Below are 72,089 nucleotides of genomic sequence, written 5' to 3' on the forward strand. Positions count from 1 at the left end.
TGACCAAAAAACGGGCAACAGCAACCTCATTATACAGGGTGTTTGAAAAAGAACTCCCTATTCACCATTTAAATTAAATGGTGAATAGGGAGTTCTTTTTCAAATACCCTGTATAATAATAATAATAATAATAATAATAATAATAATAATAATAATAAAACTTGATTTTTATTCTGCTCTATCTCCCCGAAGGGACTCAGGGGTGAATTCCAACAAACAATGGCCTACATTCAGTGCCTTCATAAAAAAGATAAATATTGGCATAAAATCCCAATAAGACCCCACATATGAAAACAGTGTTAAAAATCGAACATAAAATAAACCTAATATTAGTGAATTGAACGTAACATCAATAAATCAAACCAATATAGTCAGAAATAGTCAGACAAGAATTATATAGTGACATAAAATCTAAATAAACGTTCACAGTAATTTACAAAAGCCAACTGAAGTTCAACACAGTTGTGTGGGTTGGATTATGTAGCCTATGGTGGTAAATTGGGCTGACATAGACTAACAGAGCCAAAATACAGCATAGTTCTCTATAGTCTCAAACAATTCTTCTTCTGTACATGAGGCAGGACATTGCAGACAAGCATACAGATGTGTAGTTGTTTGTTCTGCTCCACAGTCGCATAAGGTGGAGGATTCTTTTAGGTAGTGCCAATTTGCCAGGTTGTCTTTTGATCTGCCCACTCCACTTCTGAGTCTATTTAGGGACTTCCAAGTTGCCCATTCTTGGTTTGCCCCTGGAGGCCATTCAACTGGGTTCCTGGCTTAGCTGCCCAGAGGGATGCCCTCGCTGTTGCTGGGGGAACGTCAAGAGGAGTGGTGGTTCCCATGAAGCTTTTCCTTGATTTGAGTCTACTGGGAGGAGGCTGATAGCTATGCAGTGGGTGGCTTTCACAGTCTTCAACCTTATTTATCTCACAGTTAGCAGCAACCTCCCATCGCACATCGGAGGGGCAATGCCAGCTAGCCCATCCCTAAGAGAAATATAATGAATAGTTGTGTCTTGTTTCACTTTAATCACATATTTAACATTTTTTTAAAAAAAGAAGTAATTTTACGGTTCAGATATGACAAAACATGGAGTCCATTTGGGGAGACTGCAACTAATTTAAAGTTCCTGATAACAACTGTGACTTCAAATGCATTCTTTCTGTGGGTTATTCTTATGCTAATCATAATACCATGGCCTTTTCAAGTAATTGTTATCCATGGGCCTCAAATTTCATTGATGAATGTAGCCTGTCAATCTGAAAATTCAGAAAACTAGGGAAGAAGAGCAGGTAAGGTTAACTGACTGAATAATGCCATCTCCAGAGGATGTGTTCTTGGAATTATAGCAGCGGTGTGCTTTAAAGAACTGTTCAGTCGGGTTGAGAAACAAGGACAGAATATCAACATTTATGCTCCATAGAGTTGCAGAATGATATGTGCAAATGTTGATTCACAAGAGCAAGGCCAATAGCTACTTCTAAATGATAAGCAGAAGCTAATTTAGCCAAAAGAGAGAAGCTGGTCCTGAGTTGGGTTAATTACAGCAAAAGCAACCAATTTCCCCTGCTGTTATTCCAACACAAAAGGATTTGCATATTGGTAATTATTTCAAAGTGTGTGTCCTTGATAGCTTTCTGCAGTCAGGGTAGACATACCCTGATACCAGACAGGCTGCTGCTGTAAATATGAGCATTCTGTTTGCAATCAGTTCTCCAAAGGATCCCTCCCAGCTTCCCCCAATAAAACATTATTCTTGCATCTTGTTAGGGCCAGGGTGTTGTGAAATTTGAAAAGATTTGTGTTGGCTGCATCATTTGGATCACTGGGTTTAGCAATAAATACTTTAAAAAGGCAGCGAGGGGGAGGGGGGGATATTTTGCAGCTCAACTTCTGATGATGTTCTGATTTTACTTGGTTTTAGCAATTGAAAGTTAAATGAATGTTTTACTTTCCCAAAGAAATCTATGAGAAGGAGACTGATTTTCTGTAGGAATGTTTAGTTCATTTTATTACAATTTTCCAAAGAACTTGAGACTAGGGGCAAAATTCAAATGGAAAATGATAGACTATTTCAGATTCTCTGTCTGATCATCTGATGCTGAGAGCCAGTGAATGAAATTGGATGCACTTCCTCAGTAGTTTTGTGCATTTGTATAGCATCACTTTCCGCCCCTGTTTTTTTCATTCATAAGGCCCTCTTTTTGTTTTCGAGCACCTCTCCTGAAAACCTTTCTGTATGAGCTTTTCTGTCCAAGGTCCAAAAAACCGAATATTTTCAGTCAATTGATGGCAAAGCGCCAGGACTTGCCAGGGCCTACATCCGAGTGCAACACTGAGAGGCACTTGGTGCTTGGCTGTAGGCCCTGCCTTGGAAAGAGAGTGCATGTGTGGCAAACAGAACCAATGCGCCTGCACCTGCCAGGGCCTACAGCAGAGCGCCAAAAATCAACCAACCATACGGTTACCATTCCCACTTTCCTTTCGTTTCACTGATATTTTTGTACCAGAGGGGGATGTACCATTTCATGCATTTTGAATGAACAAAACGGTAAAAAAAAACATGAATTAACTGGGCCCATTTTTTTTTCGTATCAGGAGCGACTTGAGAAACTGCAAGTCACTTCTGGAGTGAGAGAATTGGCCGTCTGCAAGAACGTTGCCCAGGGGACGCCCGGATGTTTTGATGTTTTACCATCCTTGTGGGAGGCTTCTCTCATGTCCCCACATGGAGCTGGAGCTGATAGAGGGAGCTCACCCGCGCTCTCCCTGGGTGGGATTCGAACCTGGCAGCTTGCAGATCAGCAGCCCAACCTTCAAGTCACAAGGCTTTAACCCACTACTCCACCGGGGGCTCCAATTGGGCCCATGACTACTCCTCAGTAAGCATGCATTCGATTGCTTAATGTTGTAGCTCTGCAAGAGTATTAGCTTTCTATGCCAAAGAGTGTTGGTGTTTCACCAAACTACAAATCCCACGATTCCATATAGCAGTTTAAGTGGTGTCAAACTGTGTTAAATCTACAGTGTAGCTGCACTCCTAATTTGTGTGTTCTTCCTTGTTAATAATTATGGCCAATATGGTCACAATTTGATAACGCTTGGCCACACATGTCCTGGATTTCATTTGTGAGATGTTGGAGGGCATTAAATAAAAAACAATCTTAAAACAGTTATACTAAAGCCATTCATTACAACAAAGAGAAGGTATTCCCTCCATCATTTTATACTGGGATGTCTTTCAGGTGGTCTGGCAGTATAGTTCTTTCCATGCCACAAATTACTTCAGCTCCTTGTTCCAACATTTGCTGCCTGAGGAAGTTGACCCATTCTGCACAATGACAAGGACAATCCTGAATCTGCCCCACAACCTTCTTATTTGAAGTGATATTCAACATAAAGGAACCTGAGGATCTGATGACAGTATAGTACAGGGTTCTAATGGAACATTCAGTCCTGATGTTTACAACCAGGAGCAATTTAACACAATGTTTTAGATATTTATTTAAAGAGGGAATTTATGAGACCATGTTCCCGGTTTTTATAGAATCCTTTATGCCTCCTATAGAAGTGTGTTAAATTGGAACAAGCCAGAAATGTCAGTAATTTGGTTTTTGGAGGCCAAGGACCTGCCCATATCCAAATGGCAAACTTCCATAAAAATAAAAAATTGAGGTGATATGATCCACCTGATTCAGTTCCCAGCACAAGCTGTTCCAGGCACAAATTATTTTTTTGGACAGTGAAACCAAGTGGAGTAATGAGGAAGGGTCAGACTCCTGTGAAAGAAATGGACATAGATTTCTGAAAAAAATAGCCCCCTGGCACACCTGGCTTGTGCAGTTTCTTTTCTTTATAATAGTCAAAATGAATTACTGAAAGAGGAAAACTGTTGCCAGGGCCGGCTCCACTCATGCGGCAGCTGACGCCGCCGCCTCGGGCGCAGGCCCGGGGGGGCGCCGTCAGGCTGGGCGGGAGGCGGGGCACCGCCCTGACGGTGCCCCGCCTCCCGCCCAGTGCGCCCTGGCCCGTCTGGCCTGCTAGAAAAGGCCAGACGGGCGAGCGGGAGTAGCGTGGGAGGCGGGGCCAGCTCTGACGCCGCCCCCCCGCCCAGCGTGCCCTGGCCCCGCCTCCCACGTTGCGTGGGAGGCAGGGCCAAGGCACGCTGGGCGGGGGGGGGGAGCGGCGTCAGAGCTGGCCCCGCATCCCACGTTACCCCCGCTCGCCCGTCTGGCCTTTTGTAGCAGGCCAGACTCAGCGGAGGTTCCTCCAGGCCGCAATCGCGGCCTGGAGAAACCTCCGCTGAGTCTGGCCTGCTACAAAAGGCCAGACGGGCGAGCGGGGGTAGCGTGGGAGGCGGGGCCAACTCTGGCCCCGCCCCCCCGCCCAGCGTGCCCTGGCCCCGCCTCCCACGCTGCGTGGGAGGCGGGGCCAGGGCACGGGGGGCGGGGCCAACTCTGGCCCCGCCCCCTCACTATTCGCCCTGGCCCCGCCTCCCACGCAGCGTGGGAGGCGGGGCCAGGGCACGCTGGGCGGGGCCAGGGCGCCGGTGGCGGGGGCGCTTTTCAGCACCCCCGCTTTACATCAAAAAATATCTCCGGCCGGCCCTGACTGTTGCAACAGTCAACAAAGGCCAGCAGAAATTGGCACTGTCTTGGTGTGGGTTGCAGGTGTCAGAGTCAAGCATGCATTTGGGATGCTTGGCATTCACACAACTCTCTCTTTGGAAGAACCCCAAAGTTAAATGCGCTGAATGTCCCAAAGTTTCATTTTGAAATGACATTTTCTATATAATCTGAAAAATGAATGTGTATGTCTTAGAAAAGTTTTGCTTTATGTCTACAGTCATCTACATTGTCACATAGCATCTTGTATCTTGTAACGATTGGAAATGTAGACCTAAGTCAAACTACTAAAGGCAGTGCAGGTTTACACTCAGTTTAATAAGCTTAATAAGTAATATATGACCTCCATTGGCTTTCCACCCTTTATACTATTCTACAAGCACCTTCCTATAAAGATGGCTTTATCAAGAGACATTTGCTGTGACAGTCCTTTGGAAAATATAGCCAAACACAGTTTTTTTTGGAAGCTGTGTTGTAGAAGATTCCCTAGGTCTCCAGAAGTGATAAGAGACATTTTTGTGAGTTGAACCCTTCTAATACTTCATGTTTTCCTTCTCTCCAGGCTGACCTTCTCAAAAGGTCTTAAGCCTTTTCTGCCCAAGAGTTCTGGTGCCTCACCAAACAACAACTTCAATGATTCTGTAGCATTGAGCCATGGCCGTTAAAGTAGTATCAAACTGCATTCATTTTACAGTGCAGATGCACCCTGAATTGCTTCAAGCAGCACTTGGAAACTTGTCTTGGCTTGCCACTGTCAGTTTAATTATGAAGCTTGACAAGTAATAATGTCTCCAAGAGGAAAATCATACTACGTTCACAGGCAATCGGAAGGAAAGCTCAGACTAGCAAATGTGTGGATTTATTTCCCGGTGATTCTTGTTGAATACCTTTATCTTTCTACTATAGTTGCAAACTCAGAGACTGAAAAAGGTGTCCTTTTGAACTACAAATTACACATTGGCCCTCTAAATTTAAAATTGAGGGGTATATTGGCTGTAATTACTAATCTTCAGGGATCTTTCAGTGGGGTTTGATAATCACATGGTCATCAGGCCACATTTTTCTCATCCCCGCTGCATAAGATTTATCCATCATGAGGAAAGGATTTCAGCTTTCCATCCATCTCTCAGTTCTGATACATACGCAAAGTGTTTTACTCATCTGCCTGCTCTGCCTTGATAGGCGTGAGCATCTCTGAATCATCTGCAAGTATGGTTTCTAAGCCTTTAGGCAACAAATTATGACTCACGTCTAAACTTAGCAAGACTGGTGATTAACCAGTAAAACAATAACTTCAACATTGTTCTCTGTACACTTTTGTGTTTAATCTTTGAAGCAGTTGTAACATGTTATTATTGAATAACAGCAAAGATTCTCCCAAAGAGACAGTAATCCCATGATACATCTTCCTAAAATGGAAAATGAGCTGCCTCCAGGTTTTATATGATTTTCGGCTATAAAAATAGATGGAATAATTGTTGCTTATCTTCATTTTTGTACATTGAATAATAAAGCAATTGATGCTTTTACATGGGAGGTTTTTTAAAAAATCACTCTTGATGATCTTGGGCTTCTGATTATATAGCTCCAATAAATATAGCATGATGTTGATGTCATATTAATCCTTGATATCACTTTTAGCACAGATAACCAATAATCTACATAGATATTGATTTTACACATAAATTAATGTGTGTCACCTATAGATAGTTTTTAAAAATATATAACTAATAGTTGTAAGGAATAGGATAGAGGTAAAGAAGGAGTGTTTCACTTTTAAAATTAAGTCAGATTCTGTCTTCTGAGCCTCTGTATGAGAATTGCAAGAGACCACTACAAATTATTGGTCTAATATAGAAAGTGGAGACAAGGAACACCTCTACTAAGGAAGGAAAAAAGCTCAATGCATTCTAACCTGTATCTGAACACCTATGATAGATACTTTAATTGGAAATGATATTGTTTCTAAGGCTGGATCTACACTGCCCTATGTCCCAGGATCTGATCCCAGATGATCTGCGTATCCCAGATGATCTGGCAATGTAGAGTCATATAATCCGGTTCAAAGCAGATCATCTGGGATCAGATCCTGGGATATAGGGAAGTATAGATCCAGCCTAAGTAATGGTTCATAGATCCAGATTTTAAAGCTATTAATAACTATGGGTAATTTTGGCTTCATGATTCTGAACACCAGTTCCTATGGAATAAAAGCAAAGGGAATCTTTAATCTGATCCATCTTTTTATGCCTGCTCCTTTTTCTGTTAGTTGGATTCTTCATTCACTTCATTGGGAAGGGCATCTTTTGGCACATAGAGGAATGTCCTTGCTCAGAGATAGTCCATTCAATGCAAGTGCTGGCTTTTGATAATAGTTAAGGGCTGCTTCGGCTTCCCAGGGACCCTGGAGGATTGAATCCCTTCCTTTTCCATTGCACCTCCCGTTTTGGAAAACGGATCCTTTAATGTATGTCAGGCCCTAGGAGATATGAATGGAAGTGTATCTTAATTTTGGCCTACTCTAAACCACTTTCTTCCAACAACAACCAACAAAATGGCTGATCTGACTCCTACATCCCTTAGATTGTATTTGGGAAACCAAACAGAACTTGGAAGTAAACCACTGATCCCTGGAAAGAATACAGAAGACTTCTCAGTTGAGACTGTGGACATGCCCTTATCCAGGAAACTATAGTGCTCCAAGTTCCAAAATTGTCCACATACCCTGTTTCCCCGAAAACAAGACATCCCTGAAAAATAAGACCTAGTAGAGGTTTTGCTGAATTGCTAAATATAAAGCCTCCCCCGAAAGTAAGACCTAGCAAAGTTTTTGTTTGGAAGCATGCCCAGCGCCTGCCAAACAGAAGACCAGACCATGCAGGATTGGTAAATGTACATACCAGTTGTATATGGAAATAATGGTAGTAACAAGAAATTATTGATAGGATTCACAGTTTGTCTGGTTATGCTGGTTTGTGATGACAACTACTGTACAGTACATAATAAATGTTCAATTTTTTTGTTATAACATGTTTATTGTTATAACAATAAATGTGAATTCTTCTTCATGGAAAAATAAGACATCCCCTGAAAATAAGACCTAGCACATCTTTGTGAGCAAAAATTAATATAAGACACTGTCTTATTTTCGGGGAAACATGGTAGGTGGCCAAATCAATGATACCTTTGCTTTCTGATAGTTCAATATACACAAACTTTGCTGCATTCACAAAATTATTTAAATTATTCTGTATAGATTTGCCTTCTGGCTATGTGTCCAAGGTATATATGAAACATAAATGAATTTCATATTTAGACTTGGGTCCCATCTCCATTGTATGCAAATCTTCCAATATCCAAAAAAATAAAAAAATCCAAAACACTTCTAATCCCAAACATTCTGGATAAAAGGCACCTAACCTGTAGCCCAAGTAGTTGAATGGAAGGTACAGGTGATTTGCAGGAAAGGTTTTTAACACATTCAGTTTTAACACATTAAAGTAGGCTTTAAAGTTTTTAAAGAAAATTATCTTCATCATGACTAACAGTAAACAACTAAACCTTGTCCCCATCTGCAACACACATTTTGTTCTTCCACTCCAAGTAAGACCTCACAAAATAGGGAGCAGGTAGATTAGAAGAACAAGCCAAGTAACACAGAGCCCGAAATGAACAATGATTCCTGAGAGACTATTTTGTGCCTGGCTCCAGGTAGTGGCCATGGTTGATAAATATATTTATAGCCCATCTTTCAAATCAAGGACTCGAGATAGTGTACGAATTAAAATGATTACCATATAGTTGAGAACATATAGAAAGTCAACATTAAAATAGGACTAAACTATTAACCATATGAAAAAAATTAAAAACACACTTAAATGAGAAAATGTAGTTAAAACTGTACCCTTTAAAAACATTTTTAAAAAACCTTTCCTTAAAATCTTTTAGTTTAAAAGTCTGTTCAAAATAAAAAGAACTATACACTTGTCAATAGAGGATCACAAGGAGGGAACCATTACAGACTCTTTATGAGATGAGTACAAGAAACTAAGGGTAGATATTGAAAGGGTCCTATCTTATGAATCTGCCAGTCATTTCCAAAAATCAGTGAAATTTCTACTCTCAGTGAGGCAGAAACAGATACACCAGTTAAAAGAAACAGGAGTGAGTAGATACAGCTAGCTAGTTTTACCTGTTTGTTACATTGGAAGCTGTTGCACTGACAGCGCACTGAGCAAATATTTATTTATTTTATTTATTTACATTTCTACTCTGCCTTTCTCACCCGAGGGGACTCAAGGCGGCTTACAGAAGTTGGCAAATTCAATGCCCATTTCAGTATGACCCTCCTCCTTATCCACAGTTTCCCTTGCCTACACTCCAAGAAATATTTCCCCTGCATCTCTATAGATCTTCCACTGTGATTCCGTGGTATGTTTAGAAGAATTGAAAGGTGATATGATAATCATATTTACTTATCGGAAATGATATCATTAAGATGGAGTGAGCTTGTCTTCTCCTGCTCCAAAGACTAGAATAAAAACCAATTGATTCAAATGACCAGAAAACAGATTTTACCTAAACATTAGAAATGCTTTAAGGGTTGTTAGACAGTGGAATGGATTGCCTGACACAGTTGTATATATTCCTTCTATAGATGTGCAACTTGCTCTAGATCTAGCTATCTTTTGGACTTATCCATGTTTCCACATGCATGCTACAAAAATATGCAAAAGTCACTATGGGCCCAAAGGAAGAATGAAAGAAATGTATGGTTCCAATAAAAAGCCGCATAAATAAAATCAAATAAGGAGTTGTTGTGTGGTGGAACAGCGAGTTAAACTGCCGAGCTGCTGAACTTGCTGACCGAAAGGTCGGCGGTTCGGATCTGGGAGCGGTGTGACCTCCTTCTGTTAGCCCCAGCTTCTGCCAACCTAACAGTTTGAAAAGATGCAAATGTGGGTAGATCAATAGGTACCTCTCTGGTGGGAAGGTAAGGTGCTCCATGCAGTCATGCAGGCCATATGACCTTGGTGGTGTCTATGGATAATGCCAGCTTTTTTGGTTAGAAACGGAGATGAGCACCACTCTCGAGAGATGGACTCGACTAGACTTAATGTCTTTTTAAAGGAGTTGTTATGCACATTTATTCTTCTTGTTTTTTCATCTAGAATTCTTGGTAGAACTGGTTTTATTACTTGGCAGTCTTGATTGATTCCCCTTTGTGCGATTTAAAAGAAATGAACTTTAGTTGAGTTGCCCTCAGGGGAAACGACCTACCTCTCAATATGTTTTTTGTGCTTTCAAGTCATTTGTCAAACTATGGTGATCCCATGAATTTCATAGAGTGTTTTTAGGCAAGAAATATTGCACTGTAATTCTAACAAGAACATAAAGCTGGCAGAAAATATATGAAATTATTTAAAAGATCTTTACATAACTGTACAAACAAGTATTCAGAAAAGAAAATCAGTATCACCTCAAAAAACCCAGACTGTTCAAAAACAAAAAGATGAGCCAATGGCGACAGACAATGGAGAGATAACCATTTCAAATGTGGAGTCTTGTGATGGTAATTAGTTTACATAACTGGACCAAGTACAGATATTAGTCTGTTTTGTGGAAGGAGCAGCGCGATAAAGGCCAAATTGAAAAGACGCATTTGTAAATATTAGTTTTTTGTAAACCAGGAAAATGGAAAAAATACTGCTTCAATGAAATGATACCGTCTACAATTAAAATAATTGTTTAATCCCTCCATTAAAGTTAATCGACAAAAGTCTAGCTGGCAGGCCAGTCATCTAAGTGATAAGTTTAAAAGCACTTTAAAAAAAATCTAAATTCGTGATTCTTGTCCTACAGATGTTTACTTAGGATGTACTGAGCAGTATGTTGCACTATGAATGCAGAAACAAATATAAATCACCTTGTTTGAGTATAAAGTGATCATCCAGATGTTGCTGAACAAAATATCCCAGCAGCCATAGCTTTGGGACTATAACTGTCTATGCTCTCTGGAAGTAGGAGCGGTACTCCAAAAAAGAAATTTACAATTCCTTCCCCACTAAACTCTGCCGCTTGCGTCCTCAACCACTTGTTTCCAACAATGGAGTCATGGCTGGCAACGCTGCACAACTGCGGGAAGGGGTGACCGGCTGGTTGAGAACGCAAGCGGCAGAGTTTAGTGGGGAAGGAGTTGCAAAGCTCCTTCATCGCTATGATAAGTGCCTAGATTTGAATGGCGACTATGTTGAGAAGTGGCATTTGGGTGTGGCTTTCAACTGCATATGGTAAATGTTTTTTTCCTATACTTTGTTCATTTTTAATTCCAAAATGTAATCTACTTTCTGGATAGCCCTCGTATATGCATGCTTTGGTTAGCACCCTGTTGGTGTTTGTTTTGCTGTCTGTGTCCATGTTCAGAGGATTTCACTTCACTTTCTTTCCCAGTAATAATTGGATTTTGAAAAAAAAGTCTTGTTTTGGGAACAAGAATTAATAAGAAACCTTTAGCGGACACACCTTTTCCCCATGATAACTCTTCCAAGAGTGAATTTCCCTTCTGAGGGGTTTATTGCTCTCACATCCTGATGACACACTCCTGTTCTTAACTTTTTTTGTGTGTGTGTCAGGAGCAGCTTGAGAAACTGGAAGTCACTTCTGGTGTGAGAGAATTGGTCATCTGCAAGGACGTTGCTGAAGGGATGCCTGGAAGCCATCCTGTGAGATGTTTCTCTCATGTCCCCGCATGGGAAGCTGGAGCTGACAGACAGAATCTCACCCCATTCCCTGGATTCAAACCACCGACCTTTCAGTCAGCAGTCCTGCTGGCACAAGGGTTTAACTCATTGTGCCACCAGGGTTTGTAAGTCAGATGTTTGTAACTCAGGGACTGTCTGTATACATTACAGCTTTTTCATTAAAAGCTTTTCAATTCTGATTTTTTAAGCATTCTCTTAGTAATGAAAGAACAGTAAAGAGGGGGCCATTCTAGCCTTCCTGGGTTTGACTCTAGTTTTCTTCTAAAAGAAAAGTAAGATGGCACCGATCTGCCGTCCGTTCACACCCAGCTTATAAATTTAATGGAGAAAAAACTAATTTGCTTCCAGAGAATTGCTTTCCCTGAAATGTTATTTTTCTTCTCCTCAAATGCTCACTTGATACTTTTCTATTACCACGTTCCTTTTTAAATGTCTCATATTTTATTTACTGTTTTCTTATCTTTCCACAAAGCTCCTAGCATCAATATTTCAACAAGCATCTTCAATCGTCGATATTTTTTTTCTCACAGCGCGGAAATGTTGTTGCTGCTGCATTTTTGAAAAATGACCCAACAAATCCTAATAGGAAAAGGAAGCATCCAGAGCTTTATGGGTACATAGAAGTTTATTGGAATAATTCCAAAATTCCCAATATTATGAAGGAGTGATTCAGGTTGCAGGGCCTGTCGAACTGAAACCAGCCAATTAAAGCTCCTGAAAGGCTTTGAGAGAGTGATCTTAAAAATAAAAGGGCAAAGTGCATGATAGGAGTCCTGGGATTAGAAATGGGTGATCAATCTAGATAAAGCTTAGTAAAAATGTCATTTTCTGTAATACTCTTAGTTATTTCCCTGCAACATCAGTCAGCTTAGGACAGTGGTTCTCAACCTGTGGGTCCCCAGATGTTTTGGCTTTCAACTCCCAGAAATCCTAACAGCTGGTAAACTGGCTGGGATTTCTGGGAGTTGTAGGTCAAAACACCTGGGGACACACAGGTTGAGAACCACTGGTTTAGGATAATTGAACTGCTGAAATTCCTTCAGTAAAGCTTTATGCATCCAAGGAAAATACTGGATGTTGAAGAGAATTTATAAACATGAGAAGTTTAAAACAGTTGTTCAAATAGTATTCTTCCATATTTAGATGGAAATATTATTATTGGAGCCCCTGGTGGTGGAGCGGGTTAAACTGCTGAGCTGCAGAACTTGCTGACCGAAAGGTCGGTGGACTGAATCCGGGGAGTAGGATGAGCTCCTGCTGTTAGCCCCAGCTTCTGCCCAGCTTCCTCATTCTTCCTAAAGTTCTTGGGCTGGACTTAATTCCTGAGGAGAAAAGTACTCTTGCAAATCTAAATTTAGTACAGCCATCAAGAACATTTAAACTGCCTTACTAAGCCAGATCAAATGTAGGAGAAGTTGGAGAACATTTATCCTTTGGCTGCTGTCATGGTATCAATTCATATTACTAGTTGTCCCAATCAGATAAATTAGCTTCCAGTTTGCATAAGGAAGAGGACTCCTGTTTACTTCAATGGGAGTTTGTTTTTGTAAGTGAATTTCATGCATTGGGCCCTAACCTAGATTAGGATTAGAATAGGATGGAACACAAATGGTTGAATTCTCTATCCAAAACATACTAGCGGTCTTATAGAATCATAGAATCATAGAATCATAGAATAGTAGAGTTGGAAGAGACCTCAAGGGCCATCTAGTCCAACCCCCCGCTAAGAAGCAGGAAATCGCATTCAAAGCACCCCCGACAGATGGCCATCCAGCCTCTGCTTAAAAGCCTCCAAAGAAGGAGCCTCCACCACGGCCCGGGGGAGAGAGTTCCACTGCCGAACAGCCCTCACAGTGAGGAAGTTCTTCCTGATGTTCAGGTGGAATCTCCTTTCCTGTAGTTTGAAGCCATTGTTCCGTGTCCTAGTCTGCAGGGCAGCAGAAAATAAGCTTGCTCCCTCCTCCCTATGACTTCCCCTCACATATTTGTACATGGCTATCATGTCTCCTCTCAGCCTTCTCTTCTGCAGGCTAAACATGCCCAGCTCTTTAAGCCTCTCCTCATAGGGCTTGTTCTCCAGACCCTTAATCATTTTAGTTGCCCTCCTCTGGACGCTTTCCAGCTTGTCAGCATCTCCCTTCATCTGCGGTGCCCAAAACTGGACACAGTATTCCAGGTGTGGTCTGACCAAGGCAGAATAGAGGGGGAGCATGACTTCCCTGGATCTAGACGTTATTCCCCTATTGATGCAGGCCAAAATCCCATTGGCTTTTTTAGCTGCCGCATCACATTGTAGGCTCATGTTTAACTTGTTGTCCACGAGGACTCCAAGATCTTTTTCGCACACACTGCTGTCAAGCCAGGCGTCCCCCATTCTGTATCTTTGATTTCCATTTTTTCTGCCGAAGTGAAGTATCTTGCATTTGTCCCTGTTGAACTTCATTTTGTTAGTTTCGGCCCATCTCTCTAGTCTGTCAAGATCATTTTGAATTCTGCTCCTGTCTTCTGGAGTGTTAGCTATCCCTCCGAGTTTGGTGTCATCTGCAAACTTGATGATCGTGCCTTCTAACCCTTCGTCTAAGTCGTTAATAAAGATGTTGAACAGAACCGGGCCCAGGACGGAGCCCTGCGGCACTCCACTTGTCACTTCTTTCCATGATGAAGACGACGCATTGGTGAGCACCCTTTGGGTTCGTTCGCTTAGCCAATTACAGATCCACCTAACCGTAGTTTTGTCTAGCCCACATTTTACTAGTTTGTTTGCCAGAAGGTCGTGGGGGACTTTGTCGAAGGCCTTACTGAAATCTAGATATGCTACATCCACGGCATTCCCTGTATCGACCCAACTCGTAACTCTATCGAAAAAAGAGATCAGATTAGTCTGGCATGACTTGTTTTTGGTAAATCCGTGTTGACTATTAGCAATGACCGCATTTGTTTCTAAGTGTTTGCAGACCACTTCCTTAATGATCTTTTCCAGAGTCTTGCCTGGTATTGATGTGAGGCTGACCGGACGGTAATTGTTTGGGTCGTTCTTTTTTCCCTTCTTGAAGATAGGGACCACATTCGCCCTCCTCCAATCTGCTGGGACTTCTCCTGTTCTCCAAGAACTCTCGAAGATAATTGCCAATTGTCTTGATAATTGTCTTGACATAGATCAGATTACCTGCACTTGATCTTAAATAAGAAAAGAACTGACATAGTTGTCAACCACCTCCCGCACTTTAAGGAACATTTTCAAAGCAGCTGAAAAAGTTATACATCAAAAATTTAAAAAGAACTGTCTTTGCCTACTATATTTTGCATTTTGTCCTCAGTAGCATTTAATGTAAACTGAGGACAAAGAAGGAGAGAAAACTGGGGGATCTTAAAAGCAACTGAAAAAATGGGATAATAAATGTTTACTTGGATGTGGCGCAGCTGGTTAGCAGCCAGCTGCAATAAATCACTACTGACCAAGAGGTCAGGAGTTTGAAGCCAGACCATGTCGAAGTAAGCTCCCAACCATTAATAGTCTAGCTTGCTTTGACTTCTGCAGCCCGACAGACAGTTGCATCTCTCGTGTAGGAAATTTAGGTACTGCTTTATGTGGGGAGGCTAATTTAATGAATTTACAAGACCATAAAAAACCTTCCAGCAGCGTGCGGAAGAATGAGGAAGTACTCTATCAAGGACAGAATCGAACATACCCTCATGAAACCGGAAGCTGGAATGTTAAATTGCCTCTGTGTCTGTCTATATATGTTATATGTCTAATGGCATTGAATGTTTACCATGTACAAGTGAATTGTGATCCGCTCTGAGTCCCCTTCAGGGTGAGAAGGGCGGAACATAAATACTGTAAATAAATAAATAAATAGGGACGGTCCTTCCCAATTCTGGACAATTTGAAGGTATGAGCTGCATTTTAGATATGAAATGTAAGGTGGAGTCTGAGTCACAGACTTGCAAAGAGGTTGGACTAAAGAGCAAATGGAAATAAAGCAATGCGAATGAAAGATTTGCAGTCATTATGACCAAAAGCACACCAACCCACATCTATTTCTCCTTGTCAGCGCAGTGAGTGGGAGAGAATTCCTCTTGCTTTATCTGTCAGTCTTGAAAATGTTCTGTGAAAACTTTGTTCAGTTAACACTTAATGCTAAAGATCTCTCTCTCACTAAGTGCAATGAAAACAATAGAAGTCTTACGCTTCCTTCTTCCCACCTTAATTTCACTTGCTGCTAGAACTGGAAAGGAAAGATTTGAAGATTTGAAGGACATATAAATATCCTACATATTAAAAGTAGTCCATAAAACCCATTGTCTTGAACCAATCTATTTATCTTGTACTGGACGCAAGGCATCCTTTTGGGGGAGGTAGCACATTGTCCGTATCCATGTATTTGTACTTTTGCAATATAGTGGGCCCTCCGTTTTTGCACAGATTAGAATGTAATAAACTAAGAAATATTTCCTCATATATTTGACATGAAAACAACTGCATCCTCCTCGCATCTTCATTTGAAATGCCAATTACATTTATCAAAATGTATATGACAAGTGTATGACAAGTTTCATGGGGAAATGAGCCTCCTACCTGATAACACTTTGTTGTTGCTCAGCAACCAACTAAGAAATGCTAAGAGTTCAAACTCAAGAGGTCTGAGAAACGTTGGAAAAAGACCTATTGCCAAAGGTCTCGCACATCTTCTGAGGAGGCGATGTTACACATGCTTTGCCTTTTCTTTCACCTGGCGTGTGGGTGAGATTCCCTTGAGCAAATGAAAATGCCTGGCAAGCTTCTATATGTGTAGGTGAGTAAACATGTTTAAAGTGTGTGCGTATTTCCAGCTACACTTCCTTTGTCCTGTATCTTAATCTATTTTGAGACGTTATTTTGCATTTTCATATTGTAGGTATTTATTTATTTTAATATTAATATATTGTAGATTCTAAACTATTGTTTTTAACCATATGAGCCATTTTGGGTCTCTTAAGAAAGTAAAGAGGAGGAGGAAAAAAAGAAGGGAAACTTTGGGTTAATTTCATTCTTCTGATCGATCATTAGAAGCACTGCTTGAATAGATTAAGCAGAGCTTCAATCCATCATGCCGTACGTTGCACCAACTCTAAGAAGACACCCTGGGGAGTTTAGAGCAATGGCATGACTACGGGGTGCAGAGGATGTAGAACACATTGGGTAACAGCAATGGAGGGGTTGACATCAAGAGGACCCTCCGCGTCTTTTGGTTGCAAGAGTTTGTGGAAACACACCACCTGCTTGACACATACGCTTCTGCTGAGAATGGGCACAGGACCTGTTAGTTCAATTTTTGATAAATAATAAAACTGTATGATCAGTTAGGCAAAGATGAAGTACTTTGGCCACGTAATGAGAAGACAGGAATGATGCTGGAGAAAATGGAAGGAAAAAGGAAGAGGGGCCGACCAAGGGCAAGATGGATGGATGGTATCCTTAAGTGACTGGCTTGATCTTGAAGGAGCTGGAGGTGGCCACGGCTGACAGGAAGCTCTGGCGTGGGCTGGTAATTGAGGTCACGAAGAGTCGGAAGCGACTGGACAAATAAACAACAACAAATAATCAGTAGAAATAGAATCAAGGAAACATTTAATGGATTTTTTTTCTCTTTACCATCATCCCTGTATGTTTATGTTTTGGCTGGCACTATGGGTTAATGCACAGGGTGACACTAACTCTCCTCTTCCTCTTCTTCCTCCTCTTCTGTTCATTTATACCGGCTTTTTCTCTCCACAAGGGGACACAAAGCGGCTTACGTCAAAAAAGTTCAATACAATTTAAAATCTACAAACATTGAAACAGGATTAAATATTATTGGCATTTTAAAAATTCAGTTAAAAACTCTAGGGCAGGGGTCCTCAAACTTTTAAAGCAGAGGGCCGGTCTACAATCTTTCAGACTGTGGAGGGGCCAAATTATCATTTGGAAAAAAAAACCGAACAAATTCCTGTGCACACTGGACATGTCTTATTTGTAGTGCAAAACAACAACAACAATGAAAAAACAATACAATATTTAAAAATGAAAACAGTTGTAAACAACATAAACCTATCAGGATTTCAATGGGAAGTGTGGGCCTGCTTCTGGCCAATGAGATAATCAAGTTAATTAGGATTGTTGTTGTGCCTTCAAGTCATTTCAGACTTTAGGCGAGCCTAAGTCTAAAATTATTTATTTATTCCATTACTACATTTATTTACTACATTTATATCCCGCCCTTCTCACCCCGAAGGGGACTCAAGGCAGCTTTATGTACATACAATATATTATATTATTAGCATAGCACAATATTAGCAATGTAGTTATATATTACTACATTGAATTATACCACTATACTGTAATATTATATGTAATATATAACATATAATTAATATTATTATATGGTATTATTATTAGTATTATATTGTATAACATTATAATATTATTATCAATATTATATCTATATACAATATATTATATTATTAAAATGATATAAAAATATTATATTATAAAACTGAGGGCAGGGGCCAGGTAAATGACCTTGGAGGGCCGCATCCGGCCCGCAGGCCTTAGTTTGGGGACCCCTGCTCTAGGGTATATCTACATCATCTGACAGCACCATAACTACCATGCCTCAATACTACGAAATCATGGGATTTTTAATTTTACAAAGTCTTCAACCTTTTCTATCAAAGAGTGCTGGTGCCTCACCAAACTACAAATCCCAAGATTCCATAGCTTTCAGTCATGGCAGTTAAAGTAGTGTCCTACTGTTTTAATTCAACAGTGTGGGTGCACTTTTATGAACAACACTGGTCTAGGTTATTAATTTTGTTTGTTCACGAAATCATAGAATGATAGAGTTGGAAGAGACCTTGTGGGCCATCCAGTCCAACTCCCTGCCAAGGAGCAGGAAAAACATGTTCAAAGCATCCCCGATAAATAGTCATCCAGCCTCTGTTTAAAAACCTCCAAAGGAGCCTTCACCACAGTCCAGGGCAGAGAGTTCCACCTTCAGAACCTTTAGGCTAATTACAAACTGAGCACAAGCCTCTCCAAAATTTGAGTTTCGCCCATTATAAGCCCTAGTCCCCAAACTAGTTTTTTCTCACTACTGCATCACCATTTCCTTCCAGATTAAAATTTATTCAGTAGAAAGGACAGGGCTGAAAAGGCTGTCACTATTAGGCTTGATCGATCCACGAAAAATTTGATTCTAAACTCGTTTCAAAACTAGAGGGGGGCAGCTTTTCGTTTCTGATGGTATTTCCGAATTTGGCCCCCCAAAAAATTCGAAATTAACGAAAATTCGTTATTTTCTAAATTAATTCGTTAATGGCGGACGCGCATGCGCAATTCCCAAAAACAGCACAGAGGGAGAGGACTTTACAGGACTCTCCCACCCTCATTTTTTGAGTGATCTTCTTCCAACTTGGTACAGTGGTAGAACACATTTAACACTGATAGCTCACCAAAATTTGGAACGTTTCCCTTATCCTCTGATTTTTGGCGAATTTTCATATCTTTTATAATAAACCATTTTTTAATAATTGCAGAAATCTGTTCCTGGTTTGAAAGTCTTATTTCCTGTTAAATTGGGTTGTCTTTACTGTGAAAGTCATTGTTCTACTTCAGAAACTTTGTTTTTGTGGCTGAAACTTTGTTAAATTGGTGTGTGTGTGATATATACTGTGTATATATATATAGTCCCTGCATAATGTGTGTGTGTGTGTGTGTGTGTGTGTGTATAGGTAAAGGTAAAGGTATCCCTTGACGTTAAGTTCAGTCATGTCTGACTCTGGGGGTTGGTGCTCATCTCCATTTCTAAGCCCAAGAGCCAGTGTTGTCCATAGACACCTCCAAGGTCATGTGGCCGGCATGACTACATGGAGTGCCATTACCTTCCCGCCACAGTGGTACCTATTGATCTACTCACATTGGCATGTTTTCAAGCTGCTAGGTTGGCAGAAGCTGGAGCTAACAGCGGGCACTCACTCTGCTCCCGGGATTTGAACCTGGGACCTTTCGGTCTGCAAGTTCAGCAGCTCAGTGCTTTAACACACTTCGCCATCGGGGCTCATGTATATATAATATACATACACATACACACAATGTGGAGAATATGTGGAAAGGTAGATAGATAAGTTGGGAGCCACAGCGAAGGCACCTTCCTGGGAGCAAGGTCTAATAATAATAATAATAATAATAATAATAATAATAATAATAATAATAATAATAATCCCTTACAATATCCAAGATGGCTCACTGCTACAGAATCTTGGGAGGTTTAGTTTGATATGGTACCATTATTGGCAGAGAAAGCTAAGCTGTAGGAGTTGAAATCCAATCATTTATCCTCCCTATAGAATCAATTTTATATGCATTTTAGCTACAGAAAAGCTAAAATCAGGACAGTAAAAGAACAACACCCAGAAAATGGGAATTCCAGACAGGAAACAATCAGGGCCAGCTAATACCTCCCAACAAAGGATTCCCCCAGGTAGGAAGCAGCCAGGCTTTGAAGCTGCAAGGCTATTCAATGCTAATCAAGGTGACCAATTGCAACATTCACACTTGCCTCCCACAGACAAGAGTTCTTTCTCCCACCCTGGACCTTCCACAGATATATAAACCCCACTTGCCTAGCTTGCACAGACGTCAAAACCTCTGAGTATCAGGCCTGAGCTGAGGCGGCAGCGGCGGCCATTTTCCCCCTCCGTCTTCCTCCTCCTCCTCGGCCTCCTTCCCCCTCGCCCCCTCCCATTGGCTGAGCCCGTGACGCCCCTTTTGCTGAGGGGCAAAAGGAAAGGGCCTGAATGGTGGGAGTTTGGGTGATTTGCAAAAGCTTTTTTTTCCTAACGAAAAAAACGACGACATAACGAAAAACGGCCTCTCGCGATTCGAAACCGCGATATCCAGACGTGTGGACAACCAATGCCGTATATTGCTTCAAAACAAACGAAAATAACGAATTAATAACGGTTAACGGGGAAAACGAATTATTTGAGCAAGCCTAGTCACTATGATCCAAGGCATGTTTCAGTAGCATTGGAAATGTTGGAAATTATGATCTGATTCTACCTACCTACCTACAGTATATGCCGAGCATGTTCAGCAATTTCTAGGAAACCAAGATACATTTATTACAGCTGCCCAGGTAAAGTACACCTTTCAGGACTCATGATACTAATTTCCAATCAGGGTTTAGATTGAACCCTAAACTCCAACAATCAAAGAGGGAACAATGCCTTGTCCTTTTCTTCAGGTTGCAAATTATCTTGGTCTTGACCTGCCAATGCCTTGTGACACATTATTACTCTTTGTTTCACAGTCTGTCCAATGTTACTGACTGGCATTTTGATCCAGCATCTGTTCAAGAAGCTAGGAATCAGGGAGGTATAGAATAATGCAGCATGTTCCAAGTACTTTATGTAACTGTGCTATTGTGATCTTGTATAAAATATCATTTTAATGTTTTGTCAGTCTGTGTGGAATTGCTCATGCACTGCCTATCATTAATACAGCCAGTTTTCTTTTTCCCATAAGCCCTGAATTTCATTTTGTAAGTCTCAGTATTTTGTAACCTTTTCCATCTCTTTGTCTTGAGTTCTGCCATCCCCTGAGATTGCCTAGCTATAAGCAACTTTTCTTTTTCTCAATTCCACTTTCATTTGGCATATTATATTCTAACTATTTATCAGTTTGAGTCCTAAAGTGTCATGTGTAGTTTTTTAAACTTTACCATTTGCAACAACTTCAACAGGTTTACGTTCCCAGTTCTTTGCAGATGGTGAAGCACTATTTCTTCAGATTCCAATGTACCTCTGCAGCCAATTTATCATGGTTCTTCTTATATTCAGTTCTTGTCATCTTGCTAAACAAACTTGTATGTTTTGTTTTTTCTCTTACATAGACCATTATAATCCTTTGCTGTTTTCAGTATTGAGATTGATGCTAATTGTCTGAGGTTCTACTCCTTGAATCACAAAAGTATGCATTTCAAATCATCATCACCATCATATTAGAATAGGATGTTATTTCAGAGGAGTTTGAAAATAGACATGTACCAGATCATACTATGGGGCCCTTCCTTAGCTGAATAGCTTGTCATTCAGATGTTTCTGAGAAGCAAACAATGCATGAAGGAAATGGCAATTGATATACTACTTGACTAGTAGCTCTTATTTCTTAGTTTTCTCTCTGTGATCCTAGAAGTTTCCTTTTTTCAACCTTTTTTTTGGGGCAATGCCCACCTAAGCATCTCTATAATCCTGATGCTCCCTTTTCCCCCAGTGGCATACAATTCTTACTATTCAAAAAGGGAGCTCCTATTTATTCGTATGGAGGAAGCCTAAAAGGCCATTAACTGGGTCTAAACAGGTTTCCAAAGAACATGGAATCCATGAAAGAGAAAAATAATAGAATGAATGTGAGTAATCTGCAACAAATCCGGTAATTTAAGTGTCCAACTTTATCGCATGTATGTGGCGAGAATATGCGAAAATAATATCCTGTCACCTGATGTTAATTTCTTTGCAACTGATAATCTTTTAAATATATTTTTCATAGAAAAATATTGACTTACCTATGAAAGTAATAATTGTGCTTTGGATTCTTTCACAAATTTCTTGCTACATTCATATGCAGAACAGGAAGTCATTTTACACATTTTATATAGCTTGCAATGTTAAAAGAACACTGAGATGAGTTGAGTGTTTGGAAGGAAAGTGGCCTTGCTCTTCTATGCTCATGCACTCTCTAGTGAACTTTATGCTCTCTCCACTACTTTCTATGAGCGGGCTTTTCCCCTCTCTATTGTCACCAGCTGGCCAGTGTATATTCCGATTCTAATTTTTAAAATGTGTATGTCACAATATGGGAGCCCCCAGTGGTGCAGTGGATTAAACCACCGAGGTGCTGAATTTGCTGACTAAAGGTCAGTGGCCCAAATCTGGGGAGCGGAGCGAGCTCCTGCTGTTAGCCCCAGCTTCTGCCAACCTAGCAGTTCAAATACATACAAATGTAATCAATAGGTATCGCTCCAGTGGGAAGGTAATAGTGCTCCATGCAGTCATGCCGGTCACATGACATGTCTATACGGACAACACTGGTTCTTCGGCTTAGAAATAGAGATGTGCACCAACCCCCAGTGTCGGACACATCTAGACTTAATGTCAGGAGAAAACCTTTACCTTTTATGTCTCAATATATATTTATATACTGTATATGAAACCCCTACAACAGGGGTCCTCAAACTTTTTAAGCCGAGGGCCGGTCCACAATCCTTCAGACTGTTGAGGGGCCGGATTATCATTTCAAAAAAAATACAAACAAATTCCGATGCACACTGCATATGTCTTATTTGTAGTGCAAAAACAACAACAACAACAACAACAACAAGAACAATGAAAGAACAATACAATATTTAAAAATAAAAACAATTTTAACCAACATACATTTATCAGGATTTCAATGGGAAGTGTGGTCCTGCTTCTGGCCAATGAGATAGTCAAGTTAATTAGAGTTGTTGTTGTTGTTGTTGTTGTTGTTGTGTGCCTTCAAGTCATTTCAGACTTTGGGCGAGCCTAAGTCTAAACTTTATTTATTATTTATTTACTGCATTTATTTACTACATTTGTATCACACCCTTCTCACCCCAAAGGGGACTTACAAATTATATGTACATACAATATATTATATTATTAGCATAGCACAATATTAGCATTATATATTACTATGTTGAACTATACCACTATACTGTAATATTATTAGTAATTTATATGTAATATAGAATATATAATTAATATTATTATATGGTATTATTATTAGTGTTATATTGTATTACATTATAATATTATCAATATTATATGTATATACAATATATTATATTATAAAACTGAGGGCGGGGGCCAGGTAAATGACCTCGGAGGGCCGCATCCGGCCCCCGGGCCTTAGTTTGGGAACCCCTGCCCTACAACCATAAGAAACGGGGAAAAAACTAGTGTTCCCTCACTACTTCACAGTTCACTTTTCGCGGATTCGCGGTTTTTCCAATAAACTCTAAAAGACTATTATAAAACATAAAAAAATTGCAATTTACAGCCTAAGGAAGGGAGGAAGGAGAAGCCAAAGGGAGAGAAAAGGAGTCCAAGTGGCAACAGGAGGAGGAGATTTATCAACATACGATTGGTTGATAAAGACTTAAAATAGTGTATAACTACTAAAATAATGTATAAATATTAAAATAAATATTGCGTCCCTACTTCGCGGATTTTCACTTATTGCGGGTGGTCCTGGAACCTAACCCCAGCGATAAGTGAGGGAACATGGAACTGTTAATAACTCATTTTGAAATTGTCCCACTTAAAAATCAAATTACCCGCTTGTGGGCCGTGTGCCCCACCTTGGGGACCAGAACTCTAAAGCCATCAGAAGCTATAGCTCCTCATCACAGCTTGTGGAAGCAAATTCTGGAAGTTAATAATGTGTTGTTTTATCCTAACTCAAATTCTGGTCAGTATCATTGAATTATCATAAAAGATCCACACATCAAAAAACTGGGATTGGGTTTGGCACTTCATTAGTAAACCTGCTGAGGATTAGGAAAATCTATGGCTTCTGATTATTCTTTTTTTTAAAAAAAAGAATAGTTAAATATCTTTCTGTTCAAGGTATTGAACATTACAGATGGGCTTTCGGGACTTACCTTGTTCTGTTTTGCGTCCTGGCTTTCGTCGAGGCCTAAGCACCTGGCCTTGTGGGGCTTACAGATGATTGATCCGAAAGGCAGGCTTGGAGCCGATATCGGCTCCCGCCTGCCTTTCATTTCGAGTCAGTTTTTGTTTTGTTGGGATTCTTTCTGTTTTGTGCCATCCGAATGGACGATACGAAACAGAAACACGCATGTTTTTCTGAAAGAGAACGAAAACATGGTTATGGGATCAGGCATTTGAGCATGAATAGCAGCAGAATCGCGGTATGAATATATGACTCACGGACAGACCCTACCTGGACATGAAAACGCCTTAAATGTATAATTATGTAGGTTTTTAATGTATACGTTTAATTTTTATTGTAATTTTTAATTTTGATGGATTTTTAAATCTGATGTAAACTGTTTTCTGATGTATATGTTTATATTGTAAGCCGCCCTGAGTCCCCTGATGGGTGAGAAGGGCGGGGTAGAAATGATGTAATAATAATAATAATAATAATAATAATAATAATAATAATAATAATAATAATAATAATGCCAACTGCAAAAGGCCACCCTACTGGGATCTGCACGCATCATCCGAAAATACATCACACAGTCCTAGACACTTGGGAAGTGTTCGACTTGTGATTTTGTGATACGAAATCCAGCATATCTATCTTGTTTGCTGTATCATAATAAAATAATAATAATAATAATAATAATGAAACAAATGAGACAAATACCGCGCACATCTCTATTGAACATCTTGTTTCAAGATGAGGAGCTTCTCAAAGAAAAATAAAAGAAGTTAAATGCCAACATGTTTGTAAACACTGGGTGTAAATTCAAATAAACATTCCAAGCCCTAGACCTGTATGGATAGATATGTCATTTTTAGCATTTTAAAAATTACAAGTTCTTTTCATCTGAAATAGAGAATTGTGGTAAATTCTTATCCAAATGAAATGCACTTATCATGCTAGTGGACAGTGGAAAACAACCCAAAAACTGGGAGCATTAGGCTAAGACCAAACTACTAAATTAACTTCATATTTTATTTTGTGGGTAACAGCAAGGCTTCATTTGTTTTCAGGGCTTTTTTTATTTTGTTCTGAATTGCACTACATATATCCACTCTCACTGCAGCTACCAACAAATTACCAGTTCCAGAACAATTGAAATGGCTGGGAATTTTGGGAATTGTAAATACATACCTCTGTAAACTCTGGAAATTATCCCCAAGGTTTTCAACAGAGATAATAAGATTAGCCACCTCCATCTTCATGACCCAAGTGACACTGGGTGAGTAAGGACTGACAAGAATAGAAGTTAGAAGGGAAGTGATAATCTAATCATGCGGCATTAAAATAGGATGCTGGAAGTTGGGGGTGGCATTGCACAGAGACTGGCTTATTATGATTATCTTTTAAAAATCCAGTCATACCTCAAAATGTTTCATGTACTTTTTATTCTCATGTATAAGTGTAGATTGAATCTTGACTTATCCACAGGCCATATCAAAACCCACAATTTTGGCCCCTAAGTCCGCCCTCAACTTGTCAGCGCATACACGAATATATGGTAAAGCCCTGCCCCCTTCCCTCCAGCATGAGACAAATTTAAGACAGTCAAATTTTTCAGAAATATCATCTACTCAGTTATTCTAAGCACATGCGTAGGCCATAATTAATATAAATGGGACCATATCTGTTTCTAAATATTCATCGTGCATATCCCTGGAGGATGAAACAAAACAGAAAGAGCGTACATCAGCGTCATTTATTCAGTCTTCTGACAGTGAGCCTGTCTTCCAAAGTAGAGCCATAAGAAGCACCATAAAATAAAACTTTTAATGGCATTTAGAGGAGTATTTTAGGTTTTGTCTTCTTTATCATCCAAAATATCAAACTGTCTTTTGGGTTTGGTAGCTTCGTCCATTAGTTCCTTTAGCTGTCCAACTTGTTCGTCTCGAAGGGCATGCAGTTTCTCCTCTGAAAGGTGGGACCCAAAGCGAGGCCGACCAGATGAACTCTGCGTATGTTGGCCAGCTTGCTCCCACAGCACAGCTGCATAGTTCTAGGAAGAAGAAGAAAGAGGAAGACTGCGCTGAGTAATGTTTGATTTGACTTCTGATCTGCAAAGTTAATTTGTGAAAAATGGCAGGACTCCTTTCCACACCATCTTCTTAACCACAATGCCTTCAATTAGTGTGACGAGTCCTTTTGAATTGTCATGGTGCTGTCCTATGGCCTCATCCTAAGGAAATCTGGAATATGCAGTTTGAGGAATTAAAAGGCTGAGCTGTTGAATTTTGAAAAGGTCAGCGGTTTGAATCCGGGGAGTGCTGTTAGCCCCAGCTTCTGCTAACCTAGCAGTTGGAAAACATGCAAATATGAGTAGATCAATAGGTACTGCTCTGACGGTAAGGTAACAGCACTCCATGCAGTCATGCCGGCCACATAACCTTGGAGGCGTCTACGGACATCGTCGGCTCTTCAGCTTAGAAATGGAGATGAGCACCAACCCCCAGAGTGGGACACAACTGGATCTAATGTCAGGGAACAACCTTTACCTTTTATTTCAAGATCTAGTGTGTCATCAAACTAAGAACATTAAGGCTCTCTGCAGGGTGAAGCCACGACAACTCAAGTGGAATGACAATGCTGTAATGATGTAGTGTGATCTATTCCATCTAAACCAGAACATCACAATTCAGCTGGCATCTAACTCAAGGAACACAGAGTTTGAACTATAGAGCAACAAAGCTGAGATAATTCCTTTACCTGCAGAATTAGTATGCAATTCATTTATGGCTTTCCAACTGTACTTTGGAAATTTGAAGACCCTAACATATTACTGAATCCAGGCATTGAATGTCCATGCAGTGCTTACAGTCCACTAAGAAAATAATTCAATGCATTCAGCCTAATGGGTCAAATTTTGGAATTATTACTTGAGAGGGATGGGGATGACACATTTACATATTTTAGCATACTGCAATTACAATGGATCTCACGGTTAATGCAACTTACTGTGCAACTTGTACCAGCTTTGCATAATGGTCTAAGGTCAGAGAGGGGACTGTGTGTGCAACTGAAGAATAGCAGCCAACAACTCCCAGAAAGAATAGGACAACCCCCCATATCCAAGGTGGTAGGTAAAGGTACAGGTGTCCCTTTGACATTAAGTTTAGTCGTGTCCGACTCTGGAGGTTGGTGCTCATTTCCATTTTTAAGCCAAAGAGCCAGCGTTGTCCGTAGTCACCTCCAAGGTCATGTGACCGGCACGACTGCATGGAGCGCCGTTACATCCAAGGTGGAGCTGTGCCTTAAACTACTGTGAAAACAGGAAATTGTGAATAATAGTGACTCTTAAGTGAATTAAAATTGCCGGAACTTACCATATAGTTGCCTCGGAGGACCTAGAAAGTTCCTAAAAGTTACAGCCCAAACAATTTAGGACCGTAACTTTTAGAAATTTGTCACCCTGACTCTATGATACCTTCTAGGTGAAGCATACCATAGAATTAACTGGAAGGCAGAGAAAATTTTGTGTATTGGTCTTGCAAGTATGGCAATCGTATTGTATGTATTCAACATTTTAGATTTTTTCCTCCACTATAATAATAATAATAATAATAATAATAATAATAATAATAATAATAATAAAACTTTATTTATACCCTGCCACCATCTCCCCGTGGGAACTCGGGGCGGCTCACTAGCATAGTATCAATCCTAGATTACAAGTTTCAGAATGTTACAGCCAGTATAGCCAGTAATCAGATTGCCAAAGGAAATCTGGCTATTTCTGCAACTAGCTTACCCAATATTCAGTCACCACTAAGTAAACTTACTTATATGCAAGCATATTGTACAGAAAAAGAATAGGTTCCTAATTCAGTAGATAAGTAGTTATCTACTTAATAATAAGTAGTTAAGTGCAGCTAAATCTCAAAGTCAGACGGGTTCTGACTTTAAGAATATACCTTACACAACTGTGCCTTACTTGAAAAACATCCATATGTTTAAGAAAGTAATGTCTGATAATTTTACTATCTTCCTCCTTGATTCTCCTATAAGTTGGGACAGTGAGATCTGAAGTAGGTATTTCCAGCAAAATTATGACTCAGTAATCTTGAAATAAATCAGTGCCCTTCATCTTACTACTCTGTTTTTTAAAACGACTCAAATGTACCAGAAATGTTAGCAACCTTGATTCTACCTATCTTAAAGTTTGTTTGGGCTGTAACTTCAGAGAAACTTATATCCCATAGCTAATTTAAACGAATGCATTAGAAGATTAAACACAACATCTAACTAGATAATATTATAGTGTCAATTTAGAAAACTAATTTGAAGTGACAGTTCTTTTGCATTTAAATTTGAACGCGTGTACCAATTCACCAGCATTAATTTATGAACAGGTTATTTCAAAATCCTTTTGCTAGTGCACTGAACCTGTTAACCATCACAAGGTGCCCTCTTCCCCTCATTTGCGCAGGATATGATAATCTCCAGTGGCTTTATTTCTTGTAGTTTTTAGTGAATTTATTTTCTTGATTTTCAATAAATGTGTTTTGCATGGTTTAAAATAAGCTAATCAGTACATTTGAGCTCTTCGGTGAATTTCTGTGAATGATCGCTGAATATATTTTCTCTCATTTAAAAAAGCTTTTCAGGGAACATCTTTCCTTTGGTTTTCAGTAATTTTATTTCCCTTCACTTTCACTGAATGTATATCCCTTGATGTATTATACTGTCAATCCTTCACATCTGCCATTTTGACTTTTGACTTGATCATTTTCAGATGAGATTAAACTATTCTCCCTAGGTCCTCTAATCCAGGGCTTCTTAAAGTTTTTCTACATGGGACCCCTTTGTGCCAGAGAAAGTTTTACGCAACCTGAGTATATAGGTATATTTAAAAAATCAAATATTTGTTGATAATAAATTAGCATTTGCAAGGCTTGCTAAACAGGCCAATTTCCCTTTTTGTACAGTTGAAGCATTTTATGCAGAGTCTACTGTAAACATGCTGACAGATTTACATTTTTCAGGACCCCAATATTGAGCTAAGGAGGTTAGGACTCACAGTTTAAGATCAGCTTCCACTACATGCTGATAGCTGAGTCATGCTGGAGGGCCTAGAGATTCCTAGAGAGAACATCTATCTAGGAATTCCTATGTCTTCCAGTATGATTCTGTGGTTAACTCCTGACAGAAGCTGGACATACGTAGAACTGCCCTGGAAGACTTAGAAATTCCTAGAGAGGTATTCTCTCAGGTTAAAAAAAATAAGTTTTCCACTTTTACAGGGGTTCTGTGTCCTAGCAAATGTGGAGGACTGCTTGTAATCAAACAGTCTAGTCAATTATTGCTGTTCCACAGTCACCTGACATAGAGCAGAGATGGGCAACATGTTATATGTAGTCGACATATACTTTTACAGCTCTACAACCCCTGATCCTCTTACCATTCTAGCTAAGGAAATAGCATTTGGCCTAAAATTTGGGAGCCTTCAGGAACTGTGATGTTGGTGGTTCTCAAAGCCACTTCCCTAAAAGCAAAGGTAGATATTGGCTACTGGTGTTTTGATCCCAAAATCACTACACACATACGTTTCTCCACTGTTATGTCTAGGGTCATTTCCCAGCTTCAACACCCCTATGAAAAATATCCTAAACAAGAGTCAACATTGATAGAGTCTACTGAGGTCTTGGCAGCCAGGCACAGATGCTTGTCATGAGGCCCATTCATACCACACAGATTTGGTGCTATGATTCCATGTTAACAACCATGGTTTACCATTTAGAGAAGGGTACTCAGTGTAGTGTACTGATTTGGGTGTTGGACTAGGGCCAGGGATAAGATCTGTGCTCAGCCATGAAAACTCACTGGATGACTTTGGGAACATTGTACCCTCTGTGTCTATAACAGTGGTTCTCAACCTGTGGGTCCCCAAGTGTTTTGGCCGATAATTCCCATAAATCCCAGCCAGTTTACTAGCTGTTACGATTTCTGGGAGTTGAAGGCCAAAACATCTGGGGACCCACAGGTTGACAACCACCAGTCTAAAAGGACAGCAACGGCATACCTCTTGAATATATCTCTTGCAAAGAAAACCCTAAGCAAGAGTCACGATGGAGGGTACATACCAACTTGAAGGCAACCACAACAGACAAAGGCCAAAAAGATCATGTCTATTTTAGCTCAACAAGTAATTGAGTCTTAAGGAATTTGAAAAACACATGCTGAACAATTGAATTATGGCATCATGGAGGACAGGCATCTACTTCTGTGGAAGGTGGGCCAACTGTAACCAAAGGAGGGCAATATCCGTCTTTTTACTGGGATTCCCTCTTTTGATCTAAGCTTACTGGCAAAAGCTTTTCAGAGGTTCAGACAGTTGTTGGTCCCATTTGGAGATGCCAGGGTCCAAATGTGGAACTTTTTACACCCAAAATATGCACCTGCTACAACTTTCCCCAACATGGCTACTTTCACAACTCCCAATGACTATACTAAAAAGGCTGGGGATCAGGCTTCTTGCTTTGAAGCATGAGGACACCAAAGTCTATGACACAAATCTTATGTCTCCAATTTTTGTGTCTTCTCTAAGCTAGGACTTTCATACTTGTCTACTGTACTCCCATGACAACAGAAGGCCAGAACAGCAGGCATAAAAGGAAGGATTTTCAAAGAAACCAAACAAGAGTAAAAAGGAAACCAGTCATTTGGGGCAAAAGCATGGAGTGAGTACCTAATTTGGGAACTTTTTAAAGATTCTACAAAAAAAAAAGACCTGTGCAGTTCAAAGACATTTGGGCCTTTGAAAAGTATACCTTCTTCACTCTAGTTATTCAAAGCATTCCCTTCTGCATTTTAGTTATTTCCACCTGGTATGCCAAACAGCCCACTGTACTAGAGTTTATTTTTAAAGATCCTAAACAAATAGAGTAGAAAACCAAATAAATTGGCACATACTTCAGTGATTTCTTAACTCAGTTTGAAAATCTATAATCAATTATAGGAATTAAAATAAAGAAAGCAAATCTTCCTGGGAAATCCTGGACCAACTGACATGAAATCTGTTTGTCCTATTTAGATGTTTATTCTAACTATAAGACAAATAGTGATCTAAGATGTACCTTCTACTAGTAGCCCAAACTAGAATTGGACTGCTGAATTAATGCTATTTTGTATCAATACTAAACAAGTGAATCTCACATTTCTATACAAGTGTCATAACAGTGCTTTAAAATGCAATATAGTTGGCCCATATGGTTGTTTCTGAGAAAGATGTACAAGCGATGACAACATAGGATCTGTCTATACCAGTGGTTCTCAACCTGTGGGTCCCTAGATGTTTTGGACTACAACTCCCAGAAATCCCAGCTAGTTTACCAGCTGTTAGGATTGCTGGAAGTTGAAGGCCAAAACATCTGGTGACCCACAGATTGAGAACCACTGGTCTATATGGAGAAAAACTATAACCACTATGATATCTGGTGATAGCACGATGCTTAGGGATTTCCAGTAAGTTCTTGGAGTTATGAGCCCTTATCCCATTTTTGCTCGACACTGACCAATGATCAGCACACAGAAGGGGATGGGTAATCTCCTTGTTGACCATGATGGTGGTCACATGAACTGGACTGAATCCTCTGGGGTGGGATGTTGTTGTCCAAACAGTCTAGCTAGGCTGAGATGACATCAGTCCTGCTGGGTGCTTCCTTTGACAGCATGTGATGAGCATCTCCTCAGTGGCCACAGAGCCCCCAGTGAGCATCTGGTTATTGTGGTCACATCTGCTGAGGTCAGAAAGGGGTGGCACACACTCAACAACAAAGAAGAGGCACTCTAACTCCATCTTGTTGATTTCATGGGCACCCCATTGTGACCTCAGCAGACACAATAGGCGATGGTCAAGTAATCACAGGTAGTTTCACGACCAGTGAGGAGAGTTGGTGGTGACATGTAGACAAGATTATGGCCCAGTAGTGATGGTGTAGTCTCAGCCCAGCTGGACCACTTGTATAGCAACGGTCCATCACAGAAGTTACGACCTGGTTCATGTGAATGCAGATCTGGGGCCAGTCCAGCAATGTAGATGCTCTAAAAAGGTCCTAATTCCAGTCACCAGTCTATGGAAATTGAGTATTCCACCGCTCTATTGATGCCACTGCTCCACAGCATTGGCTGTGAGATGGATGCAGAGAAGACAGAACTTGGAAAGGTTACTTTTTTGAACCACAGCTTCCGGAATCCACCAGTCAGCATGGCCATTCACTCTCAAGAAAAGGAAATATCAGGAGAATGAACCTAGGTGAAAACTACTTCCCATAGGAATCGGAAATACATCAACTCCAAAATATTTCAAGTGTATAAAGAAAATACTGTTTCCAAGTCAACATTGCTGGCTTCCCACCTGTGAGATCTAAATCCCAGACAACCCTTTCGAGACATGTATTCCATTCATTTATTTGACGTTATATTCAGTGTGTTTTCTTCAGGAAACAAGCTATTATTTCCACAAGGATTCAGTTCGGATGCACATTTACTGTCATAAAGATTCATTGCAGTGAGAGACCAAATAGATGAGAAACAATCACAGCATAGGGTATCTAATCAAATTGTAAACACTGACATCTTATTTTTCATGAAAAATATACAGAAAGACAATGTATCCTGCCACAACGGCTAAAACCAGAAAATTGACCTGAAATATTTTCTTCCACTTCTGGGCACATCTAACTAATAACTAGTGATTTGAAAAAGTAACATGCTCCCCTGTACAGTATTTACTAAACTATAAACTACTAAGCAGTGACTCTAAACACTGTCTATGGCATTGGTGAACAATTGCAGCCCTCCAGATTATAACTCTGGGACAGCATATATCAGTTTTAGCCAGCACAGTCTATGATTATGGGTTATAGGTGTTGCTGTACAAAAATGTCATGCAAGTCACATGTTTCTCCTGTATGTTTGAAATTTAGAAATTAGTATCAGTAAGTAGCATGGCAATCATCCGCTTCCCTTTGATAAATCCTATAAACCTATATGTATTAATCTAACAAAATGTCCCCCTGCACACAGTTAAGATGTATTTCCAAAGACATTACTTTGTCTTTTGAATTCTGAGTATTTCTAAATTTCAAACGTGTGGGGATTAGCCCTCATAAAATGGTCCCAATCAAGAAAGGGAGAAGGGTTGAAAGAAGTAAAACATCATGCAATTATTAGTTTGTGTATATGCAGAATGCCACTTGTCATCTTTGGATTCCAAAGACGACGCTATAGACGACACCGTATCCCAGCTCACATGCAAGGAAGAAAGCCTTTGAAATCTTCTTTAAACTCTTCACAGAAATCAAACAATGAACTATCCCTGCTTCCCTAAAATACCTGTAGCCTCGAATAAAGCAGATTTTCTAAATGAAAACAACTTCTTAGAAATAAAACTGAAATCTCAACTTCTCTCTTTCCTGTTTCTGCTGCCATAGCAACATTTTTGCTTCATAAAATAATGTGTTCTTTACCCTTTGTGGCCTTGAATTAAAGAATGTTAAATATGGCAAGAAGCGCTAATGCATTTTGATTAACACAGAATTGTGAACATTTTGCTTATCACAAGTAGCTTGCGTCTCCTGCCATTTGTTAAATCTAAGTTAAGCTGTATTTTACTTTTCAGCTGTCTTCTTGTCTTCTTCCTGGCTTGGAATTTTTTTATAGTCTAATTCACATCCCAGTCATTTTTGAAACAAAGCTATGACATGACTTCTGGGAAAATGGAAGAAGCAAAGAGGTCTGTGAAAATGGGATTCTTTGCTCTCTTGGACAATTGGGAGACATGCCGGCCAAGGGACCCCTCCAGAGAACTCATGCCATCAGCTTCCCAAAACACCACACAGAGCCCAAATAAATAGGCGCTTGATAATATTAACTCTCTCTCTCATTGGAACTGCGATGATCCAAATATACCAAAATGTGCTTAAATCTGTGCAACTGGGGAGTCTAGAATTGCCAGACTGGGAATCGGAGGGGGCACCTGTGCCCTTAATGGTTGAGTAGAAAAAAGAATTTTGCCTTTTTCCCACAAGCAACACCTGCTGAAAATCCCTCTTCAACACAACCATTAAAGCTACAAGAACCTCTCAAATTTTCATTTTGGTAACTCTACTAGGAACTAACCACAGACATACACTTACAACCAATGGCAGTAACTACCAAGTTAATATATATGGTGGGTCTTTTTCTGTTGTTGTTGTTATTATTATTATTCATTAAGCATCTCAGACTGCTGCAGACACACTTCATCCTTCAGATCTAGTCAATTTGGATTTTCTTTTCTCACACAAATAATTGGCTATTTTTTGAACTGTAGGTCATATGCCAAGCACTACTCCAATGTGCAGCAAACCCTGCTGTAGCATCCCACCATTTCAACAGATTCTCAGGCTGTGCTGGTACAGCTGTACCAGAAGCTCCGACTTTACTTTCTGCTGCAAATGTTTGCAATCATAGGACAGGCCGCCTGTCAATCATCATTAAGTTTGGTTCCGCCCCTTGTTCAGGGTTCTGGGAGGGGAGGAGCCATTTTTAAGTCTGTCTCTCTTAAGGAAGCTAAGCTGTAGGACGTAGACCAGCTCGTTCCGTAGAAAAGCTTCATATTCCAAGAACATCCGGGGATATAGAACATCCAGGGATATAGAACATCCGGGGATATAGAACATCTGAGGGAACAGAAACAGAAATTCCAGGGGGAAAGTCCCAAAAGCTCTGGCTGAGAGCTTATAGCCTCTCAGCCTCACAGCTCCTGAGGGAAACAGCCCTAAGTTTCTAAAGACTCAAAGAGAGAACAGCATCACAGATCCACGGAACCCCAGCTGAAACATCTGCAAGCCTTGACTGGTAGGTCCACTCGATACCCAGATGCATTTGGAGTCGGCAGTGGGTCCCACATCAACTAAGCACATATTGATAGACAGCCTGGGAGAGGTTATAAGAGGGTTTTCACAGTTATTCAAAGCCAATCGCTTGTCCCTTGGGGACAAGACTCAAAGGGCCAACAGTTTATTAAGGAAACCTTGAAGTGTTATTTGACTCCTTGAAGATTTATTATTTGTTCATCAATAAAGACTTTGTTATTTCATTAAAGACTCAAAAGGCCATCCTTTCAGGGAAATCCTCAACAATCTTTCTTTAGGCTCCCTGGCTTCCCGCTGGGCATAAAGTATACATCCTATACAAAAGACAATCAGGTACAGGCCCAGCACATAACAGAACACAGGCTCTCTCTGGCACCTGAGTTATATGCTATTTTACATCTACAGTGATATATTTTACTATACCACTGTATATAATGGATTTCAGCATTCACAGATTGCGGTATCTATGGTGGAGATTCTGGAATTAAGCCCAAACTGATAGAGAGAACCCACTGTACACTAATTTGGGCAAGGCCATGAGCACTACAGCAATACAGCAGACACTGAACTTATCTGGTATCATAATAGAACCAAGGAAGGAAAAACTAAATCGAATTCTGAGTGCCTATTCACACTGTAATTAACCCTATTATTTACTATGATACGCCTTCCTCTGACCTCCTGATTGAGCTCATTTTAGGTTCTGTTTGGTTCTTAATTGAGGTAATATATTCATGCAATTAATGTCTACAATTTTCCCTTGACAATGGTGTATCCAATCTGAGGCATTATATATGTAAATACAAATCACAAGGGTTTTAAAAGCTGTACAGATCAGCTCAGATGACCAAGTGAATGGCTGAGATGTGGAGCAGTGATAGCAGACAATAAGAGAAACCTACTCTCACATAAGTATGCTCAGTATTGCAGCTTATTTTTAATTATCTTCAGTACAGAATTAACTATACATTCCCCACTCCTCTTTTGGAAATGTAAACAATTTGCAGCCATTCTGCTATTATAGATTCAGCAACTTCAAGCACACCACAAGTTGGTTAGCAGAGCATGAGTGGATCCAAATGATCCTTTGACAAGCTATTCGTGCAACAATAAAGAGCATATAATGCACTCTACATATATGTGGAAGCAGCATACCAGGTGTCGGGGAAAGCAACAGGAAATAGTTTGGATCCTAATAGTGGATCCTAATCCTAATCCTAATCCTAATCTAACCCTATGACTAATCCTAACAAGGAATGAGTGGATACAGCTGATCTGTTGAGCAGCCACTCACACAAAAGTAAAGAGAGTATGGAATGCACTCCACACATATGTAGGGGCAGCATTATCAGATGCCAGGAGAAAACAATGTAAAATCACATCCTGATTTCTGTTGTAAGCCATTCTGGTTGTGTTTTAGGCTAGTCTGCACTGAGACTGCTGTCAGGATAGGTGAACTATAGATCTCAAAATCCTCCCCAGTTCAATGTCTCCTGTTAAAATTATCTCAAGGAGCAGATTTATTTATTTATTTATTTACAGTATTTATATTCCGCCCTTCTCACCCCGAAGGGGACTCAGGGCGGATCACATTATAACACACATAGGGCAAACATTCAATGCCCATAAACACATCAAACAGAGACAGAGAGAGACACGCAGAGGCAAGTTAACCTTCTTCTGAGGGGATGTTCGATTCTGGCCACAGGGGGGAGCAGCTGCTTCATCCACACTGACGGCACTTCCTCATTCCAGGTCGTAAATTAGTTAATCTTGCCTCCCCACTTTTTATAAGTGGTACCTTATCTCCTACTTGATAGATGCAACTATCTTTCGGGTTGCTAGGTCAGCAACGAGCAGGGGCTATTTTTTATTTTTAATTGACGGGTGCTCACCCCGCCACGGGCTGGCCTCGAACTCATGACCTCATGGTCAGAGTGATTTAAGGCAGCTGCTCAACAGCTGCGCCACAGCCCGGCGCCAGATGGTGGAAAGACCTTGTTGTCTAAGATAATAATAATAATAATAATAATAATAATAATAATAATAATTATTATTATTATTATTATTATTATTATTATTTTATTTTTATACCTTGCCCCATCTTCCCGAAAGGACTCGGGGTGGCTTACATGGGGCCAAGCCCAGACATCAGACAATATAAAAACATAACAATAAAACAAGTCAATCAACAATAAAACAAATCATAAAACAAATGAGGTCACATACAATAAATATACTGATAAAATCCTGGGTTGGCTCCAAAAAGAACTGGGCCAAAAGTGCAAGTAGTGTCAGTACGATGGAGTTGTTCTTATGGAGAACAACCCAATTCAGAAACCACAATATTGTTGGGAATGCATTGCATAATAATAATAATAATAATAATTTATTTATTTACATTATTTATATTCCGCCCTCTCACCCCGAAGGGGACTCAGGGCGGATCACAATGTACACATACAAGGCAAACATTCAATGCCATATGAACATAGAGACAGAGACAAAGACAGAGATGCAGAGGCAATTTAACATTCTCCAGCTTCCAGCTTCCTGAGGGGATGCTCGATTCTGGCCACAGGGGGAGCAGCTGCTTCATCATCCACTGTAACATCTTGATGGATACTTCCTCATTTTAAATGGCAGCTGGGCGATTTTTATGGTGTCATAAATTAGTTAGCCTCCCTGCAAAGCAGTACCTAAATTCTTACTTGATAGATGTAACTATCTTTCAGTTACTTAGGTCAACAACGAGCAGGGGCTATTTTTTTTAATGGTTGGATGCTCACTGACATGGGCTGGCCTCGAACTCATCACTCATCATAGTGATTTATTGCAGCTGGCTACTTAACCAGGTGTGCCACATTAAATTTGTATTTAATACTTGTCTTTTCTTACAGCTCGAGGTGAGGCACAATACTTTAGCTTCCACCATTTCTCACTAGTGTCTACCTGGGAGGACCTGCAGTTCAATTCCATATGAAGGACTACATTGGGTTAAATGGACCAATAGCCTGAATAAATCTCAGAATATTCCCTATTTAAAGGTAAAGGTTTCCCCTGACGTTAAGTCCAGTCATGTCTGACTCTGGGGGTTGGTGCTCATCTCCATTTCTAAGCCGAAGAGACGGTGTTGTCCGTAGACACCTCCAAGGTCATGTGGCCGGCATGACTGCAAGGAGCGCTGTTACCTTCCCGCCGGAGCGGTACCTATTGATCTACTCACATTTGCATGTTTTCGAACTGCTAGGTTGGCAGGAGCTGGAGCTAACAGCGGGTGCTCAAGCCGCTCCTGGGATTTGAACCTAGGACCTTTTGGTCCGTAAGTTCAGCAGCTCAGTGCTTTAATGCAATTCGCCGCCGGGGCTCCTTTACCTATTTACCTAGGTACAAATTCCATTCTCAAGGAGATCTGATTTTTTTTACCAGACATACATTTTAAATGGTCGTTTAGATGGATTCCACATCTGTGTGACTTCTTTTCATAACAGCTTGTCACAGCAGCCCATGTTGTCACATCTTGTCACTTGATAAAGACAAGGACAAACAGAATGAGATATAGCTTTTATCCTAGAGCTGTAACTATATCCATGGTTTCACATTGATGTGGCATTAGGGGTTTTGCGGTGGTGGTTGGAGTGTGGAGGTGAGTGTGTTGTTTTTTTATGAGTGCTGGGGAAAGCATTTTATTTTGTTGTACAATGTACAATGACAATAAAGTTATTCTATTCTATTCTATTCTATTCTATTCTATTCTATATTAGCTCACCTTCCATAGAGCTAGTTGCCATTAGGAGTATCATACTGTGGATCTGAGTAATGATGGACTGGAATATATGTGACTTTCTATAGTTCAGATGCAAGGTACACAGCTGTTATATGTAGTTGTCATTGATGAAGATTGAGAAATATTTGCAGACTATCTGGATTTAGTTGAAAATTGATTCTCGATTCCCCCTCGCTCCAATTTTGAATCCAAACAATAGTCAAGAATGATTTCTCTCCATTAATAGCTGGTCTGCCTAATTCGTAGATCTCCTTTTGCCAAGGTAATGGCTCTTAGCGCTATTGTTGTAATAGGCAGGAAACTGCCTGACACCAGAGAAGTCAGTACAGAGAAGGCACTTATTAAAGCTTTTAGACCTGTGCTCAGATTCCACAGAGAACATTTCCTGATCTGAAGATGGCTACATAAAAGTGACAGCTCCTGAGAACTTGATAGCATGGAGCAGATAGAGAATCCGGCTAAATGGCATACTAAATCAGCAGTAAGCGCTTGCAAACTAGTCGAAAGCTAGTCTGCCAGCTTAAATCTTCTCATAACCAGGAATTAATAATTTCAAATATACAGTAGAATCTCACTTATCCAAGCTAAACGGGCCGGCAGAAGCTTGGATAAGCGAATATCTTGGATAATAAGGAGGGATTAAGGAAAAGCCTATTAAACATCAAATTAGGTTATGATTTTACAAATTGAACACCAAAACATCATGTTTTACAACAAATTTGACAGAAAAAGTAGTTCAATATGCAGTAATGTTATGTTGTAATTACTGTTTACGAATTTAGCACCAAAATATCACAATATATTGAAAACATTGACTACAAAAATGGCTTGGATAATCCAGAGGCTTGGATAAGTGGGACTCTACTGTATTCTTATTTTAATACTCAAGCAAATAAATTTTCAGATTTTAGCAGAATTTACCAGTATTTTAATACTATCCACATCCCCAATTCTAAACTTTCAAAATTGTGAAATAACATATATTGGCTAGGCAATGTCTTCTCTTCCAAAGCAGCTCTTATCAACCTGACATCCTCCAGATGTACTGGACTACAAATCCCACGATTCACAGAGAATCAGGAGTGTTGTTTTGAGGTTAGAGTCTGTATAGTTTTTGCATTCATTTCATTTTATCCCTTTCATTCAAGCAAGAGGTTTTATTCCCTTTTATTTATTTTTTATTTTTGACATTATACAAAGAAATCTGTACAAAGGATATTTGTACTGCTGCACAATAATTAGTAAGAAAATAAAATATTCTGTCCTCTTAGGGCCCTTCCAGACAGGGCCCAAAATGCTTCGTTTGGGCACCTGCGGGGATTTAAACCCACTCCGAAGCGGGTTTAAGTCATGTGTGGAAGCCCCCTTAGTCAAATAGACAGGCTTTTCCTTTCATGAAAGACAAAGAAAAAATATAGGGATTCAAAAACCCCACATATTCTATTAGTTATCATTTTTCATATTAGGCATCTGATTAAATACATATTCATTTATACAGACCTTTTCCCATCATTATTTGAAAATTACTTCATTGTAAGTTGTTTAAATTATTACTTTTTTGAAGATCGACCTCCAACAATGTATCTCCTCTCCAGGTATTTTCTAGGACATCCAACTTGATTATATGTTTTTTTGGGTCACAAGGCCTTTATTTTAATAGGATTTGTTATATCTGTAGTAGTATGTCGACTAGTACATTTCATGTATCATCTATGCAAAATCTGGGAAGGTATTCACTGTGGATACAGAGGTTGTATGGTATTTCATATTTTCCGAGCCACATTTATTGAACTGGCAACATATACTATATTAAAAACCCATAAACCTATACATGGCTAGAGTTTAGCAAGCGTTTTTACACGTTTCCTTTTGAATGCCCCTTTCTAGTTATTTTCCCCAAGGAATTAATCTTGGAATGAGGTGCAAAGTGGCTCTGATTTGTATCAATATGTTTCCATTATAAGCAATTCTCCACATTTTTCCAAACATCCCGTAATAAGTAGTGCCTCCTATGTGCGACCAGTATAAATTTGGCTGCTGTAAGCAAAAAGCCTATTAAATCACAATGTGTATAATCGAAATATTCCCTTTCTCTGATTAACTAAATGATGGCAAAGGAAGTCCCTCTAGAACAAAATGCAAAAAAAAGTATGCTGCAGTACAGCTTTTACAACTCCACCCCATGTCCCCCTAGCTGCTATCTTGGGGTGTATCATAGCACAAATTAAGGCAGCTTATTTGCTAAATCTAGACCCATCCTTTCTGTTTCGTTGTTGTTGCATACTGAACAAGGGATTCTGGAAGCCGCTGCTGTTACTAAAGATCTGATCTGGAATAGGATGGTGTCCTGTTCTGTTTCTAAGATTTAAAAAAAGCAAGAAAATTGCTACATTGGGTCCAGATTATTTGAAGGGCCACATATGAAACTATTAGAATTTTAAGATTATCCGGAGACATGTTCTACTATCATCTCTGCTTTGGTGGGAACAAAGGAGGAGATCTGAGTGATTGCTTCCATGTTTTGGAAGTCTTTCTCTAGGGAGGCCAACATGGATCCATCTTTGCTCTCCTTCTGCCATCAAGTCAAATAATTTTATTCTGTCAGGCTTTTAGAAACTGGTCAGGATGAGCTTTTAATGCTCTATGGTTCAATTTGTATGGTTTGTGTTGGTAAAGGTAAAGCTAAATCCTGACATTAAGTCTAGTCATGTCTGACTCTGAGGATTGGTGCTCATCTCCATTTCTAAACCGAAGAGCCGGTGTTGTCCGCAGACACCTCCGAGGTCATGTGGCTGCCATGACTGCATGGAGCACAGTTACCTTCCCGTCGGAGCGGTATCTATTGATCTACTCACATTTGCATGTTTTCGAACTGCTAGGTTGGCAGAAGCTGGAGCTAACAGCAGGATTCGAACCGCCAACCTTTCGGTCAGCAAGTTCAGCAGCTCAGCAGTTTAACCTGCTATACCACAGGGAACTTCGTAGTTTGTGTATGTATATATTTTTAAATGAATGTTAATGTTTTTAATTTTATGAATTGTTTTGTTGCTTTTAAATAACTTTTTAATGCATGCTGTCATTGACGTTTTTATATAGTGTTTACTCTTCTGTTAAATACACTGTTCGCTGCTGTAAGTCTCAAGAATAATCTTCGCTGAATCCCTGGCACACTGTGAAACATATAATTGCTAGTCCTGTATCAAATAGCCGGAAAAGCACCTGCCTAGGTGAATCCTCTCTGCGCTTCCTTCATCCATACATCTCTGAAAGCCTGATCAAAATGGCACCATAAAGCATCTGGAAATACCTGGCTTTTGTTTCTGGGCATCACTAATGAAGTCCACTGTGACACACAATCCAGATAAGCCAGCGTAGCTTGCCATGACCTCTTTTGACCACTTGTGTACAAGAACTGCATCACCTGTTATAAAATCTGGTGTGGATATTTGGTGCCACCACGTGGGTAGCCTCAGAAAGTGCAACTCAATCTATACAAGACTACAGATATGTAATATCTCCATAAAATCCCCATTGTTTCATTTATCCAATGAACTGAGTTCATGTATGGTTACCAAAACAGCTAAAACAGCTTGTCTACAATGTTATAGTGAACTTACTTGCTTGTTGCCAGTTTCTATTCCAAATTCTGGGAACAAAGACACTGAACAATAGGGCTTAGAATGTTTTTATAAATGACTTACTATTGCTTCTTAAATTGTGGGTCCCAACCCTAAATGGGATCCCTTTAACTCAATGTTGAGGTTGCAAAAATTTTGGCAACAAGTAAAAGGTTTCTGAATGCCACTCATTTATAGAAATCTATAAGCAACTCCCTGCAGTGTTTACAGCAGACTCTGCAGAAAATGCTTCAGATGTCCTCCACAAAAAGGAAAATCAGCCTGTTTAGCAAGCCTTGGAGATGCTGGTTTATTATCAATAAATGTTTGATTTTTATACCTATTTTATATATCTATATACCGGGGTTATGTAAAAATTTCTCAGATGAAAAAGGGTCACAGGTGGAATATGTTTAAGAAACTTTGACACAATAGGGTTGTCCATGACTTGGATGATGGAATAGAGGGCATGCCACCAAATTTGCAGGCACCAAATTAAGAGAGGTAACATTGACCAAATTGTTTGAAGCATAATTTCAGATCTCTTGTTCCCTCATTACTGCATATGCTGTTCAGGACTGATGAAGTTGTGGACGGAAAATAATATCTGGAAGACCACACTTTGCCAACCCCTCAGTAGAAAGTCCTGGAAAAATCTCTTCCCAAGACACTGGAGAACTGTATTCCAGAAAATAAATATGTTTATCTTGAAAAGAAAAGACAGAGAAGTGATAACAACAGCTGTATTTCAATACTTGAAGGGATCTCATGTGGAAGATGTAACAAGCTTGTTTTGTGATGCTCCAAAAAAGAAGGACATGAACCAAACGATTCAAATTACAGAAAACGAGATTCCACTTATACAGTAGGAAGAACTTCTTGACGGTAGGAGGCATTTGTCAGTGTAATGGACTGCCTCGTTGGGTGGTGGACTCTGAATGGCCATCTTCTGAAGTGCTTTAGGTTGTATATTCCTACATGGCAGAAGGTTGGACTACATTGCCCCTCATGATTGGACCTTTCCATGATTTTATAATTTCATCAATAGACAATTAAGGCTCAATTAGAAAAATAAAATCATAAGAGTTGGACGAGACCTCGTGGACCATCCAGTCCAACCCCCTGCCAAGAAGCAGGAAAATCGCATTCAATGCACCCCCGACAGATGGCCACCCAACCTTTGTTTGAAAGCCTTCAAAGAAAGAGCCTCCACTACACTCCGGAGCAGAGAGTTCCATTGCTGAACAGCTCTCACACTTAGGAAGTTCTTCCTAATGTTTTGGTGGAATCTCCTTTCCTGTAGTTTGAAGCCATTGTTTCGCGTCCTAGTCCCCAGGGCAGCAGAAAACAAGCTTGGTTTTTCCTCCCTATGACTTCCCCTCACATATTTATAAATGGCCATCATGTCTCCTCTCAGCCTTGTCTTCTGCAGTCTAAACATTCCCAGTTATTTAAGCCTCTCCTCATAGGGCTTGTTCTCCATACCCTTGATCATTTTAGTTGCTATCCTTTGGACACATTCCAGCTTGTCAACATCTCCCTTAAGTTGCGTTGCCTAGAATTGGAAACAGTATTCCTGGTGTGGTCTGACCAAGGCAGAATCAAGGGGTAGCATGATTTCCCTAGATCTAGATTTCCCTGGGATTCGTGCAATAGCTTCTGTGGATAATGGGTTGAAAAAGAAAGCAAAACCACCTCAATAAATGAATAAATAATTTGAAATCATTTATCTAAATTCCCACTATACTGACCAAACAAAACAAACTACAACTTTCCAGATGTTACTGTATCGGAACTCCCATCAGCTCTAGCTATGATGTCTAATGATCAAGAATACAGGAATTGTAGTCCAGCATCTGGTAGGCCACATAAAGTGACTTTTGAACTTGGTGCTACATAAAGATCAGCCTATGAACCAGCAAAAAATCTTGAGCCAAGGAACCAAAGAAAATAAAATCTATTGACAATGATGTTTGCGATGAACAGCATGGAGCAACTATTGAGGAGACTACACAAGAATCAACACAAGAATCTTCAGAGTCATAGCTCAAAGCTCAAATCATAATGCCATACATAGCACATTAAATTGAGATATGGTCTGAATGAGTATTTAATAGATCACAATCAAAATGACCATACCTCAATGCATTATGTATGAACCAGGTAGCACTCTCTCGAGTCTGTAAAAGCTTAAAGGACAGGTTTATTGACTAATCTTGAAAGCTATTTGAAAAATGCCCCTCCCATTATACAATTTTAGCACATTTATACTAGAATTCTCTGTTACAAATCCAGGGATTCCACAAAATGTAGCAATGGCAGTCAAAATGACATTGAACTACTGTAATTATGACATATGAAAATGTCAATGGAGTACAAGAATACCTATCTAGAGAAATGTTGCAGTATGAAGGATTATAAAAGATAACAAGGTTGCTAAACAGATTAGATGCTGGTATTACAACCCATGCATACTTACCCAGGATTAAGTCCCATTGAATACAACTGGATTTACTTCCAAGTAAACATAAATATTTCTATCAATGTAAAAATCTCGTTTCTTTTGAACTTTTACCAGAAGGGTGCACAAATTGTTCAGTGAATATAAGAGAATCAAGTATTATGTTTATACATTATTATTTGCTTCTAAACAAAGCACAGTTATTACTGTGCAGAGTTTTTTTACAGGTTGGATTAAATTACTCAGCTACATTAATTTAGTAATGCTCTGCGCTAATAACTGTGATCAAGCCATTCATACCAACTGCCTCTTCTTGGAGTAGCAATTATTTTAATTAAAAAAGTAAACATTTATTATATTGGAAAGAAGCATGTGTTAATAATTGATATAGCTGATTGAATCTACCTGAAGAGCAAGTACTTCCTCGTAAACAAAGCACGCTTTGTTTATACACCTTCCTTCAGCAGGAATACTTCCCTGTGGTTTTCAAGATAAGAACCATTAATCTGAGAGCAATATATAAAAATAAGCAAGCATGCAAAGCAAGACACTCAGCTTTTTATTACTTCTAGGATCTGGCATTCATGCAAAAAGTGCTTCTATTCATCTTATTCATGAATGCGTATTTCAAAGCGCAAAAAAAGGAGGAGGGGGAGAAAAGGAATGAAGTCAAAATTAGAGTTCTCTACTGAAATATCCAGTGTATACTCTCTCTGCACACACATATAGACTAGATGGACACAGAGGAGAACTTCAAGATGTGTCAGACTACAACTCCTATCAGTCACAGCCACAATGATCACTTTGTGATGAAGCCATAGTCTGGGCTATCTAGAAGTGGAACAGAGTGGGAAAAGATGGACAACTGTGGAAGGGTGAAAAGCCACATTAGCCCTGCATCACTTGGAGGGCCACCGTCTGTCCACAACTGCACCTAGTCCAGCCTAATAATAATAATAATAATAATAATAATAATAATAATAATAATAATAATAATAATAATAATAATTGTGCGGTTTTGTGGCATTGTATATTTCTGCCGCTTCTGTGACTGTTCATTTGGGTTTTGATGATTCCGTAGCCCACTTGTCGATGGATGTCCAGAATCAGCAGCATCCACCGCAGTCCTTTTTATCCTGGGCGACGACCGAGCCAGTATAGACTTCGTTTGGGTTTGATTCTCCATAATGCTAATGGGTTAGGTGCTCTTAGTTCTGCTCCTCAGCTGAGGCCTCTCTGGCTTGGTTGGACCTGCCGGTAGTTACACTACCGCCAGCACAGCCCTCAGTCATCATTGGAGCAGTTAAGCCCCCCCACCACGTCAAGGAGCAGCACCAGGAAACTACAGGCCAAAAACGTGTCTGCCCACTATGTTTATAAACTACTGACTGGCATCATAGCTGACAGAATTCAAGACTATCTTGAAGAAAAAAACATCTTGCCAGATGAACAGAAAGGCAACAAATGGAAAAGCAGGGGCACAAAAGACCAGTTATTGATTGACAAAATGATTCTGGAGAACTGTAAGAGCCGAAAAGCTAATCTTCACATGACGTAGATTGACTACAAAAAGGCCTTTGACTCACTCCCATACAGCTGGATCATCAAGTGCCTGGACGCCATCGGGATTAGTAAAAACATTGGCACCTTCATTGAAAACATGATGGAGCACTGGAAAACTGAACTGTTTGTTGGAAATGAAAGCTATGGACTTGTCAACATCAGGAGAGGAATTTTCCAGGGAGATTCATTGTCCCCTCTGCTTTTCATTATTGCCATGATCCCTCTGTCAACAATCTTACAAAAAACAAATCTCGGCTACCAAACATCTAAGAATTCTCACAAACTTTCACATTTGATGTACATGGATGACCTGAAGCTATATGGGAAAACGGAAACTGAAATCCAGTCTCTGACCAACACTGTCCGAATTTTTAGCACTGATATCAACATGGAGTTTGGTTTGGACAAATGTTCGACAGTGGCATTGAAGAAGGGAAAAATCATTGAAAGTGAAGGCATAAATATGCCCAATGGCCAAACAATAAAGTGTCACCAGCCAGAGGCCTATAAATATCTGGGCATATTACAGCTGGACAACATCAAGCATGAACATGTGAAAACTGTGGTCAGCAAAGAATACACACAAAGGGTCAGAAAAATTCTCAAAAGCAAGCTCAATGGAGGCAACACCATCAAGGCCATAAACACCTGGGCCATACCTGTCATAAGATATAAATTGGACACAGGCGGAACTGGACAATTTGGACAGAAAAACAAGAAAACTCATGACCATTCATCATTCCCTGCACCCTCGCAGTGATGTTGACCGGCTATATCTGCCTAGAAGATCAGGGGGCAGAGGACTCCTACAAGTAAAACAAGCAGTCAAAGAAGAAGAACATGCCCTGGCAGAATATGTAAAGCAAAGTGAAGAACCTGCTTTGATTGAAGTCAAAAATCAGAAACTCCTCAAAGCACAGCAGACAAAAAACCAGTACAAGAAAGCCACACTACAAACTAGAGCTGACAGCTGGCACAACAAAACATTGCATGGAAAGTTCCTTGACAAAATTGAAGGAAAAGCTGATAACAAGAAGACCTGGCTATGGCTCACAAATGGGACCCTGAAGAAGGAGACAGAAGGCCTGACCCTTGCAGCCCAGGAGCAAGCCATCAGAACAAATGCAATTAAGGCCAAGATCGAAAAATCAGCTGATGACCCAAAATGCAGACTGTGCAAGGAAGCTGATGAAACCATTGATCATATCCTCAGCTGCTGTAAGAAAATTGCACAGACAGACTACAAACAGAGGCACAACTCTGTGGCCCAAATGATCCATTGGAATTTATGCCTCAAGTACCACCTCCCAGCAGAAAAGAACTGGTGGGATCACAAACCAGCAAAGGTCGTGGAAAATGAACACGCAAAGATACTGTGGGACTTCCGGATCCAGACTGACAAAGTTCTGGAACACAACACACCAGACATCACAGTTGTGGAAAAGAACAAGGTTTGGATAATTGATGTTGCCATCTGTGATGTCTCATGGGCCTTGTAGTCCCGTTCCTAGTGCTATTGTGGCAGACGAGGAGGAAAACATGGGATTTCCACCGGTTCAGTTTGAAACGGAGCCTCTCCACCTGGAGGATGTTTGTCCTCAGGAAGTTACCCAAACAAGCTTTGGGCAGAATTCTCCCCCGTTTTCCCGAAAGGACAATTATAATAGAGATAGAGGAGTCAGGGAGGCTAATCGCCGGAGTCTCAGAATCGCTGTCAAACAACTAGCTGATTAAGTCTGCTTCCCTTGGGAAATTCTAAGGAGTCATGCATCTGGACAGAGTTGGGTTTCGCTTCTTGTTCTCCAGGGAAAGTGTTCTGTTGGCGGGAAAACAAGACCCTATATAGGGGTTTTGCCGCAAGGGGAACCTTGCGGAGTCAATTGATCAGCTTGAGAGAGAGATCGTGTGTGGACTTCGTACTCCTTGTTCCCTGCTTCCCGGATCTAGTTTCAAGTCTTGCCTTGTCTCACGTTTTGCCACGGACCTTGTTTCATGCTTCAGGTTGCCACGTTTCAAGTCTTTGATCCAGCCAAGAATCAAGCTCATGATCCAGCCTTGTTGTCAAGCTTCAATGGACTAAAAGACCTTGTCATCTCCCCACACTATTGCTTGGCAAAGTGTGTGTTTCGGTTAATGGATTATAACTTTGAACTCTAATATCTTATATTGGACAATATTTTCCTGGACTATATTTGGCCTTTCCTGAAAGGTCTGCTTCTGAACTATATTCTTCACTTGTTTTTATTGACTTTATATAATTCTTTAATAAAGATATTAGATAGAATCTGGTCTCTGCGCATGGTTATTGGTGCTCTGCAGCCTGGGTCCTGACACCATCCCAGGTGACAGTCGCATTGATGAAAAACAACAGGAAAAACTCAGCCGCTATCAGGACCTCAAGATTGAACTTCAAAGACTCTGGCAGAAACCAGTGCAGGTGGTCCCGGTGGTGATGGGCACACTGGGTGCCGTGCCAAAAGATCTCAGCCGGCATTTGGAAACAATAGACATTGACAAAATCACGATCTGCCAACTGCAAAAGGCCACCCTGCTGGGATCTGCACGCATCATCCGAAAATACATCACACAGTCCTAGACACTTGGGAAGTGTTCGACTTGTGATTTTGTGATATCAAATCCAGCATATCTATCTTGTTTGCTGTGTCATACAACGTCGTTGTGTCAATAATAATAATAATAATAATAATAATAATAATGTTTTGGGGCACAATACTCCTGATCTCACAATCATGGAAAAAAACAAAGTATGGGTTGTTGATATTGCAATCCCAGGTGACAGCAAGATTGATGAGAAGCAACTGGAAAAGCTTATACGATATGAGGATTTAAAGCTCAAACTGCAAAGACTCTGACACAAGCCAATAAAGGTGGTCCAAATGGTGATCAGCACACTGGATGCAATGCCTAAAAACCTTGGCCAACACTTGAAAACAATCTGCACTGCAGCCATCTGTCAGCTGCAAAAGGCCACCCTACTCAGATCTGCATGCATTATTTGCTGATATATCACATAGTCCTAGACACTTGGGAAGTGTTCGAAGTGTGATCCAATACAACGGCCAGCATAGTGATCTTGTTACTAATCTTGTTGTGTATCTAACAATAATAATAATAATAATAATCAAGGACCACAAAAGAAGCTTAGGGGAATTGGATTGCCAACTAGGGATAGAATAAGTAGAATTAGTTGTTTAGGTCAATGTGTCTTAAACTGTGGGGCCAGACTCTGAATAGGTCCCCTTTGCTCAGTGTTGGGGTCACAAAAGAAATTGACAACGGTGAAGGTTTTGTCACCTAATAACTCTTTTAGATATTTACACAAATCTTTTAACAACATGAAGTGTTTATAATGGACTCTGCAGAAAATGCTTCAGTTAACTTCATAAAAGGGAAATCAGCCTGCTTAGCAAGTCTTAAAAATGCTGATATTATTATCAGTAAGGGCAGTCCCCGAGTCACAAACATCGAACTTACAAATGACTCATAGTTGAGAACGGGGGTGAGACAACAAGAAGTGAGAGAAATCTACTCCTCGGAAGAGAAATTCGCCCCTGAAAGAGTTATCATGGGGAACAGGTGTCTCACTGAAACTTTCTCACCAATCCTTGTTTCCACAACAAGCCTAATTTTTCAAACTTCAATGATCACACGGACAGAAAGTGAGATGAAATCTTCTGAATAGAGGCACAGACAGAAAAACAAACACCATAGGGATGTTAACCCTTCCTTATGATATACAAAATATATATGTGTGTGTGTGTGTGTGTATACTCCATTACTTGGGGACTGCTTGTAAATTTATGATTTTATGTGTATTTTATATACCTATCTACCTGAGGGCACATAAACTCTTCTTGGCTGGAAAAAGGGTTTAAAAGTGGAAAAAAAAGTCCCATTTTAGGCATCCAGGTATACCACTGGTTGTGAGGTGATGCTGGACTCTGTCAGTGAAAAGGCTGGAATGCTTCTCTATTATACACTGTCTGATACATTCACAATCACCTACGTACCCACCACCAAGACACTACACTTGGAAGTGTAGTTCTCCATCATACTTGGAGAACGAAGGATTGCATAAATATCACTTAAAACTAATAAAAGCCCTGTTTGATAATACTAATGCATGGAAATGTTTAACACCAAAGTCATGAGGAGGAGTATGGATATACACCTAGTTCACAAACAAATCACCAACCTAACCACAATACCTGGTTTTAAGGAACACTTGGTGACTCTGGCACTGCTCTCCACAAAACCCATCCACTCCATTTCACTCTCTCCTAACTATGATGAGAGATGACTCTAATTTGGGGGGCTGAAAAGGCAACAAGTTTCCATGTCCTACCACAAGCAAGCTAGACCTAATACTGATAATTGCTATTACAGTAAAATGCCGAACCACAGAACCCATATCACTTACCTATGTCCAAGAAAAAATGGTCTAAGAACTTGTTAAGTCCTCCAGACATTCTATGATATGTTTTCCCCTCTATACCATAAATAACCCTGGAAACCTAGTAAATTTCTAGAGAGGATACTTCTCTAGGAATTTTTAGGTATCCTAGGTCAATTCTATGGTATGCTGGGACCAGAAGTCAGATAGTGTTATGGTGTTCAGTCATATCTGCAGTTTCAAGTAATTATGATCCAGCCGGGAACATATCGTCCATACAAATGGGACTTAACATACAATAAATAATGTCAACACATCCACCAATAACAGATTTTAAAAACTGGAACTTTCGAAACACCAGCAGACAACAGAATATAGATCATGAGCCATACTGGTGCCAAATGACCTAACATCGAAGCATAATGCTAAGTGAAACAAAAAGTAAAGTGACGCTTGAAGACACTTGCCTCCCACTCCTGCAGAAATTTCTGGGCCTCTTCAGGACCAACTGACTTGTGTCTCCGGAATTCGTCTTTCACATACTGATCTCCCAGAGCCTTCAGCTCCAGTGGCAAAGCCCTGTGCAGCTGAAGGATCTTCCTGTACAGAGTCCTCACCCGGGAGACATGATGGCTGACACTTCCTGGCATAACCCACAAGAAATGACACTGGGCTCATCTGATATTGAGAATTGTGAGAGGCGTCTCAGACCAAGTTGACTCTGCAAAAATAATTTGAAGAGTAAAATAAGTTGGATGATAACAGTAATGCAGCAATTAAAAAATATTTTCAAGCCATGCGTGTTTGAATTTCTCTGGATATAGCACCATGGATATAAAGAGCTGACTTTAGTTACTTATTTATTTCCTTTGTATGCCATCTCTTCTCCAGAGTTCGACCCAAACAAAGTCAGTTAAAAATAACAATTTTTTAAACAATTAAAATTCTATGTGTTGTCAAAGACTTTTATGGCCGGAATCACTGGGTTGCTATGAGTTTTCCATGTTCCAGAAGCATTCCCTCCTGAAGTTTCGCCCACATCTATGGCTGGCATCCTTAGAGGTTGTGAGGTATATTGGAAACTAAGCAAGTGAGGTTTATATATCTGTGGAATGTCCAGGGGAGGAGAAAGAACTCTTGTCTTTTGGCGGCTAATGAAATGTTGCAACTGGCCACCTTTGAATGGCCTTACAGTTTCAAAGCCTGGCTGCTTTCTGCCTTGAGGAATCCTTTGTTAGGAGGTATTAGCTGGCCCTGATTGTTTCATGCCTGGAATTCCCCTTTTTCTCAGTGTTGCTCTTTATTTACTGTCCTGAATTTAGTGTTTTTTTTAATACTGGTGGCGACTTTGTTCATTTTCATTGTTTCCTACTTTTTGTTGAAATTGTCCACATGCTTGTGCTCTGCTTCTGAAGTGATTAAAACTCCTCAGAGGTTTTTAAACGGAGACTGGATGGCCATCTGTCAGGGGTGCTTTGATTGTGCATTCCTGCCTTGTTGAAGGGGATAAGACAAAGTGCCCTTTGGGATCAGTCCCTATGGAAAATCCTTCTCTGGAGGTTTTTAAGAACGCACCTAACACACTAATGTGTCCTGACACATGACACACAGTTTGGAAAGCTCTACATTAGTGCGTCGGCTGCAGTGTGTAAGTGTCTTGTGCAAATATAACGAGAAATCACAAACATATTGGAAACATATGTTATTATCATTACAAACATAAATGAAAGGTTTTCACGTAATATGTTGTGTCTCCATACATTCCATTATTACAATGGAAGCATCAATAGGTATTTCTCTTAGTTTAACCTCCGGTGTGCTAGTAAAACTGAATTACTGTGTCGCAAAATGATGCATATCTCAAAAGTATCTCGAGGACATGAACTGTCTGGAAAACTCTGTCTTAACACTGGCAAATTCATGCAGCTTGACACCTCTTGAATTGCCACGGCTCAATGCTATGGAATCGTGGGAGTTGTAGCTATGCAAAGTCAAAAGAGTGCTGGTGCCTCAAAAAACTACAAATCCCATGATTCCACACCACTGAGTCACTGCACTTCAAGTGGTGTCAAACTGTATTAAAACTGCAGTGTAGATGCCCCTCCTGGCGTGTTAATCAGTCTCATCCCGAATAAACCAGAAGCATATTGGAGGGGGAAGCTTGAGCAATGACTCAAGGGCTGCCCTTATTTCAGATCAACCCTTGCAAGGCTAGATCAATCCAAAACCATTCGGGGGGGGGGGGGGGGCTTTGCAGAGAGGCGCTTGCAGAGAGAAGTGTTTGGAGCTGGGAAGAAAGAAGTCTGGGGAAAAAGCAATGGGGAGGAATGAGGTTTTTTTTTTTACCGACCGGATAGATGAGACTTCCCAAAAGCAGATCGAAGAAACAGCAGCAGGAAACGAGCCGGAGCGTTGAAGCCCAGGCACCAAAAGGCGGTCCTGCACCTGACTCCTTCCTGGGAGGAGCCGAGTAAGAGCAGCACTCTCTTCTGCAGGCGTTGCAGAGTTAAGGTGCATCCACACTGTGGAATTAGTGCTCTTTGGCACCACTCTGAAATGCCATGGAACCCTGGGAGTTGTAATTTGGTGGGACGCTAGCTCTCTTCGGAAGAGAGGGCTGATAAAGAGCTTGCAAAACTACAACTCCCAGGATTCCATAGCTTTTAGAGCCATGGCGGCTCAACTGGTGCCAAACTGTATTTATTCTACAGTGTAGACGCACCTGCACTTGCTCACCCAATTTTCCTTAAATATCTTGTAAAACCACAACCCCCAGATTTGACCCAAGCAGCCTCAAACTGCTTGGGTCAACAACTATCATGTCAGTCTACACAGAGAAGCCATTGAAATCCACAAGCATGTGGACAACTTCAACAGAAAGGAAGAAACCATGAAAATGAACAAAATCTGGCTACCAGTATTAAAAAAAAACTCAAAAATCAGAACAGTAGATGGGAAGCAACACTCTGAGGGCAGAGGAGCCCCAAGAACAGCTAATGACTCTGAACAAAGGATGCCCCCCCAGGCAAGAGACAAACCTTTCCAATTCTAATTAGGGTGATTAATTGCAACATTAATGCTGGCTTCCAACTGACAAAGGACTCTTGTCACACCCTGGACTCTCCACAGATATATATTTACCTTCCTTGCCTAGTTTTTCCATGCCTCACAACCTCTGAGGATGCCTGCCATAGATGTGGGCGAAACATCAGGAGAGAATACTTCTGGAACATGGCCTCACAGCCCGAAAGACATACAACAACTCTGTGATCCCGGCCATGAAAGCCTTCGACAACACAGCCTCAAACTGCGTTTCTCTCTACAAACTCGAGCTGGATCTGCACTGCCATATAACCCAGATTTATTTGCTGTAACTGGAATGTGTTTTATGTTGTTGTATTATATTGTATATTGCTGGGCTTGGTCCCCATGTAAGCTGCCCTAAGTCCCCTCAGGGAGATGGGGCGGGATACAAGAAGAAAATTATTCTTATTATTCTTATTGTTATCAAAACAGATAATCCAAATTGTCTACTTTTGAACTGAATGATATGAGTCCACATTGCTATATAATCCAGTTCAAACCAGATAATTTGGATTTTATGTGGCAGTGTAGATCCATCCTCTGGGCCCTTCCACACTACATAACTATAGCACAATTATCCCACTCTGTTGTGGCAACATCTTATGGAATGTAAGGGCTTTGCATTTTTTGGAAGCAGTGAGTACAATTGCATTGCTGTGAGTTTTCCGGGCTGTATGGCCAAGTTCCAGAAGCATTCTCTACTGACATTTCACCCACACCTATGGTAGGCATCCTCAGAGGTTGTGAGGTATGTTGGAAACTAGTCAAATGGGAATATCTGTGGAAGGTCCAGAGTGGGAGAAAGAATTCTTGTCTGTTTGGGGCAGGTGTGAATGTTTCAATTGGCCACCTTGATTGGTATTGAACAATCAAGGTCTGGCTTCAAGGTCTGGCTTCAGCTTCAAGGTCTGGCTTCTTACTACCTGGCGGAATCCTTTGTTGGGAAGTGTTAGCTGGCTCTGATTGATTCATGCCTGGACTTCCTCTGTTTTCTGAGTGTTGTTCTTTATTTACTGTCCTGGTTTTTGAGTTTTTAAAAACACTAGTAGCCAGATTTTGTTTATTTTCATGGTTTCCTCCTTCCTGTCAAAATTGTCCACATGTTTGTGGATTTCAATGGCTTCTCTGCGTAGTCTGACGTGGTGGTTAGAATGGTCCAGCATTGCTGTGTTCTCAAATAATATGCTGTGTCCAGGTTGGTTCATCAAGTGCTCTGCTATGGCTGCCTTCTCTGGTTGGATTAGTCTGCAGTGAGTAGAATTCTCTGCCAGAGACCTCTAGTGTCTCACCAAACTACAAATCCTAGGATTCTATAGGATGCAGCTTTGGATTTTAAAGTGGAATCATAGTGCTATAACTGTGCAATATGAGCAGCCACTTGATGTCCAGCACTTAGGAGAGAATTGTCAAATATTTGGGCGAAGGAGAAGGATGCAGTCGAGCATACTTTATAAACTTTAAGAACTCATTTGGTAATTTATGGTGCGACCAATATATATCTATCTATATATATAAAAGAGTGATGGCATCAGGGCAGCGGACAAAACAACAAAACTACAGGCCCCCCAAACTCAGAATTTGACAACACAACCCATCATTCACGGCTCTAGGTTGATACACCAAAAAAGAAAAGAAAAATAAAGACCTAATTACAGGGAGAGGAATAATAGTTTTTATCCAATTGCTGCCAGTTTGAAGACTAAGCTCCGCCCACTTGGTCTCCTAGCAACCTACTCAGCCCAGGGGACAGGCACAGTTAGGCCTCACTTAGGCCCCACAGATTATCAGATTTGAACTGGATTATACGGCAGTGTAGACTCAAGGCCCTTCCACACAGCTATATAACCCATTTAGAATCTTATATTATCTGCTTTGAACTGGATTATCTTGACTCCACACTGCCATATAATCCACTTCAGTGTGCATACTAAACATAAAGACAACCATACAACAGACATTCAATACCACCACTGCCTCAACAATTTCTCCGGGCACAGATAGTGTGTATATATATATATTGCTACACTATCCATTTTCTGTATTTTTTCTTTTCTGTCAAATTATATGACATGCAAAGGGTCGAACATTAGAATGTGCAATTTCAATGGGTTAGATCAGGCATGGGCAAACTTCGGCCCTCCAGGTTTTTTGGACTTCAACTTCCACAATTCCTAACAGCCTAAAGGCTGTTAGGAATTGTGGTAGTTGGAGTCCAAAAAACCCGGAGGGCCAAAGTTTGCCCATACCTGGGTTAGATGCCTCTGCTAAAATGCTGTGGTCCCAAACTAACCCATTCCTTTTGTACCCTACAATATCCCATATAGCCTGTTGGGGGCAGCAGAGAGCTTTGACCCAGCCTCCTTTAACCATAACAGAGAACACAGGCTTTCAAAACAGACTTGTTGATACTACAGATCTGTTGATACTATGTACAGATCCTTCTCAGATCTATATGACTAACTGCAATACAGAGGCCCCATCTACACTGCCACATAATGCAGTTTTGTATCACTTAGTTTAACTGCATTGAACTGCATTATATGAGTCTATACTGACTTGTGGTTACAAACTGCATTATATGGCAGTACAACATGCAGGAGCCACTCTCATGTTTACATCCTTCCAATCTGTGAGTCTACAACCCCCATCAGCCCCAGGCAATAAAGTTAATCCAACAAAGGATTCAGCCAGGCCTTGAAGCTGCAAGGCTTTTTAATGCTAAGACAAGAGTTCTTTCTCCCACCCTGGACCTTCTGCAGATATATAAACCTCCCTCGCTCAGTTTCCAATATATCTCACAACGTCTGAGGATGCCTGTCATAGATGTGGGTGAAATGTCAGTAGAGAATGCTTCTGGAACATGGCCATACAGCCTGGAAAACTCACAGCAACCCAGTGATTCCTGCCATAAAAGCCTCTGACAATGCAGTAAAGTTATAGCCTTCACTTTTGATGGATGCCAGATTGGGAAAAACTGCTATATTGCAAATGCCAGGACTGGATTATAACAATTTTAGTACTAGTATTTTAATATTTTAAAACACATTTTTTGTACTGCGGCACAAGGGAAGAATACGGAAATCTGGCATTTGCTGACACTTCCATGTTTACCTTTAGATTATTGACTTTAGGGGTAGGCGGGGAGCTATATCTGGGCTATTTTGGAGTGCCGTATTGATGCAACTGTTAGTGTTCTGGCACACAGCTAACCTCCCATATGTATAGCCCTGATATGAACCCTATTGCTCTAAATATACGTATTATGTCAGCTATTTTACGTGGCAGTGTTTCGAACGTCAACAGCCGCAGATATGGAACTGAAAATCATCTTGTACCATTTGTGATGAGAGTCCTAAGTAACGCTGGGCTTTTAGTGTAGACCTATATTGATATTGAATCAAAAGTAATTTGTCATATCAAAAAGAAGTGAAGGAGTTGGGTATTTGCTTGTATGTAAAAGGCTGCATTTACACAACCTTTGAGAAAGTGCAAACATTTGTGCAATGACTAGCGTAGAGACACATTAGGATTCCAAACAGAGACCAAAAGCTTAAAAAGTTTTGTAACTACAACTCAAACTGGCCATGTTTGCTGGGAAATTGGGGGGGGGGGACTTAAGGCCTTTTAAAAGTGTAAGTTTGATTGAGAATTGTAGGCTCCTCTTTGTGGCAAAAAAACATGCCAAGAGGAAACATTTCAGAGAATTTATGATGGTTGTGTGCCTTTAAGTCATTCCTAACTTATGGTGACCCTAAAGCAGTGATTCCCAACCATTTTTTGACCAGGGACCATTTAACCAGGGACCACTTGACTGGGGACCACTCTCCAACATTAGTACCAAAAGGGTTACAAATCAGTTTTTGGTCAACTTTAGATTTGGTTTGGTTATTTGGGGTGCTGATTTAGAAAATTGCATTGGATAGACCATATTAGCTCTAGTTTCTGATACAGAAAATATGCCATCCAGTAATTGCCATCTGCTTGCCCATAGAAAACCATATTTAATCATCTAAAGCTGATTTTCCCCGCATGTCTTGTGGACCTTATTTTAGGTCTTGCCGCCCACCAGTGGGACACAGCAAACAGGTTGGGAACCATTGTCCTAAAGCGACACTATCACAGGATTCTCTGGGCTGAAGATATGTGACTCCCCCAATGGGTTTCATGGCTGTGAGTTCTCTTTCAAATAGGCAGTCCCCGAGTTACAAATATCGAAGGGGGTGAGACAACAGAAAGTGAGAGAAATCTACCCCTAAGAAGGGAAATTCACCCCTGAAAGAGTTATCATGGGGAAAAGGTGTCTCACTGAAGCTTTCTCACCAATCCTTGTTTTCACAACAAGCCACATTATTCGAAATCCAATGATCACAGGAACAGAAAGTGAGGTGAAATCTTCTGAACAGGGGCAGAGACAGCACAACATGTCAGTGTTTTTTGGTGTTAGAGTGTGAAATGTTAAATCAAATTGTTGCTGTTGATTTGTGTCTATGTGTTCCGGCAAGCTTTCCAGCAGCACAGGAGTTAATTACATGCCAGACCTGATTGATTGCCTGCAGGGCCAATGGGTCAAGACTTCCGTTTCAACTGCATGGACGGAACATTCGCCATGAACTGTGGAATGTTGGGAGGTGCCTGCTAGCACTGATAGCAGACTCGGTGAACAGAAAGGATGTGCCATGCTTTGCCCTTGCCAGGGAACATGGGTCCTGACAGCGATGGTGTTTAGAGTTGTATATAGCTTGTAAAAAAAAGTATAGTACCACAGGGATCAGCAGATAATTTACGACTGAGGTGTCGTTTTGTCGGTGCCACTTTGCCAATGCTTAAGTGGTCTGACTGGTGAGAAAAAGGTGAGAGACCTGACTCATAAATAAGTCAGGGTGACGATTAACCCCTGACAAAACAAGCCCCACAGGGGTGTTAATCTTCCCTATGCTATCCAAAGCTTGTGTGTATGTGTGTGTGGGGGGGGGGGGGCTGGGGTTACTTTAAAATGTACCTGTTCTGACTTCCATACAAATTCAACTTAAGAACAGACCTACAAAACCTATCTTGTTCATAATTTGGGGACTGCCTTTACAAACACATACACCCAGCACAATTACTGCACCATTGCATATAATGTGACTTAAGCTTCTACATGTTTTGATATCCATGAGTTGTCCCGGAACCAAACCTCAGCAGATACCAAGTGCCCACTGTATCATCTAATGTGGTGGTTCTCAAAGTGGGCTCCATGGAACCTTTAGGGCTCCACAAAGCATGATCAGGGACTACACACTTCCCTTCTCCTCCCCCTCCAAGCGCTCCCCCACCAGCGAACTTGGGGACTGTCTATAATTTTAGTTCTCCAGCTAGTTGGCCATAGTCTCTCATGACTCTGTGGCCACCATAGAGCTATGCAATTTTCCCCGAGAACCTAGAGGATGTTCTATAAGATTTAAAAAGTTTTTTTTTAAAAAAACTTCTTTTTTCCACTTTCATAATGATCCTGTACTCCTAACCACACCAAATGTGAAGGACCTGTTGTACCTAGTAAAAGTAGCACAACATACCTGTCATACCCCAGCCACCTTTGGTTTCTGAACCTGATTCAGAAATGAACTTTGACCAGGATGAAGCTTATTCTGACTTTTTGCCTAGTCCGCAGAGCTCCTTTCAGTTACAGCTGCCAGCTGTTGATAGTTCGGATGCTTCCTTAATTGGGAGAGATACTGGAAATATTACTCCCATGGCTGAACCAGATGTTCTGAGTTCTCCAGAGAATGTGCCCTTCAACAGAAGGGAGTTTCTGCATCGCCAGAGATCAGAAAAACAAGGGCTCCGAAGGAGTAACCGCTTGGCATCTCGAGGGGATTATGGATAAGAAGATTCCCTTGGGAACCTCTGGGGAGTTTGGCTTCCCTTCGTTGTGATCTGATCCAAGTTCCATAAAAGTGTCTTGCACTGTGAACACTTTGCGGTGTCAACATGGCTATTTCCTAAGAACAGTTCACCGACTCTAGCTCCTGATTTTACCAAGCCAAGTTTCCTGTTCCTGGCGGTCAAGCCGAGCCATGACTCCCGAGTAGACCCGGAGTAAATCCTCTTCCTTGCCTTGTTCCTGAATCAAGTTTGGTCTTAGCTTCGTCTCATTCCTGCCTTGATATCAAAGACTTCCTAGTGACTTTGGACTTTGTTATTCAGTCTTGCTTCCTTGTTGTTCCCCCGCTCAAGAACTTTCCAACAGTTTTGAGCGTGTCTCGGTTTCTGGACTTTGGACTATAATATTGGACATTTCTCTTCAACTCTTTGGACTAATTCATACTTTTTTCAAAGGACTATTATCCACTCATCCTTTCCACTTATTCATTCCTGAATTTATAATTGTTTTATAATAAAGATATTATATGATTATTAGTCTCTGTTTGGTTTCCAGTGCTCACGCTGCCTTGGGGTGCAGCAATACCTTACATCAGCCTTTCTGAGGAGCCCCCAGTGGAGCAATGGGTTGAACCCTTGTGCTGGCAGGACTACTGACCGAAAAGTAGGTGGTTTGAATCCAGGGAGCGGGATGTCTGTCAGCTCCAGCTTCTAATGCAGGGACATGAGAGAAGCCTCCCACAGGATGGTAAAAACATCAAACATCTGGGCAACCCCTGGCCAACGTCCTTGCAGATGTCCAATTCTCTCACACCAGAAGCAACTTGCAGTTTCTTTCCAAGTCTGGCACCCTCCAAACGTGTTAGACTACAACTGAATTACAATTCCCATTCTACATGTCCAGTGATGGGAGTTGTAATCCATTACCTCTGGAAAGTATCAGATTGGGACAGGCTTACTCATGCTGCTGCTGCTATTATTATTATTATTATTATTATTATTATTATTATTATATTATGACACAGCAAACAAGATAGATATGCTGGATTTCATATCACAAAATCACAAGTCGAGCACTTCCCAAGTGTCTAGGACTGTGTGATGTATTTTCGGATGATGTGCGCAGATCCCAGCAGGGTGGCCTTTTGCAGCTGGCAGATCGTAATTTTGTCAATGTCTATTGTTTCCAAATGCCGGCTGAGATCTTTTGGCACGGCACCCAATGTGCCCATCGCCACCGGGACCACCTGCACTGGTTTCTGCCAGAGTCTTTGAAGTTCAATCTTGAGGTCCTGATAGCGGCTGAGTTTTTCCTGTTGTTTTTCGTCTATGCGACTGTCACCTGGGATGGCAACATATTATTATTATTATTATTATTATTATTATTATTATTATTATAAAAGTAAAGCTCACTTTCTCTTATAAGACTTACTATCTGGTAAAGATTTATTGTATGTTATGAGCGATTATGCTCACTGTCTTGTGTATTTATTATGTTTGCAAGCTTTAAGATCAACTTCATGTTACCCCAAAAGGATATTAAACAAAAACACTAACATACATTTAAGCAAAATTAAAAGAGAGCCCACTGCCCGGTCTCTTGTTTTAATTAAACGTGTGTTTTGTGAGACATGTATTACTGCAAGCTATGTGGTTTCCTTGGCAGGGTTGCTGCTCTGAGTAAATACACCATAATATTATTTTGTTTACTTTTATCCCCTTTCTAGATTTTTATATTTTCCTTACCACTCTGTGTGGCTGCTTCAGTTTTGGCAACGAGACTTACGCAAAAGGGGGTTGAAAAAGTTCAAGCACTTTTATTTGGGAAAAAAGTCTTGTGAGAGATAGGTTTTAAAGCTTTTTAACTTCAACGACCAGGAAAGATTCATAAATGAGGCAGCTTCCAAACTGACTGAGGTCCAGGTCTTCTGATACCCTTTATACACTGCCATATAAAATCCAGATTATCTGCTTTGAACTGGATTATATGGCAGTATATACTCATATAATCCAGTTCAAACCAAATAATGTGGATTATCTGGATTATATAGCAGTGGTATCCCATCAAAATATTAACCAGGGCTGAGCCTGCTTAAATTTCAAGATGAGACAGAATCTGGCACCTTTAGGATAATATAAAGATTGTCATTAAATAGGCTATTCAAGTGAAACTGTATTCACCTCCCCTATCCGTTGTTTCAAATCCAACTGTGCCAGGCATGTATACAGGCATAAAATGGAGTCTATGGGCAGAATCAAAATATTATCCTGTTTCGTTGTCTAACTTTTATGGGGACTTTCTGTCATTCTCTGCTTCTAACCTTCCCTTGTCTTTCAACCCCTTCCTCCACCTCTTACCTCAGAAAATCCATTAAGGCAAAAAGAGAGAACGGCTGCAAAGTGCCTTCTAACTGCTAGCATGATAAAAGCCTCATCCGAAACCCCTTGCACCTGCTGCCCTGATGGAAAACATATTTACTTTAAAAGCAGCACTGTCTTCTTGCAGAAAAGGTAAAAATAATAAAAGGAATATAACAAAGTAATAATAATAAAAAGAGCATGTGTATGTGTCTGGACAATAAGATTTTAAAAAGAAAAATAATAAGAAAGAAAAGACACCTCACACCTCTGGTGCACCTTCATGCCAGCGCAGATGCTACGTGGAGCCTTATTGTCACTTTCTCTCATCTGCCAGCATTAGGTAGTCCCTTGCTCCTTCTCAGGGCTATTGGGTCTGCAACAGGACAACCAAGAGAACTTAGGACTTGACTACACTAGCTATATACCCCTCATTGGACCAGAAATCGAACCTGACTGTCAAAATGATATTCATGGAATTCCAGTGTTTAATGTGGGGATAAAATGGGTTACTCCAATTTTATCCCGCATTGCACAAAGTTGGGGGATGCGCCAGAGTTTTGCTGAAACTCTGGAGCAATCCTGTTTTTCAGGATGAATGTGGACAGCTCAGACAATAAAAATGAAATGCACATATATATGATGGATAACACCTGACTTGAAAGTAGTACATCTAAAAAGAATCTATAACTCTTAGCAGACCACAAGTTGAATATGAGTTAACAGTGTGATGTGGCAACTAAAAGAGCCAATGCAATTCTATGAGATCTGAAGACCTGGTTATTCTAACAAGCTTTTGAGAATGCCTAGTCCCTAGCTGATCTATGAATTTGTTATGCAGCTTTGCACTTTATCCCATACCCTCATCCCATGGTTACAGCTCTGTACTTACTCCCATTCCCTGACCCTATTGATTATAGCCTGGCCATGTTTACATTTAACTATTGCCACTTATAGATGAACACTGTTTTATTCTGAGATTTATGGTGGTATTATATGCTTATGGGTTTTTCTCAATTGTATTTTATATTATGTTTTATTTATTGTCCTGCTTTTAGGCACCTTGTGCCTCATGTAAACTGCACCGAGTCCCTTCAGGGAGATGGTGGTGGGATACAAGAATGTTGTTGTTGTTGTTGTTGTTGTTGTTGTTGTTGTTGTTGTTGTTATGCTGCATCAACAAGAGTAATGTGCCTAGATCATGGGAAGTCATAGTCTCATTCTATTCAGCTTTGTTCAGACCTTACCAGGAATAACCCTGTGTCCAGTTCTGGGCTCCACAATTCAAGGGATATTGCCAAGCTGGAAGGCCTCTAGAGAAAGGCAACCAAACCAGAAAATCCCACAGTATCTGCTTTGAACTGAGTTATCTGAGTCTGCACTGCCACATAATCCAGTTGAATGTGGATTTTATACAGCTGTGTGGAAGGGTCCCCAATTTCCTTCTGTGGAGGATTTTAAGCAAAGGCTGGATGGCCTTCTGTCGGGGGTGCTTTGATTGTGTTTTCCTGCATGGCAGGGGATTGGATTCTATGGTGCTATGATTCTATGAATCCACTGTCACATGAGCCAACATCAGCATCCCTTTTCTCTTATTTGAAAAGGGGACATGTCACCCTCCCATCACTTTCGTAGTTTGTAATATTTTATGAGTAACTTCAGAGAAATAAGAAAACCAAGAGCAACTTGTCACAGCAACATGAACTACTTTTGGGAAGCTTTGGTACTATAACTAACTAATGAATTCTAAAGTCACTTTCTTTGCTGTGAAGTCCAAATGATAGAACAAATGCCTATTTCCAATGACCGATTCGTCTTCTCCACCTGTAATGTGAGTTCCTCAGAGATACATGCCTTGGCAATCAGACTTGCAAATTAAGCCGTTGTGTACCTTCTACCAGTCAATTACAAAGCAAAGCACCATCTGAGCAAGCACCACAGCCCCCAAAAAAGTTAGGTATTTCATCTAGTTTGCCCCTTAATTGGATGAACTAATGGGTATGACTTCATATAAGACATATTTCTATTTTAAAAAAAATATTATTTGTACTTCACTTTATCTCTCCTGACGGAGACTCAAAGCGATTTAGCATAAAAGCACCAGCATACAGTTCAAAATATACAATTATGCAAATATTAAAACAGAATTGAATATAAACAGTATTTAAAAATTCACAGTTAAAATCAATGAAAACATATTCAAAGCTAAAGTTCAGGCCCCTTCTACATTGCCATATAAAATCCAGATTATCTGCTTTGAACTGGATTATCTGGCAATGTAGACTCATATAATCCAGTTCCAAGCAGATAATGTGAATTATTTACTTTGATAATCTGGATTATATGGCTGTGTAGAAGGGGCTCAAGAAACTTTCAATTGAGATCATAGAGTCTCCCTAGAAGACCTAGGTATTCCTACAGAGAACATTTTAATCAAATCTGCAAAGTCGAACCCAGAAAGATAGAGGGTCAACTGTATTTTGTGTTTGATAACAACAAAGGGAAGAAACCCATTAAAAGGCAAAACCCATTTTGACTTTTTTGCCCCTCACTTTTTTGTAATCAAAGGAAAAAAAGCTTTCTGGCCCTTTAATTCAAAGTTTGCACAAGGTCTGTACTGAGTCACCAAGTCTCTGCAACAACCTTGCTGTAGCCACTTTATTGGCATTTACTGACATGCCACCCACCTTGAACTCCAAATGAGGATCCAAAGATTGCTGAGCTGTGAACACGGTATTTGTGTAACGCTGCCAGCATTGTAACCGCGCATATAACCTCAGGAGAATCAAAGCAAACCCATGCTGAAACGTTCAAAAATAGCTTAAACACCACCATTGAATAAGAGGATGTTCACCAACTTTCTGACTGCAGACTGTTGGAAACATAACTGCCTCGAAGCCAAGTTTCTTTTTCTTTCTTAAGCTCTCAATGGAAGGTCCTTGGGAACAAGAGAGGAATGTTTGTGAAGTTTATCTCAAAAAATCAAGTTCTGGCTAGCCCATCTGTCAATAAATCAAAGTATTTGAAGGAATCACTATGAGCAAAAAAAATGTGATCTTTTCAGGCAGAGAATATTTACAAATTGAGATATTTCATATTTGTATATTTGTTTAGCACTACATTGGGCGCTTGCTGTTTGCAGGAGTGTGGTTCCAGTGGATATCACCTCCATGGATGCTCAAGTTTCATTATATAAAACGGTGTACTAAAATCATTTGTAATTTTTTTGGATATTTTCAAGCCATGGATAGTTGAATCCATCAATAAAGAGGGCCAGCTGTACCAGTTACATTTTTCATCCAATAAATATACATTTCTCACTAAATTCAAGGGTGCATATCTGTCCTTCAAACCCCACTTCTCATTTATCCTCACACATTTATGACATTTTGAACCCAAAACTTCCAAATTGCCTCCTAGGACCCTTCCACACAGCTGTATAAAATCCACATTGAATTGAATTATGTGGCAGTGTGGACTCAGCTAATCCAGTTCAAAGTAGATATTGTGAATTATCTGCTTTGATGTGCTGGGTTATATGGCTGTGCCTTCTGCTGACTTGCAGAAGGTCACCCAGTGGGTTTCCATGGTTGAGTGGGAATTTCAGTCTTAATTTCCCCGTATTCTAGTCCAATACTCAAAACACTGCACCATCTTATATCACAGAAATATAGTGGGCTACTATCTAGCCTTTCGGAGACTCACTCCATTCCACTACTCCTACCTAGCACACCCAACAATCACCGTGCATTTACTATGGTCATGTACAAAAAGGGCAGCAATGTTTTACCATCAGAAAAATCCAAAAATCCTCAGTAGGGCAATATTGGGATTCCAAAGTAGTATGCAAACTTTCAAGATCTGGTGAAACGTTGCTAAACCATCTTGGTGGGAAAGGTGCCATAACAATTCAGATTTTGTTTATGCTCTCCCGCCACTATATCACCTTTTTCTGTGTAATAGGTTTTCCATGGTCAACTAGGTGAGTTTTATAGCTGTAAGGGCAATTAATTCTAAATTTTACGCATCCCACTGAAATGGAAGATATGCACAATTAGCACTGGGTGGTACAAATCTTGCTATGATACATTGAGAAACTTTGTGATGTCACACCAGACAACTATACACACATCCTTTGTAATACCTATTAAATGCATCTTCAGCCTCAGAAAAACCCATGAAAGGTTCATTTTGGAGTCACTATAAGTCGGACATGACTTGAAAGGAAATACACTTTTCGCTGGGGTTAGGTTCCAGGACCACCTGCAATAAGTGAAAATCTGCGAAGTAGGGACACTATATTTATTTTAATATTTATACATTATTTTAGTAGTTATACACTATGTCAAGTCTTTATCAACCAATCGTGTGTTGATAAATTGCCTCCTTCTCCTCCCGTTGCCGCTTGGGCTCCTTTTCTCTCCCTTTGGCTTATCCTTCCTCCCTTCCTTAGGCAGTAAATTATATATTTTTTTTATTTATAATAGTCTTTTAGAGTTTATTGAAAAACTGCGAAACAGCAAATCTGTGAAAAGTGAACCGTGAAGTAGTAACAACAAAAAGGTCTGGAAAGTAACCCTTATAAGGAAAATATTAGGGAACTGGGTATATTTGGTTTGAAGATGGGAAGTTTAAGGGTGAATCTTATAGAATCATGAAAAGATGGGTTGCTAACTGTCTCCAGGACTTTTGCTGACTTCCAGTGAAGTATCATAGGTTTTTGAAGTTTAAACCAACTTTGGGCCCTTCCACACAGCTGAATAAAATCCCACATTATCTGCTTTAAACTGGAATATATGGCAGTGTGGACTCAGATAACCCAGTTCAAAGCAGATATTATGGGATTTTCTGCCTTGAAATTCTAGGTTATATGGCTCTTGAGTATCCTACAGATTTTGGGCAGTCTGGAAAATGGGATAAAGTCTGTTTCAGGTGAATCTGCTATCCAAATCATTCATCATCATCATCATCATCATCATCATCATCATCATCATCATCTGTGGTGGCCAGGAGCTCACATGGAGCTTCGTGGTCAACTAGGAGTGGCAGTAACATGGAGGGTGAAGTGATAATTCAGCAAAGCCAATATAGACCATATTTGTGGACACATATAAATCACCACTGTGGATTCAGCCAGGTACATCTGCCTGCCTCCAGGACCAATACCAAAAAGTTATGTTCTGGATTTAGCAGCCAGTGTAGACTCACCAGAAGAGATTATGTGACAGCTATCTGATATATATCGGAAGGAATCTCTTGCAGCAGAGGGAGCGTGTTTGTTTTCTGCCTTAATATCAGAAATGAATCCTTGACTGCAAAACTGCTGACAATGGAATAGACTGTCTTGGAGGGTGATTAACTCTCCTTCTTTGGTCTCTAAATAGAAATTAGATTGTCATCACTGGGAATGCTTTTCTTGTTTATTCCTGCATAGCATGAGACCAGACTAAATGAGTGTAAAATGATGAACAATAAGAAAAACTCTCCTATTTAGATTTTGAACTGGATTTGAAAAGTCAAACAATTTTCCCCAAACTAAAAAAAAACCCTTAAATTTATTCTGTGCTAAAATCAGGTTAGATCATATACCACATCATCAAAAGTGGAAGAGGGCCCAATACATACCCCAAATACCAAACAATGAACCTCCAAATATCAGTACCATGCTCAACCAAGCTGAAGCACATTTAAATATGGTTTTTGCATGTCTTCTAAATGAAGAATAAATAATGCTACCCAGATATTTCAAGATAAGCAGGGTTATAGCCCTGCTCTACCACAATACAACACAGAGTGCCCTGTGTATCTTTCAGCGCTTGAAAATAGTATTTTTTTGGATTCAATTTCCCAGAATTCCCTATCCATCTTACTCAAAAAACATGCTAGAAGGGTGACTCTAGAAATTATAGTCCAACTCATTATTATTTTTCTGAACTCGTATTTTTCAGTACCTTTTCCAGCCTGGCATGTCCCTAATTTTGACATTAACATTCATACCAACTAACATTTTCATTTTGAATACAGCTTATCCCTAAATATGACAACCATTTTCCAGGCCATGGGGGCATTTCTCTCTCTCTTTGCTTCTGCAAGATACAATACAGCCATTCAACACTAAAATATCAAGGGGGCATGTTGACCGGCTCAATGCATACATGCGCACACATTCCTGCTTTGTCCTTCAGCTTTTGGAATGCTGCTAGGAAAAGAATCAGAGAAGGACGACCAGCTTTAAAGAAACTCTTTGGTTCACATTTTCCCAGATGCATGCGCTGGTACAGCTACAAACATGATCTCAAGTCATATTCCAGGCCTGAGGCATGTGCCACGAGAACAGAGCCTCACATCTTGTGCCAGGGTGCCAAGAATTCCCTTGCAGCACTTTCAACATTGTGATTGCAGATTACTGTTTTATTATTTCTGGGTCAATTAGCCTCATATCTTGAGAACGACTACATAAGGCATCTAGAAATCCCTTCCCCTAGAAAAGAAAATAACACCTTGAAAAGGCAAACCACACACCTAGAAGCCTCTCTAAATATATCCCCCAGATATTTTTTTCCGCCTACCAGAAAAGGGAAATGTCTCTGGAAATGTCGAGGGTTTCCAGTTATCTTTGTTTTGATTTTGCCTACATATTCCCAGATCTTGCAAACTCTATCTTGGAATATCTAGATTTCCCTCCCTCCTCCCTTTCTATGTTCTTTCTTTTCCATCTCCTACTGATCACATCTTAAGTATTTTCAGAAACTGGGTTGGGAGCCCTTGGTGGTGCAATGGGTAAAATCCTTGTGCCGGCAGGACTGCTGACCGACAGGTTGGTGGTTCAAACAAAGTTAACAAAACAAACTTTGTATGTGAGAACACAAACAAAGTTAACAAAATTTGGCATTATACTAAATGTCCTTGGACCAGTAGCTGGCCACTTGGAGTGCCTCTGGTGTTGCTATAAGAAGATCCTCCACTGTGCATGTGGCAGAACTCAGGCTTCATTATAGATGGTGGTCTGTGATTTTCTTGTCTCCATACTCACATTGTGGACTCCACTTTGTGGCCCCATTTCTTAAGGTTGGCTCTGCATCTCGTGGTGCCAGAGCGCTGTCTGTTCAGCACTTTCCAAGTTGCCCAGTCTTCTGTGTGCCCAGAAGGGAGTCTCTCATCCGGCGTCAGCCACTGATTGAGGTTCCAGGTTTTAGCCTGCCACTTTTGGACTCTTGCTTGCTGAGGTGTTCCTGTGAGTACCTCTACAGATCTTAGAAAACTATTTCTTGATTTAAGGTGGTGGCATGCTGGCTGATATCCAAACGGGATGGGCCAGAGATGTCAATGCCTTGATCCTTTCATTGCTGGCTGCTACTTCCTGGAGGATGTCAGGTGGTGTAAGTCTAGCTAAACAGCATAATTTCTCCAGTGGTGTGGGGCGTAGACATCCTGTGGTAATGTGGCATGTCTCATTAAGAGCCACATCTACTGTTTTAACGTGGTGCAATGTATTCCACACTGGGCATGTGTATTCAGCAGCAGAGTAGCAAAGCGCAAGGGCAGATGTCTTCACTGTGTCTGGTTGTGATCCCAGGTTGTGCCAGTCAGCTTTCGTATAATGTTATTTCTAGCACCCACTTTTTGCTTGCTAGTCAAGCAGCGCTTCTTGTAAATCAGAGCACGGTCCAGGGTAACTCCCAGGTATTTTGGTAAAAGGATGGTAAAAACATCAAACATCTGGGTGTCCCCTGGGCAACGTCCTTGCAGACAGCCAATTTTCTCACACTAGAAGCAACCTGCAGTTTCTCAAGTCACTCCTGATCTGAAAAAAAAGAAACTGAGTTGCACCAATTTCCACTGAACCATCTTTACTATTATTCAGTAGTTATAGTCAAAGTGCTCAAGCGCTTTAATGGTATTACATTAGTAAACATCAAGATTGTTTTTGTTTTAGGACATTCAGCCTCCATATACACAGATTTAATAATCCATGGCTTGAACAAATTCCCAAGAGCAAACCTTGATTTTACCATTTTATATAACAGATGCCAGTTTACTACATCATTGTATGTCATGGGACTTGTGGATTCTCAAGGGTCCACTGAACGAACAGTTTTCTTTCCCTCCCTTGATCTATGCTGAATATGTGCCTTTGAAACAATAGGTGTTTACTGGCAATAGCCGGCATTGCTAATTCCAGGATAATGCAACGTTGAATCACTCTGATCTGAAATGCTTGGGAACAGAATTTTTTCAGATTTTATTAGATTTTGGAATACTTGTATTTGCACACAGGGCTCCTTGAGGATAAATTCAGAGTGAGTGGGAAGTGGGACACCAAAGGTGTTGTTCAGGTCCTGAACCGGTGTCTGGCCGCTGTGTTGGACTGGATGAGGGCCAACAAATTGAAATTGAATCCAGACAAGACAGAGGTCCTCCTGGTCAGTCGTAAGCCTGAACAGGGAATAGGGTTACAGCCTGTGCTGGATGGGGTCGCACTCCCCCTGAAGACACAGGTTCGCAGTCTGGGGGTCCTCCTGGACTCATCGCTGAGCCTGGAGCCCCAGGTCTCAGCGGTGGCCAGGGGAGCCTTCGCACAACTAAGACTTGTGCGCCAGCTGCGCCCGTTCCTTGGGAGGTCTGACTTGGCCACGGTGGTCCATGCTCTGGTTACAGCTCGTTTGGATTACTGCAATGCTCTCTACGTGGGGTTGCCTTTGAAGACGGCCCGGAAACTCCAACTAGTACAACGAGCGGCAGCCAGATTAATAACTGGGGCGGCATACAGGGAGCGTACCACCCCCCTGCTAAGCCAGCTCCACTGGCTGCCGATATGCTACCGAGCCCAATTCAAAGTGCTGGTCTTGACCTATAAAGCCCTAAACGGTTCCGGCCCAATTTACTTATCCGAACGTATCTCCTCATATGAGCCAGCTAGATCCCTAAGATCATCTGGAGAGGCCCTGCTCTCGGTCCCACTTGCCTCGCAGGCGTGGCTGGTGGGAATGAGAGACAGGGCCTTCTCGGTGGTGGCTCCCCGGCTGTGGAACACCCTCCCCACAAATATACGACAAGCCCCAACTCTTCTGGGTTTCAGAAAGGCTGTGAAAACATGGTTGTGTGCACAAGCTTTTAACGAGTAATATGATAACGTCGACATGGTCCGATTGAAGGCTGAAGCATGAGGTTTTTAGACAAATGGAGCTAATTTACATATGTTTTAATTTTTATAATGTATTTTAATGATGTATTTTTATAGTTTTAATTGATTGTGTGTACTGTTTTTGTTTTATTGTTGTGTTCTTGGCATTGAATGTTGCCAACTGTGTAAGCCGCCCTGAGTCCCCCCGGGTGAGAAGGGCGGGGTATAAATTCTGGAAATAAATAAATAAATAAAGGGGTCAGTGGGCATTTGTGGCAAAAACTTTAAGGTTTTGCTGCATTTCTGATATTCAGATAAGGGAAACTCAACCTTTAGAAAGGAAATAGAGATGAAAAATTCTTGGTAACATCAGGAATTTTCAGGAAATACTCTAGGATGAAGAAAACATCCTGTGGGTCTTTAAAAAATGGTTTGTACATGAAATCCTGGGACTTTCAGGTACCTTTTCTCATCTGGGGGGAGGTCCATATTTTAAGGAAACATAAACAAACCACCCATTTGGGGGACTGGGGATGTGTGAAGGAGCCTGGGAGAGTGCTACGGGGAGCATGTTTAAATTCACTGTTATTGTAAACTCTTATAAATGATAGCATAAATATGTACCAGCCCAATATGTAAGTTATCAGTCCATTTCATGCTCCGCTGTATATTTCCATCAAGACCTTTAGTGCAGTGGTTCTCAACCTTTCTAATGCCATGACCTCTTAATACTATTCCTCATGTTGTGGTGACCCCAACAATAAAATTATTTTTGTTGCTACCGCATAACTGTAATTTTTCC

General features: G+C 40.5%; 1 protein-coding gene across 1 annotated transcript; it reads right to left on the bottom strand.

The window, feature by feature from the left end:
• Nucleotides 1–25,535: 25,535 nt before the first annotated feature.
• sdhaf3 (succinate dehydrogenase complex assembly factor 3) lies at nucleotides 25,536–53,350 on the bottom strand. Its single transcript, XM_003222122.4, has 3 exons — nucleotides 53,210–53,350; nucleotides 51,327–51,580; nucleotides 25,536–26,160 (listed from the first exon to the last, which is right to left on the bottom strand). Exons 2-3 carry the CDS (start codon nucleotides 51,507–51,509, stop codon nucleotides 25,957–25,959), a joined length of 387 nt encoding a protein of 128 aa, XP_003222170.2. The 5' UTR covers nucleotides 51,510–51,580; nucleotides 53,210–53,350; the 3' UTR covers nucleotides 25,536–25,956.
• Between the last annotated feature and the right edge of the window lie 18,739 nt (nucleotides 53,351–72,089).

The sequence above is a fragment of the Anolis carolinensis genome, chromosome 6 (genome assembly GCF_035594765.1).
Source record: "Anolis carolinensis isolate JA03-04 chromosome 6, rAnoCar3.1.pri, whole genome shotgun sequence".
Lineage (NCBI taxonomy): Eukaryota > Metazoa > Chordata > Lepidosauria > Squamata > Dactyloidae > Anolis > Anolis carolinensis.

Bases quoted from the DNA above. Each gene is read 5' to 3' on its own strand.
- sdhaf3 (XM_003222122.4), bottom strand. From the start codon at position 51,509: ATGCCAGGAAGTGTCAGCCATCATGTCTCCCGGGTGAGGACTCTGTAC. The intron at 26,161-51,326 runs GCAAGTGTCTTC...TCTTCTTCCTAG, and splicing joins AATTTCTGCAGGAGTGGGAG to AACTATGCAGCTGTGCTGTG.